Genomic DNA, 72089 nt, shown 5'->3' on the forward strand with positions numbered 1-72089 from the left:
GAGTTAATATAGTACAATAAATTTCTCTAAAACTTTGAAAGACAATGATGACAAACTTTGCAAATAGCTTCTATGGGATGATGTTTTTTTTTAAAAATACATTGCATTTCTTTATTTTGACTAAGCACAGTGGTTACAAACAATCATGCCTCTCTTTTGTTTGTGCAGCATATCTATAAGGCAGGATAGCTATGAAGAGGATGAAGAATGGAAAGGCTGTTGGTCCAGATGACACACCTGTGGAAGCATGGAGGTGTTTAGGTGAAATGGCAGTGGAGTTTTTAACCAGATTGTTTAATGAAAATTTGGAAAGTGAGAGGATGCCTGAGGAATGGAGAAAAAGTGTTTTGGTACCGATTTTTAAGAATAAGGGTGATGTGCAGAGCTGTAGTAACTACAGAGGGACTAAATTGATCAGTCACAGCATGAAGTTATGGGAAAGAGTAGTGGAAGCTAGGTTAAAAAGGGACGTGATGATTAGTGATCAGCAGTATGGCTTTAGACCAGGAAAGAGCACTACAGATGCAATGTTTGCTCTGAGAGTGTTGATGGAGAAGTACAGAGAAGGTCAGTAGGAGTTGCATTGTGTTTTTGTAGACTTAGAGAAAGCATATGACAGGAGTTGCGGTATTGTATGAGGAAGTCAGGAGTCTCAGAGAAGTATGTAAGAGTGGTACAGGATATGTATGAGGGTAGTGTGACAGCGATGAGGTCTGTGGTGGCAGTGACAGATGCGTTTAAGTTGGAGGTGGGATTACATCAAGGATTAGCTCTGAGCCCTTTCTTATTTGCAATGGTGATGGACAGGTTGACAGACGAGATCAGACAGGAGTCCCCATGGACTATGATGTTTGCAGATGACATTGTGATCTGTAGTGAAAGTAGGGAACAGGTGGAGGAGACCCTGGAGAGATGGAGATATGCTCTAGAGAGAAGAGGAATGAAGGTCAGCAGGACTAAGACAGAATATATGTGTGTGAATGAGAGGGAGGATAGAGGAATGATGAGGATGCAAGGAGTAGAGGTGGCGAAGGTGGATGAATTTAAATACTTGGGATCAATAGTTCAGAGTAATGGTGAGTGTGGAAGAGAGGTGAAGAAGAGAGTACAGGCAGGATGGAGTGGGTGGAGAAGAGTGTCAGGAGTGATTTGTGACAGACGAGTACCAGTAAGAGTGAAAGGGAAGGTCTACAAGAGGATAGTGAGACCAGCTATGTTATATGGGTTGGAGACAGTGACATTGACAAAAAGGCAGGAGTTAGAGCTGGATCTGGCAGAGTTAAAGATGTTAAGATTTGCATTGGGTGTGACAAGGGTGGACAGGATTAGGAATGAGTATATTAGAGGGTCAGCCCAGGTTGGAAGGTTTGGAGACAAAGCCAGAGAGGCAAGATTACGTTGGTTTGGACATGTGCTGAGGAGGGATGCAGAGTATATTGGGAAAAAGATGCTAAGGATGAAGCTACCAGGTAACAGGAAAAGAGGAAGGCCTAAGATAAGGTTTATGGATGTGGTGAGAGAGGGCATGCAGGTGGTTGGTGTGACAGAGCAAGATGCAGAGGACTGGAAGAAATGGAAACAGATGATGCGCTGTGGCGACCCCTAATGGGAACAGCCGGAAGATGATGATGATCTACAAGGTACCCAGGAAACACTCCATTAGAGCAAAAATAGTGTATTTCCCCAAAAGCATGAAAGTCAAACTCCAAGAAACATCCTTGAGTGATGTTTAACAAAAGACATTATATTCCTTAATTTCAGCTAAGTATACCTCCCATAAACAATTCTGTTGCATATGCAATATAGCTACAATACATCTGTGAAACATGCTTTAAGAGATCAATGAACTGCCTTTGAAAGGCAAGAATGGCAAACTTTACAGGAAGCTTTCTTGGATGATGCTTAATAAAAAGCAATATATTCCTAAATTTTGACTATCCACTACACTTAGAAAAACAGCTCTTTCTTTTGTATATGCTTACAAGGCATCTATAAATCAAGCTGTGGGTGCAAAGACAATAGATTGAATTTCTCCAGAGCTCTGAAAGGCAAGAATGGCAAATTTTGCAAGTGATTTCCTTCTTCCATGGAGATGCTTAGACATTCCTTACATTTGATGATGCACACCTTTTACAAGTATACAGAACTTTATTTTTTAAGTGCAGCATATCTACAAAGCATCAGAGAAATGTGATATGAGAGCTAAGATAGGAACATGCTATGACAGCTAAGATAATATACTGAATTTCTTCAAACCTCTGCAAGACATGAGAATCATCCTTTGAAAGAAACGTTCTTTAGTGATCTCTAGCAAAATATATTGTATTCCATTATTTTCACTAGACACACCAAACATGCCTTTTTTGTATATACAGCATCTACAAAGCATCCAAGACATGCAATGAGAGCAAATACAGTGCAATGAATTTCATAAAACCTGTGAAAGGAAATAATGTTGAATGTTTTAAGAAACATCTTTGGGCAGTGCTTTGTTAACAAAACAAAAACATTCCTTTCTTTTGAATAAACATATTTTGTAAACAATTAGTTTTTTTATGTAAAGCATATCTACATTGATCCAGGAAACATGCTATAAGACAAAGAGGTAATGCTAGCAGCCAGGAAAAGAAGATTTAGCACCTCAAATCTCTCATAAAATACTTTATTACATTCCAATTCATGTTTAAATATAGACTGAGTGCTTGCATCTTAAAAAACAGGACTTCATCAGAATACTGATTTACACAAATCCTTCCCCTTATATAGTCTAATGTTGCACCAAATTGATATTATTACCCAATTAAACTAGAAAGGATGTATTAAAGAAACAGTTCCAATACTACCTTATAAATATTCATTAAAAACACAATAAATATTTTAGTTAAAAATTACTGTATAAGGAGTGTGATTGTGTAAAACAGTATAATAATTAAAACTGAAATATAAATTATTCTTTTTTAAAAAATATTTACACCAAAAAGCGTAAAGAACAACTAATCTTAAATTTAACAAAGGTTGTAAAGAAATATATATTCATTTAGGCCAGGATCCTGTGAAGCATGCAACCTAAGTTGCCATTTAACTTCTTTGGTTTCAAGTAATAACTGTATGTGCCCCCACCACCACCACCACCACCACCACCACCACCACCACCACCAGGGTTAACTTTTACTCTTTTCAATATGCCAAATTGAAACATGTTAAACAATGATCAAACTTTTGAGTGCTTAAAAAGTGGATTATTTTCATTGTGTCACCCTATATCATAATTATGTTAATATATCATTTTTCAGAGACACCTCTCTATCTTACCCACATAAAAACAAATGCATCCCAAACACTTAGCAAGGTAAACCACAGCTTTTGTCTGACAATTTCCTTTTTCAAAGGTCACCAGGGAGCAAATTTAATTCTCTAACTTTAAACTTCTCACCTCTAAAATGTATGAACATTGAGCACATGTTCCATACTTTACCGCCTCCTCTCTCTGGGGACCATGGAGGTTGGAGTGTAATAAACCCACCTCAAAACATTCCTTTAAATTTTGTCCTGTTTATAGGTAAATAAAGGCTCAGGTCCTAGAAACTGATATATATCAGGGTTGGCTTTAAGAATATTCCAATTCCTTTTTAACTATACTCTTAATTTCACCCAGTTGGAGTCCATATTCAACCACCAGCACTCTATCAAAATTATTCTCTCCATCTGTTCTTTATGTGGTAGACCTACTCCTAAAAGTGGTTTATATTTGTTACCCAATTGAGATTGGACATACCCGTAGATGTCATTGACTAAATGGGGCAGGTATTCTTTAACTAAAAACATATTAGCAACAGTATCCAACTCTTTGGAACATCTTCATAACGAGATGTCATCTGGGCCACTCGTATGCACTGCCCCTTAACCAAATGAAGATAGTGGACTGTATTTTCCAAAACGGTGAAAGGCAAGAATATTACTCCTTGCAGGAAACTTTCTTGGGTGATGTTGAACTAAAGACAGTACCTTCCTCAAAGTTACTAAGCAGATGTCTTATAAAACTCAGGTCATCCTTTTGAAAGTGCAACATACCTATAAGGCATCTCAGAAGCATGGTATGAGAAACCAGATTGTAATGTGAATTTATCCGAGACTTTTAAAGTGAAGAATGTCAAACGTGGCAATAAACATCCTTGGGTGATGCTTAGCAAAACATATTCTATACTTTAAATATGACTAAGAACAAAACTTGTAAACAAGTAAGTCTTTCTTTTGTATGTGCAGCATATCAGCAAGAGATCTAAGAAACATGCTAAAACCAAAAAAAAATCCAAAACTCTATAAGGTAGCATGGCCAAACTTGCAAGAACATTTATTTGGTGTTGTTTAACAAAAGACATTGCTTTACTTATTTGAGTAAGCACACATCTTATAAACAATAAGATATTTCTTTTATACATGCAGCCTATCTACAAGGCATCTAATAATCATGGTATGAGATCTAAAAATAGTAGAGTGAATTTCACATAAACTGTGAAGGGCAAGAATGACCTGGGCAATGCATAACAAAAGACATTGCTTTCCTTAATTTTGACTTTGAATACCTTTTATTAGCAATTTATGTATTTTTGTTAAATGTGCACCACATGTATAAGGCATCTGAGAAATATGCTAGGAGATCTAAGATAATAAACTTTATTCTTCATAATTTGAAAGACAAAATGTCAGAGTTTGCAGGAACTTTCTTTGGGTGATGCTTAACAAAAAATACACATTTCCTTAATTTTTGTCTAAGCACACCACTTATAAGCAACAAGGTCTCTCTGTTGTATGTGCTGTATATCTACAATGCAGCTGAGAAACATGCTATGGCAATGACAATATTACACTGAATTTATCATTTAATGTGATAAACCAAAAGTCGTTTTTTTTTGCATATGTTGCATATCTACAAGACAACCAAGAACCATGATATGCGTGTTGAAATAGTTGACTGAGCTTATACAAAACTGTGAAAAGCAAGTATGTCAAACTTTGCTAAAAACTTTCTTAGGTGATGCTTAAAAGAAATTACTTTCTTAATATTAACTAAGCATAGTAAAGAATCAATACTTTCTTATCTACGTGCAGTATATCTACAAGGTACAAACATGATATGAAAGTTAAGCCTGCAGATTGGATATCTCCAAAACTGTGAAAGGCAAGAGGGGGAAACTTTGCAGGCAACTTCCCTGGAAGATGCTTAACAAAAGACATTGCATTATTTTAATTTTTGATGAAGCACACCTCTTATAATCACTTGGGTCATTCTTTTATTTTTGTAGCATGCTTGAAAAACATATTAGGAACATGCTAAGAGAGGTAAGGAAATACATCAAATTTCTCCATACCTCTGAATGGCAAGACTGACAAACATTACAATAAACTTTCTTTGTTGATTTTAAACTGAAGAAACTACAGTACATTCCATTATTTTGACTAAACACAACTGTTATAAGCAATCAAGTGTTTTTTTTTATATGTGCAGCATATCTATATGGTATCTAAATCATGTCCTGAGAGTTAATACAGTACATTCAGTTTTGTACAAACTGTAAAATGAATGAATGCCACACTCTGAAGAACATTCTTTGGGTGATACATAGAAAAAAAATCATATTCCTTTATTTTGACTAAGCATACCTCTTATAAACAATGACACATTTCTTTTGTATTGCAGCATATGTCCAAGGCATCAAGGAAACATATTATAATAGCTTAGAATAAATTTCTCCAAAACTGTGGAAGGCAAGAAAAGCAAAATTTGAAGGCATCTTCCTTGGGAAATGCTTAACAAATGGCATTGCATTCCTTAATTTTTACTAACCTCACCTCTTATATACAATCAGATCTTTATTTTGGAAGTGCACCATATCTACTGCATCTTAAAAATGTGCTATGAATGCTATGATGGTACATTACATTTCTGCAAAACTCAAAGTCAAGAAAGTCAGACTTGGTAAGAAACTTCCTTGCATGATGTTAGCAAAAAAAATTACATTTCTTAATCTTGACTTGCCATTTCTCTTATAAACAATCAGGTATTTATTTTTTATGTGCGGCATATCTACAAGTTACCTACATAAAATACTATGAGAGACATGATAGTGAACTGAATTTTTCAACAGTGTCAATTGCAAGAATATCAACATTTGCAGATAAGTTCCTTGAGTCTACTTGAAAACACAGGCACGCCAAAACACAGACGATGAGAACACAGAGACCGGAAGATCGACAACTGAGATGACCGACAGTTTAAAAGCCCGACACTGAGAACACAGACATGTTAAGGTAAGTGTGCGATAGTGACAGACTTTAGGGCCAGGGGCGGGTTAAATGAGTTAGGGTTAGGGTGAGGGTAAAGTAAGTGTGCGATAGTGACAGACTTTAGGGTTAGGGGCGGGTTAAGTGAGTTAGGGTTAGGGAGCGGGTTAGGTGAGTGTGCGATAGTGACGGACCTTAGGGTTAGGGTTTGGGTTAATGTTAGTACATAGATAGTTGTGTACGTAAGGTTTAGTGTAGGTTTGTAAGGTTTTTGGTGTGCTTGTGTTGTGTGTGTGTTTTTCGGAAAAGGTATTTGTTTTGTTAATTGTGGGGATTGTGGTTTGTCAGGCATGTGAAGTTTCATGCTTTTAAACTGTTGGTCATCTCAGTTGTCGATCTTCCGGTCCCGGTGTTCTCGTCATCGGTGTTTTGGCGGGTCAGTGTTTTCAAGTAGACCCAAGTTCCTTATATACTAACTATCAAAAGGTGTTATGTTCCTTTAATAAGACTAAGCACACCTTTTGTAAACAGTAAGGTCTTTCTCTAGTATGTGCAGCAAGTCTACAGGGTATCTGAGAATCATTGTATGATAAGTAAGATGGTACACTGACTTTCTGCAAAAGTGTGGAAGCAAGAAAGTCAAACTATACAGAAAACTTCATTGGATGAGGCTAACAAAACATATTCCTTACTTTTTACTATGCACACCTCTTTTAAACAATCAGTTTTTTTTGTATATGCAACTTATCTACAAGGCTTCTAACAGCATCCTTTTCAGACTTAAGACAATAGACTGTATTTCTCCAAAACTGCGATAGACAAGAGTGTCCAGTGTAAGAAATGGAATACTATGTTAGAAGAATTTTTTTCTTTTTTTTACAAATTTTTCAACTTGTCTTTGTAAGAATTTTTGTCTATTTTGTATGTGGAGCTTTTCTCCCCAAGGCCTCTGCTGAAAATGGGCTCACACCCAGTTGGACTTTCCCAGTAAACAAATGTAAAATAAAATAAATAAAAAAAAAAATAAATGTCTTTATTATTTAATTAGCCAGAGCTGTGCTGAACAAGTGCCAGATATCTCAGTTTTGTTCTTTAAGTGCCAAATCTTGTTCTTTTCAGAATAAAAGCCTGCAGACATTGTAAATCTCATAATGATGGTTTGTTATGTAGTAGCAGCATACACTGGAGGTAGAGTAATTCAACAATATCTGAGCAGGTGTTATACAGCTTATTTTCTTTTCTCTGTAACAGCAGAATTAAGACAAACTGTACTGTTTTGTGTAGTTTTGGGACTTTTACTGATTTCTGAATATCCGTACTCAGTCTTTTGTCTGGGTACCTCAAATGAACTTTTGTACTCAATCTTTTCCAAATTGAACTGAATTCTTGCTAGAAAGTATCTCTCATAATACTAAAACCCTGTAAATCCCTTATAAGGTTTGCAAGCTTCTTTATCCTTGGTTCCCAATTCTTACACCACCTAAATAAGATCTGTTTGTCACAAATGTTCTGCACATTCTGCTAGCACATTTCAATCTTATCAGTGGTTTGGCCTGAAGGTTAATTCACTGAACTCATTTGTATCTTTCACTGAAACATTCCTTTCTATTGAAACTGCATGTAAAATGTGAAATATAAAATGAAGACCTAGGCCTTCTTTAATACAGCTGCATTTCATGGCCTATGCAAACAGAATACTGTATTTATCCAAGATTTATGTCAAGCCTATTCTTAGAAATGCCCGTGAAATCTCTGAACTGGGATTCACTTCTCTAATTATCTTACAAATCTATTAATATAGTCTACAAAAGATACAATAAGGACCACTACAACTAATATAGCAACTATAAAACTATTTCGCTTTATCTGGTAAATAAAATTGCAATTTTAATTTAGACAATTAGGTGTCACTTAAGCATTCATGACCTGTTAATTATCTGAAAATCTTCTGGATTGAAATCTCTTAATTTTATGATTTCATTTACTGGGCAATTCTTTAACATGTCTTATACCATGTATTACACATTTTATGCAACAACATTCACAATAATTTGGTGATATACGTATAATATATGTATCTTGAAGCATAATTACCATATACTGTATTAACTTTTCTGTATAACTTTTAAAGTGTTAACTAATAATCATGTATGCATATCTTTCACATTTGTATGTGCTGTAACAGTAGAAGTCTGCATTTTTAAATCTGTGACTCAAACATTTTGTATAATTACCATTTAAATTTCTATGTGCTGTAATAGTAGAAGTACATTTACTAAAATATGTACCCTTGCATACCCTGTCAGTGTCTTTTTAACTTTCTGTCTAATGTACAATAATCATTACATAATGTGCACTGTATTCTGTAACAAATGTAGTCTGACCTATCATGCCTTGAGTATAATAAATAACTATTACTACTTATTTTTAGGTAATTATATAATGCATTTTTGATAAGCTTGTTGCAAATAATTATGTCACTACCCTTAAAACTAATGACTGAATAAAGTAGGCTGTGATGCAATCCTGCAAAGTCTGTTCTGACTGCATATTCATACTATTTATGCATGTAGTAGAAACTGTCTAGTAATGCTGTTAGAAATATATTATACTGAACACTTAAAATAATTGACAAATGAATGTTATACGCTGAAATCTGATTGAAACTGACCCTAAAGTAATACCCGTTTATACTGAACATCTGAAATAAGTATGTATAAATGTTATATTCTGGAAACTAACTAAACTAACATTAAAGGAATACCTTTTTTGCAGTAGCATCTGCACACAGATGAAAACATAAAATGAATTTTCTACTGTTATGGAACTGACTGAAAATATTTTATTTTATTTTATTTTATTTTACATTTGTTGACTGGGATAGTCCGACTGGATTCATGTCCATTTTCAGCGGAGGCCCGGGGAGAAAAGCTCCAAGGTAAACAGCCCACCTAGACCTCGCAAAGGCCTTCGACACCATTCCCCATTCTGGTATTGTAGACAAGCTCACCAGCCTGAACATAAACCCCTACATCACAAGATGGGTTGCCAACTGACTCACGGACAGAACCCACATGGTGAGAATTGCAGGAGCTAGGTTAGACTCTAAACCGGTTACAAGTGGCGTTCCCCAGGGCTCAGCCCTAGGACCCCTCCTGTTTGGCATATACTTCTCAGAGGTACAGGCAAGCACAGGAGGACTATGGCTGACCAAGTTCACAGACGACTGCAAACTAGGGGCTATAATTGACTCTCCAGCTGACACAGACATCCTCCAAAAGGGTCTCACTGAGACTGATACCTGATGTCAAAATCATGGCCTCAAGCTAAATTCCAAAAAGTGCATAGTCATCTCCTTTGGAAAAAACAAAGTACCCAAAAACTACCATATAGGTGGTAGTTCCCTAAATATGGATGAAGTAATAAGGGATCTGGGGATCCAAGTAGATAGAAATCTCTCCTTTGATAATCACAATGCCAAAGTGGTTAGAAAGTCTTTCTATGTGGCCCACCTAATCACAAAAGGTTTCGCATCCAGATCAAAAGAGGTCATTGTGCCCCTCTGCTCATCACTCATCAGACCCATCATAGATTACAATGCCCCATTTGGGATGTACCTTACAAGACACCTGCAACAGCTGGAAAAACCACAGAAGTACCTCACCAAGAGGATCACTGGCCTCATACAGATGCTCTATGTAGCTCGACTGAAGAAACTCTAGCTGTACTCGGTTGCATACTGCCTACTCAGAGGTGATCTCTGCCTGACATACAAGGCCATGTCCAACCCAGAATTGATGGACATGCTCCACCTAAAGAAAACCATATCCCCTCAAGCCACATGCTCTAGGGATCTAAACCTCACTACAATGATAAATAGGACCTGCTGGAGGGATAGATTCCTTTCCCAGAGACTTCCCATGCTTTGGAACAAGATTCCAATCTATATTAGGCAGAGCTCCTTGCTAACACTCTTCAAGAGAAACCTTGACGAGTGGATGGGAAACAGAAAGTTTACCCCGGGGATCACTTCAGTGGCTCTGCTGGACAGAGGCACAGGGAACTAATCTAAGGGAGCAGCGAAAGCCAACACATTCTGGCTAGGCTTATAAATGCCTTTGGGCAGATAGCCTAGTACCTATCTATGAACCTATAAAAACAATGAAGACATATAACATATATGGTATTTACAAAGAATGCATAAGCAAACATGAATAAACAAGTTTACAGGTTAGAGTTACCCCTGGTTACAGTCAGGGGAAAATTAAGCAGTAGTTTGATTAATAGATTATTCACATTCATGATGAGAGTTAGCCAGGCTTGTTGCAGTGGCAAAGCCAGTTTAGTGCCAGATGTTGTTTGAGTTTGGTTTTAAATTGGCCTAGGGAGGAGAGCAAAGTAATATCAGCTGGAAGTAAGTTCCAGGCTCTGCCTGCAGAGTTTGCAAAGAGGGAATCACTGGCTGCATTGTTAATTTTGATTGTCTGAATTAGTAGTTTGTTTGAGGATCAAAGCAGTCTCGGATTGTTATAGGGGGTGATAATATTTTTAAGAGCTGGTGTATTATCTGGATTATAGAGGATTTTATTAGCCATAATCAGAAGGTTATATTGGATTAGACTGGGAAGTTTTAGCCACCCAAGCTGTTTAAGGTTGATACAGTGGTGAGTTCTAAAAGGCAGGCCAGTGGCAAACCTGGCAATGTGATTCTAACAGGTTGACAGTCTATTAAGGACAGACTTGTTTAGATTAGAGAGAATGGGGGAAGCATATAGAAGTGTGGAAAGTAAGTGAGAGCGAGCTATGGCAATCTTAGCTGGAGGGGTTAGGAAGGCTTTAATTCTATACAGTGACCCAAGTTTTTTATTGATGGTCTTGATCGATTGGTTTACATGAAAGTCAAATTTTAGGTTATTATCAATAATGACACCTAGTAGTTTTGTAGAGGGGTCGGGGGAGATTATTGTGCCATCTTTTGCATTTATGGTGAAGGCAAAAGCAGCAGACATTTGTGATGGTGAGAATAAAAGCATTTTAGTTTTTTTTGGATTTAGTAACAATCGACATTTAGAGAGCCAGTTTTCTATAGTATGAAAGGTGGACTGGGTAGCAGACCTCAAGTCTGTAGGAGATGTAGCTGAGCAAATCAGGGTGGAGTCATCAGCATATTGGATACAGCTGACATTTGGGATGACGGTATATAAGTTGTTAATAAAGATGGAAAACAGTAGGGGCTCTAATATGGCTCTAATATGGAGCCTTGTGGTACTCCAAGGGTATTAGGTAATAGGTTAGAGAACTTGTTCTGCCAAAGAACAGCCTGCTGCCTCCCAATGAGGTAGGATTTAAACCACTGAAGGGCTTTAGAATCTAGACAGAATGTTTGCAGGGTGTGAATCAAAAGTTGGTGATCCACCATGTCAAATGCCTTGGAAAGATCCAAGAAGAGGGCTGAGGATATGTGATTATTGTTATGGTTATTGCTTATGGTATTGGTAAAAGCTAGTAGGGCTAAAATCATGCTGTGGTGTGGACGGAAGCCGCGTTGGGTATCGGCCATGAGGTGATTCTGGATTAGGTGGTGCATGAGTTGTTTGTGTACACATTTTTCCATAATCTTTGCAAGTGGAGAAAGTATAGCTATTGGTCTATAATTGGGGAATTCAGTGGAGGAACCTCCTTTATGTAGTGGGATTATGTAGGATGTTTTCCAAATGGTGGGAATTTTAGCCTCTGCTATGGTATGATTAATTAGCATTGATACCGGATAGGCAATGGCATCAGCTGATTTTTGAAGGTACTCAATAGGGAGTTGGTCAGCAGAGAGTGTGGTGTTTTTTAATTTTTTGATCAAGGTACGGATAAGTGATGTGGACTCTGGTTGGAAGCTGAACGAGAGTAGTTTTATAGGGGGGTACTATTAGGGCTAGGGGAGGTAGGAGGTAATTGGCTAGCTACGGCTTGAATTGTCTCAGTAAAGAAATGGTTAAAACTGTCTGAGACATCCTCAAGGGATTTATCAATGGTAGCAGCGGGGATAGAGGTAGACGTTTTTCCAGGATGAAGTAGATTATTCAGACCTGCCCAGAACTTCTGAGGATTGTTCTGGTTAGCTGTCTGTAAATTACAGTAGTATTGTTTTTTGTCTTGTAAAATGGATTTTTTAGTTTCATTCCTAGCTTGCCTATATTTAACATGATCATGGGGGTCTTTAATGGAGCGCCATAGAGCCCAGAATTTGTTTCTACTGGTAATGTTTAGTCTAGTCTCTTCAGAAAGCCATGGATCAGTGTTTGCTTTTGTTTGCTTTGAGCGAGCAGGCAATCAAGCATGCATGCAAATCAAGTATTTCAATAAGTTTGTTGTTAAAACATACAATTGCCTCCTCTAAGGGGAGGTGTTTTAGCATAGACCAGTTACAGGAGTTAAGTTCCTGTTGGAATTTGGCAGGGTCAAAGTCTTTTTTGGTTTCTGACTTTTCTCAGTAAGAGTTGTTGTGGATTAATGGCTTTTTGCTTAACTATGTAAGTGAGAAGGTAGTCACTTAGGTCATCGGGAAGGGTGCCAGCAGTGTACTGTTGGGGGTTGCTATTTATGAGTACCCAGTTGAGTATGCTTTCTTTTTGGTTGGGTTAACCTAGCCTGGTAGGGGTATGATTTGTGTGAATCCATGCAGGTTAATGTGGGTAGAATGGGATTCTGAGGAACAGATGCCCCAGTCTATGTTAAAGTCTCCAAGTAGTAACGTTTCTTGGGGGTAATGGCATGATAGCCAGTGTAGGATGTCTTCAAGTGTGGCTATATTATTACCTGGGGGAATATACATACAGATAATATTGATGCATTTACTTTTGTTAAGTTGCAATCTAGTGGCAAGAATTTCAGAGTTATTAATCTGAGGTGGTTGATTAACATCTATGGTCACATTCAACTCAGATTTGTAGAGTACAGCTACCCCACCCCTCTTCCTGGAAACACGATCCAGCCTGTGTATGTTATATCCAGGTGGTAACATTTCATTGTCAATAGTGTTAAGTTTTAACCAGGTCTCAGATAGACAGAGAATCTCAGGGGAGTGGACAGCCAGGACTGCATGCAGTTCATGTACCTTGTTATTAATGCTCCTAATGTTGAGATGACAGGCCAGGAGAGAGTCGGTTGGTCTACTGATTATAGTTTTATGGCTTAGGTTACAGGTAGAGGGGTGTATATATCAGAAGTGGATGGGCCTGGGTTGGGGTGAATGTCACCACCGAGTATAAGGCTAGGTCTATACTTGGTGATAAGCCTCAGGAGTTTGTTTAAAAGTTTGTAGTATTGTCTAGATCTAGAGCTAATGTGCCAGGGGTTGGTATGCTGAAAGAGTGAACAAGATGTTGAGCTGGACCCATTGTTATTAGCATGGCTGAAGGTGGGATGCTTTACAGCTGCGGTGATAGTATGGCCTTTTGGGTACTGATAACCAATAAGCAAATGGTTTTCATACAAGGTGAGTACATAAGTGGCTAGCAGAATGGGTAGTAAAGAGTAGTGTAACATTATGAAAGAAGGAGTATAGTAGTTAGGATCTGTTGTTTGTATGACACAACAGCAGAGGATCTGATGGCCAATTTAGATGTAATAGAGTGGGTGGAGAAAAATATGTTAAGTGAAAGCTGATAGGATGTTAAAACAGGGTGGAAAGAGTATGTAGGTGAAAGCTGATATAATGTTCTAACTGAGGTGTGGTTAAGTACCTATAAATTTAGAGTAGTGGGGGTGGGTGGGAATTGGGGGCAGGGGAGGCGAGCAGGGCTAACACTGACTCCAAGTGTTTTCTTAGGCTTTGGTATGTATTTAGTGTAAACTTAATTGTTATATTTTAAACTGAATTTTTAAGCTGTATTTTTAAACTGTATTTAATATAACTTGAAACTGAAATTCAGTTTTAAATACTTTATGTTGTGACATCATTAATGTGCATGAATACATACCTGCTTCTGTATTATATGGGTCTATATTAAAAGAACAAACGTTTACTACCCAAATACCCAAACACTGACACATATTCATCGAACCACAAAAACATAGCTCATCCTGAAGTGCAAAATCCGAAATGTCGAATCATCATGGTTGGCCCTTCTGCAGTATAGCTCCGTAAGGTAAGTGTGTGATAGTTATGGGCCTTAGGGTTAGGGTGTGGGTTAAGGTAAGTGCATAGATGTTAATGTACGTTAGATTTAGTGTAGGGTTAGAAGTAGGGTTTTATTAAGTGTATGTGTGTGGATTATTTAGTTTGTTTGGGTATAGCTTTTTAAGGTAAGTGTGCGATAGTTACGGACCTTAGGGTTAGGGTGCAGGTTAAGTTAAGTGCATACATGGTAGTATATGCAAGATTTAGTGTAGGGTTAGAAGTAGGGTTTAGTTTAGGGTTAGAAGTAAGGTTTTGGTTAGTGTATGTATGTGGTTTATTTAGTTTGTGTAGGTAGTATGTAGCGGGCGGTGGGATAGGACAACTATGACATTTCGAGTTTTTGAATTTCGCGGTTTAGAGCATTCAGTATATTTGCGGTTCACAGAATATGTGTCAGCGTTGAGGTATTCGGGTAAGTAAATGTTCGTGTTTTTAATATAGACCCGTATTATATACATATTTACATACGTCTTACATATGTCCTAACGCTAAAGAATTATTTTCTTTAGATAACTGAAACATATTTACATAAATTCAATTGGCATACTGTATATGTACTGAATAATCTATACAGTTAACTACATTGCATTTATTTTTAAAGAAACATTGAAAAAAACAGTAATCTTCATTTCTTATGATCTTCTGTCTTTTCTGTCAATAATCCAGTCTTTTTAAATCTTGACTTCTGCACCACAGCTCTTGTCAAGTTTTACCCTTACACTACATTGTCCCAATCAATGCTGAGGTACTGCAGAAGCCATCCCAATGTCCTTAAGTGTCCATATTCAACCTCTATTGCAAGCAATTTGGATTCCAGACCTCTCTTCATACCCCTATGACATGACTGTGGCCAAAATATTTTGAACCTTTAACAAACTTCTATATGAAGTTGCATCAAAAGCCAATTCTGTAGTAAATGTGTCCTTCTGGTACAATATCTGTAAAAATACAAAAAAGTAGTATCAGGTTCTTAAAATAGTGTTTGCAGCTTTAACAATTCTAAACTGATAGCATTGTTGGTTGCCCAGACTTTTTTCTTGCCTGAAATGAACTTATGTTACTATTAAATACATACATGTAGGTCTGTAACCAAACTGATAATGTACTGCAGTGAAGTAGAAAGGTGGTAACTTTACTACTGAATCAAATGGAAAACTCAGAAGAATTTTTCTCCCTATCATAAACCCAAATGAAACTAAAATCTGACACTGTACTAATTCTTCAGCATTTCTTGCATTTCTACACCCTTATAAAGTTAATGTTAATTCTTGACTTTTTTACTTTTACTCCATGACTCTCAGACTATAATTTATACAAATGAATTTATTCATGGTGCAGTTCTCCACCCACTGCCTTACAGGTATCTGTTTTGTTCAGTTGATTTTATTTAACTCTTTCAGTACTACTAAATGCTGCCTGGGTTTATCATCACTGTCTACAATTTTTTGTAGCCCAAATCTCCAAATAAATAAAGTAAGAACTGTAATTGCATAAAAACTGTTACTAATAATATTCAAATGATCTTTGCTATACTATTTTATAGCATGCAGTACTGTGTTTAATTCTGCTCACTGAACCAGCTAGTAATCTGATAAAGTGCAGTTGTGTAAGTTGAATTTACCATAACAATAGATGATTAAATGATCACTGCTGCAGAAGCCTTAGCTAAATGGGTTATATCTTGCCAAGGATATAATAGCTGGCCAAAGCCAAAGCTTCAGGGCACCTCCAATGCTGCCAAACAGTCAAGTAGCTCAAGATGACCTGACAAAAAGACAAGTTCAGGTGCAAAGCCGTTCAGAGCTTTCCTGCCAGCAGAGACAGGCAGGCTGAGCCCTGAAAAGAAAATGCTAGAAATAACAGCAAATAAATGTCCACACCCTGGCATAAAAAAATAACACACCAAAAAAAAAAGTGGGAGTGGCTACTCCAGTAGTTATCATTTTAATATTTGTAGTATGTTCTTCATATTGATCACTGCTGCAATAACATTGGCTATATAGGTAGATTACCATAACTAACTATATTTGGGAGGAAGAAGAGCAAGGGTCCAGGGGCCCCTGGAAAATAGTCCTAGCAAAACTTGAGCTACACCTAGAGAAGGAATCAAGCTTATAGCACTTTGTAAAAGTATGTTCAGAGGTCCAAGTAGCAGCTTCTAGAATACTTCTAGAATCACAACCCTTTCAAAAAAAAACATAGATGAAGCCAAGGCCCTGGTAGAGTGGGCCTTGATCCTGCCAGGAATAGATTTGCCATGGTGAGTATAACAAAAGGTGATAGCCTTAGACAACCATTTGGAAATAGTCTGTTTTGACACAGGTTGTCCCTTCTTCTTACCTTCACAAGAAAAATGATCCAAATATCTGAAAGATTTAGTTCTGTCAAAATGGTACCCGAGTTGTCTGCGGATATCCAAGATATGGAGTATCCTTTCTCCCTTATTTTCAGGTTCAGGAAAGAAAACAGGGTGATGGATAGTTTGGCTTAAGGTAAACTTGGATACCACTTTAGGCATAAAAAAAGGATTAGTTCTCAAAGGAACCCTGTCCTTATGAAAAATGAGATAAGACTGAATTACCATAAGAGCTCGAAACTCAGATTCACTTCTTTCAGAGGTCAGAGCAATCAGTAAAACTGTTTCTCATGTTAAGAACCTCAAGTCAACCAGATTAGCTGGATCAAATGGAGGAAGTATTAGCTTCTCTAACACAAAATTAAGATCGCAAAGAGGGGCCACCAGTTTACCCAGAGGCTTCCTATGCAAAACCCCTTTTAAGAACATTTTGACATGAGATTTACTTGAAAGAGAATCTGGAGATTTGGACTACAAAAAAAATTGTAGACAGTGATGATAAACCCTTGCAGCATTCAGTAGTACTGACACGTATGTTGAAATGGCTGATAAATAAACCTCGACAGAGGAATAAGAAATGCCATAGGATAGTAACTCTCATTAATATTGTAAAATCAGAGAAAACCTAGCATTGAGTGGGTGCTGGTTATGTTGTTGGCACCAACAATAAAACCTTTTCCATTTGCTAATATATGATTTTCTAATAGCAGGCTTTCTTGCCTCCATTAGGACCTCCTGCATGTCCTCAGAAAACGGGAATTAAAAGGAATTAAGACCCTATTATCCAGGTAGTCAAATGAAGATTACTGATGTTGTTGTGTATCAAACAACCCTGTTTTTATGTGAGTAGATCCATTCTCTGAGAAAGCTTGTGGTAATTGTTAATTGCTGCTGGCAATTTCCATAAGAAAGGAGAATTATGGTTGCCTGGGCCAAAAGGGTGTCACTAAAGTGATCTTGGAGGATTCCATCTTAATCTTCAGACGTATCCTGGATATTAGTGGAAAGGGTGAAAAGGCATACAGGAACCTTCTTGTTCAAAGAAAAGAAAATGCATCTTTCTTCCACGCCTTCTTGTGTGGAGTCCTAGAACAGACTTTTTTCAATTGACTGTTCAGACAGGAAGCAAAGAAAGAGGTCAACTTGTAGAACTCCCCACAGATGGACCAAATCTTGGAAGACTTCCTGGGATCTAATTTCCATTTCTGAGGGTTTGCCCTGGTTCTGTTCAATTTGTCTGACACACAGTTTTACTCTGATGGAATGTAGGATACCTGTAGAGTAAGAGTGTATTGTGAAGCTATATCCCAAGGTAACTCCGCTAGTCTGGAAAAGGGGCACGACCAGCTTCCCCATCTTTGTTGATGTATCACATCACTGTGGTATTTTTTTTTAAACAAGGAATATCGTTATTAAATTATCACTTATGACATAGGCAATCATGCATTTATATAAATGAAAACAAACCATATTGACATAATCTTAGTTGCAAGAGTTATTCATCACAAACCGTATTGACATACTTTTAGTTGCAAACATTGCACATCATTTATAATTTACTCAATCATCATCAGTCAAACATTACATTGCTCATTCACATCCTGCCTTCTTTTAAACCTAATTCATCCCCTGTATGTATTGTTCCCACAGTTCCTGTTTTTCCTATGTAATTTGCTCCTATCCTTTTCTAAAGATCACAATTCCAGTTGTTTTGTCTCTGTTACTGTATTCACTTCTTCTAGTACAGATGGTTTAGATTTTGATGTCCATTTTCTAGTAATTGTTTTTTGGCAGCCACCAAAATTAGACTCAGCAAGGCCTTACTATGTCTAGGCAATTCTGATTCTTTATTATAGCTCAAAAAAAACATTTATCTAGATACACCAATTTACTTTCCTGTGATATAGTAGTCTGCATGGAATGTTAAAGTCTGTCAACTCATTAAACTCTGAGAAATTATGTTCCCAATTATCTCTTTCTTGCCCATCACACCTCCAACATTTGCTGTCTATTGAAGAAAAAATTATCTGGAGTCTACTTGGGGTATAGAAATACCTATATAAATACTTCTAAGCAAAAAATCCTAAATATTCTAGATTTTGTTGCATATATGAGAGACATACATATATCCCCCATTGTTTCTTTGTGAATTGCTTATCCAACCCCTCTTTCCAATACTTTCTAACCTGCTCTGATTGATTCTTATAGCTATCATGCAATATTGTATATGCTCTACTAATTAGTCTTTTTTTAATAGCAGATTCTGTTCTAGATTCTACTAAAAACTCTACCAATGCTGGCCTTTCATTTAGGAACCCCCTATTTATTTCTCTTTGCCTATACTCTGATATCAATCCTTGACAAGAAAGGCAGTCTCTAACCTGCAGTCCAAATAAATTCTTGGCATCTTCCCATTCTATCATCTTTCCCTCTCTAGTTATTTGCTCCCAATACCTTGGATCCTTTGCCAGTTCTCTCCAATAAATTCCAGCCCCCTCTTGCCAGTTGTCTGCATCCCTAATTGTAGTCATCCCTATTGGCAGAATCTCCTTTCCCCATTTCTGTGTTGGGTTAGTTCTTAAAATACTTTCTGCTACTTTATGAATATAATATAATACACACATATATATATATATATATATATATATATATATATATATATATATATACATATTCAGCTGCTCTTACTGTAACTGTTTTAGTTGCTGTTCTGTGTGCTGTTACTTACTCTGCACTTATTACTGCTTGTTAGTAGCCTTCTAATTTAATGCCTTCTGCACTTGTTTTTTAGTAATTTGTTAATTTAATTGCATTTAATTAAACTGGATTTGCCATAATATTGATACGTGTGCTAGCCTGCACTGCATTTGAATAGTATTTACTGCTGTTTTAGCTGCTTTTCTGTAAAAAAAAAATTCCTAGCTTGTTTCCTGCCTTTCCTGTAACTTGTCTAGTCCAGATACAGACTTGCTGTATCCAGGACTGTTTGTATGCTCCTGAGCCCCTCAAGCCTTTCTATGTTGGAGGAAAGCCTTCTAGCTTATCAGTGGGAGTGGTAAGCACTAGGTAGCCTATCTACCACAGGAGGAGAGGTTTCTGGCCCAGAAATTATAGTTCATTGGCTGTTTGCAAAGCTCTTCCATCCTTCAACCTTCTGATTTAAAAGCCTGTGTTTGTGCTTGTTTCCTGCCTTTCCTGTTAATAGTCTAGTCCAGGTACAGATTTGCTGTATCCAGGACACTTTGTAAGCTTCTGAGCCCCCCCCCCCAAGCCTTTCTGTGTTGGATGGAAGCCTTCTAGCTTATCAGTGGGAATGGTAAGCATCAGGTAGCCTATCTATCATGGGAAGAGTGGGTTCTGGCCCATAAATTGTAGTTTATTGGCCGTTTAGGCATTTTTCCATCTCTTTCAACTTGCTGGCTTAAAAACCTGCATTTGCGCTTGTTCCCCACCTTTCCTGTTACTAGCCTAGTCCAGATACAGAGTTGCTGTATCCAGGACTGTTGGTAAGCTTCTGAGCCCCGCAAGCCTTTCTGTGTTGGAGGGAAGCAGTCTAGCTTATCAGTGGGAGTGGTAAGCACTAGGTAGCCTATCTACCACAAGAGGAGTGGTTCTGGCCCAGAAATTGTAGTTTATTAGCTGTTTGGGCAGTTTTTTCCATCTCTCTCAACTTTCTGGTTTTAAAGCCCGTGTTTGCGCTTGATCCCCACCTTTCCTGTAACTAGTCTAGTCCAGGTACAGATTTGCTGTATCCAGGACTGTTTGTAAGCTTCTGAGCCCCCCAAGCCTTTGTGTTGGAGTGCAGCCTTCTAGCATATCAGTGGGAGTGGTAAGTACTAGGTAGCCTGTCTACCACAAGAGGAGTGGTTCTTGGCCCAGGAATTGTAGTTTATTGATCATTCGGGAAGTTGTCCATCTCTTTCAACTTTCTGGTTTAAAAGACCACATCTGCCCTTGTTTCCCCATCTTTCCTGTAACTAACCTACTAGAAAGCACTAGAAAGCCTTAAACTGATACAAGCCTTCTAGCTTAAAAGAGAGACTTTGGAGTGATTGAGTATCAGTTTTCTGTATCTTCTTGCTGTACTTAACCGTTTTCTGCCTAAACACTGATTTTTCCAGCACTTATTGTGATTTAAAAGCTTGTTTTTTTCACATATTGTACTTATTTGATTGCCTGCACTTTTAAAAAGTTTTTTTTGTTTAAATAAATTGTTTAACTGTTGTAGGCTACACACTAAAGTGTGATACCCTTTTCTGATCGTTTGTAATCATTTAAAGCAGTTTTAAGTGTACTTTTTACTGTTTTTGCTTTATCTTTTCAAAAAAAAAATGTCTTGTTTCCAGCCTTTCTAAGCTAGTATAGTCCAGTTTTCAGGCTAGTGCTGAATTCAGGGCTGTGTTATAAGTTTCTGAGTTGCCCATACCTTACTTGGATATAGGGAAGTTTCTCTGTTCACCTGTGAGAGAGGGGAACTTTGAACAGCCATCTGTCCCTGGAGGAGTGGTTCCAGCCCAGAAGTTAGTAGTTTGAAAAACGAGTTTGCATGGTTTTGTGCGCCGGGCAGCACTGGTTAGCTAGGGTTAAATTATTCCCAGCTCCACTAAGTATTCTCTTCAGTTTTTCACTTGAAACTAGTCTAACTCTTAACCTAAGCACTCAAAAAGCATCCTACAGTCCAGCACTTGCTCAGACCTAATAGCAAGCACTAATATACCCCGACACTTGACTGCCCAGCAGGGCAAGGTTCTTTATCCACCCCTCACCAACCAAGCGACTAAGCAGCTCACCCTACTATTCACGCATGACCAAAGGGCAACTTCAGGTGTACTCTCCAGTCCAGCTGGTGAATCTGGGTATCCTGAGGCAATGTTACAACTGCCTCATGTACACAGAGAGCCCTCTCCTCCTACCACAAAACACTAACATATGCGAGAGATGCAATTATACAGCCAAACTGAAAGCTAAGATCTCTCCACCCAAGACTGGAAAAGACAGTCATGAGGAGAAGGTTAACACTTGCACCACACCTTCAGCCTCACATAGACCTACTAAACCAGCACTGGCAAAAAATACACATAAATACACAAAATCATACTCGGAGGCTCTGAATAAAAACCTGCAAAAGCATCAGAGTGTTCCAAAGCAGACACTCACAAAACCTGCACCTCCCATCACAAACCAGACAGCACATAAAACACAAAATCAATGTGCCACACAATCACAGCCCTTAAGTTGAAATAACATACCTAACACACTAGTAATAGGTGACTCAATAGTCAGGCACACTGATGCCCCACTCACTAGGCTGGACAAGGAGAAGGTTACTGTTAGCTGCCTATCGGGAGCCAGAATCCGCCACATAACAGAAGCACTCAGGTCACTCTAGAACAAGTACAAATATGACTCTGTCATTGTTCATGTTGCTGTGAATGACCTGAAATGTACCTCCCTGGACTACATGAAAAGAGACGTAGAAGAGCTCTCTGATCATGTAGCCCAGGCGGGTATGACCCTGACCCTGAGTAGCATCCTGCCCTCACCAAGAATGATACCTCACTATAAAGAAAAAATTATCACTTTCAACAATTGGCTAAGCTTCTGGTGTCATTCAAAGGGGCTCCAGTGTCTGTCAGCCTGGGATGACATGCTCGACAAGCCGCGTTGATTCGCAAGAGATGGCTTGCACCTGTCACCCTTTGGCTTTCAAATACTGGCCAAGGCTCTTGCTGCCCCCATAGTGCCTTTTTTAGGCAAGGCTCAAAATTCAAATCCACCACCGTAAACAGCACAAGTAAAAAATGAAGGTTATGCTACTCAACGCCAGGAGTTTAAATATCAAAATGCATGAGCTCGAAGCACTTCTAAGTATGGAGAACATTGACATCTGTGCAGTAACTGAAACCTGGTTCAAGGCTCCAGAGATCACTCCAGCACTACTGGGCTACGACTCATGCCACCTATTTCGGCCACAGAACACGGACCGAAACACAAAAAGAGGGGGTGTATCCATATTCATCAAGGATACTCACACCTCCAAGTTAGTGGCGCAGCATGATACCTCTGAGATCATCCATGTGCAACTAACACTGGGCAAATCTGCAATGCAAATTGTGGCCTGCTACAGATCACCCTCCATGACCCAGGACCACCACTCCGCCTTTCTGGAGACACTGGAAAACATGAAGGTCCTACCAAACACCCTGATATTGGGCGATTACAATTACCCTACCATTAACTGGGAAAACTACTTGAGTACAAACTCCCAGGCTCAGTGCTTCCTGGAATTTATCAACTCAAATGACTGGATCAGCTGGTAAACTGGTAAGCCACAACACATTGGACCTGGTCATCACCAACTTGGGCGACAGGTGTTCCATACCGGAGGTCAACCTGTCACTTGTTAGATCAGACCATAAACTAATCACCCTGGATGTCCACACCCCACCACCACCCCCAACCAAGGAAACCACAGTGAAAAACTTTTCTAAAGCAAACTTCATCTTACTTAAGGCAGAGGTGGTAAGTTTCACAGCCCCCATGCTAAAGGATAACACTGCCCAAGATGCAGAATCCTTTACAATTGCACTTAATGAGCACCTACAAGGATGCATGGATTGTGCCATCCCTAGCAAGACCATGACTCGCTCCCCTAAGAGAAGGAAACCAGTCTGGTGGACCCCTGCCATAAACAGGTTATACAACAGAAGGAGGAAACTAGTTCAGAAAAAAAGCAAATCCCAAGAAGGAAAGACATCCCTGATCAGTATCAGTAAGAAACTAAGGTCCCTCATAAAATCATCCAAGGCTAACTTCGAAATAAAAAATAGCAAAGGATTCGAAAGATAACCACAAAGCCTTCTTTAGCTATGTCAAGAATCTAAGTGGCAACTCGCAGATATGCTCTAAGCTAGTGCAAAATAGCACAAAATATACTGAACCTACTGATATTGCCAACATCCTGGCAGATAGATTCAGTGCAAACTTCACCTCCCTTTCACCTTCAAAATGGCCCACAACAATACCAGAAAAGTGTAGTGCCCCAGAAATCACAGAAGCACAGGTGAAAACAGCCCTTTCAAAAGCCAAAAACACAGCATCAATGGGACCAGATGGTGTCCCAGGCTGCATCTTGCATGAACTACAGAACGATCTAAACCCCCCACCTAAACACGCTGTTCAACCTCAGCCTCTCCCAGGCTATGTGCCCATAGAATGTCGCACAGCAATGGTTATTCTGCTCCACAAAGGAGGGGCCACAACTGACCCTGGTAACTATTGCCCCATAAGCCTGACTAGCCTGGTCTGCAAGGCTATGGAGCGCATCATCATGAAACTCATTAACAAAGACATTGGGAACCTCCAAACACTTGACCCAACCCAGTTTGGCTTTGTTAAGGGCAGATCATGCCTACTAAACCTGATTGACTTCTTTGAGACAGTCACCAAGGCCATAGACGAGGGAAAGGTGGTTCACACAGCCTACCTTGATCTCGCCTAGGTGTTCGACACCATTCCTCACTCGGGTATTATAGAAAAACTCACCAGCCTGAACATAAACCCCTACGTCACAAGATGGGTTGCTAACTGGCTTACAGACAGAACTCACACAGTAAGAATAGTGGGCTCCAGGTCCGACTCTAAACCACTCACAAGTGGTGTCCCGCAAGGCTCAGTTCTGGGACCCCTACTGTTCGGCATATATTTCTCAGAAGTACAGGCAAACACAGGAGGACTATGGCTAACCAGGTTCGCTGATGACTGCAAACTGGGAGCCATAATTGACTCTCCGGCTGACATGGACATTCTTCAAAAAGGCCTTACTGAGACAGACATCTGGTGTCAAAGTCATGGCCTCGAGCTAAATGCCAAAAAATGCATAGTCATCCCATTTGGGAAAAACAAAGCACCCACGAATTATCACATAGGCGGAAGCCCCCTTAATACAGAAGAGGTAATAAGAGATCTGGGGACCCAAGTAGATAGTAATCTCTCCTTTGACAATCATATTGCCAAAGTAGTTAGGAAATCCTTCTATGTGGCCCATCGAATTACTAAGGGATTCGCATCCAGAAATAAAAAGGTTATAGTGCCCCTCTACTCGTCACTCATCAGACCCATCATAGAGTACAATGTCCCACTTGGGATGTACCTCGCAAGACACTTCCAACAGCTGGAAAGACCACAAAAGTACCTCACCAAGAGGATTACTGGCCTCAAACATATGCCCTATGCAGCCCAACTGAAAAAACTCCAGCTGTACTCAGTGGCATATCGCTTACTCAGAGGTGATCTCTGCCTGACTTACAAAGCCATGTCCAACTCAGAATTGATGGACATGCTCCACCTAAAGAAATCCAAGTCACTGCGAGCCACACGCTCTAATGAGCTAAACCTTGCCACAACAATAAATAGAACATGCTGGAGGGATAGATTCCTGTCACAGAGACTCCCCATGCTTTGGAACAAAAGGCAGAGCCCCTCACTAACACTCTTCAAGAGAAGCCTTGACGAGTGAATGGGTAACAGAAAATACACCCCTGGGATCACTTTATTGGCTCTGCTTTACAGAGGCTCAGTTAATTAATCAATGGGGCGGCAAAAGCTGACATACTCTGGCTAGGCTTAAAAATGCCCTCGGGCAGATAGCCTAGTACCTACCTATGAACCTATGAACCTAAACCTTTGTGCCAAAAGAACTCATTAGCTCCTGAGAAAGGGCTTATGGAGGCAAAGAGGTCATTCTTTTTCTAACATCTGCACTCATCCCAAATGTATTAAATCATCTTTTTAAACCTTTTATTACTAAGATCAATATCCAAAATAACCAATTTAATTTATAATCAGCCCCTCATATAGTAAAAATGGTGATGATACAGAAAAGGACAGTGACAGTCTGCCATAAAAAAACAAGTATATCTACTTGTAAGAAGTAGAAATTCAGTATACAGTATGAACCAATAGTTTATCCATATTCCTTTCCTGTAAGCAATACAACCAGTGTAGAGCAGTACCTACATATCTACACATTCTTCCAGCTTCCATCCTCCAACGTGACAAACTCTGTCAAACAAATATGTCTGATCCACAAGTCTCAAAATATAGCCATAGTTCCTAACATTTACCATTTTGGGACTTAGACATGAGACTCCGTTATTTATTACCATACTTTAACTTAGCTGTAAGCCCACCAGACACTAGTACTAAAGAGGAAAAAAATCTAAATCTAAACACGAACACCTAAACAGAAAAAAATGTAATAACAGCAGACTGTACTCTACTCTCTCTCGGCAAACCTTAAACACTGAGTGTAAATGTCCAAATGATTTAAAAATGTACATCATGCTTACGTAGTGCAGTCTGACTATATTCATGGTCCAGAGTTTTTTTGTTTTCTAGTAATTGCCTCTGTGTGCATGTGTGTGTGTGTGTGTGTGTGTGTGTGTGTGTGTGTGTGTGTGTGTGTGTGTGTGTGTAATTCTGTCCCTCTATATATTACAGGTGCTGGTCTTTCTTCTGAGTTGACCTTAAATCACATGCTGGACTGAAACATCACCTCTGTTGAAAAATAGCCTGTTATTTGCAAATAAATGTAAATAATTTCAGAATACTTATTGTATGCTCTCCTTCCCCTCCAGAATGCAAGAAAATGAATGAGTGGATCAGGCCCACCTCAACAACTAATAGTGCAGCAGCTCTTCCTAATTTACTTTTGTAAGCATTTGTTTTATATATTATTCACAGTGCACCCTATTCTGTCATTACATGAGACAAAAGGCATCAAAACACAGCAGAACACAAAATATAAAATATACAAAGCTATAATTAAGAAAAAGTGCAAGCATTGTTCTTAAAGGACAGCCAGAACTGAAGGACACTCAGAACACAAGGGAGAAAATCGGTACTAATGTATGATTTCTGACCTTGCTCAAATTTGTGAACCAAAAAACAGACTGTCCGAAGTCTTACAGTGTGAAATCAATTACTTATGTAGGTTGTCCAGATTTTTATAGAATGCCCAGATTTTTGCCTCATAGGCTAGTTTCTCATAAAATGTGTGGTGGTCAATGAATAATGAGCTACATTTCAGTTTCAGACTTCATATCCTTCAGGGTATGCATGATGACACAAATCCAGCTATTGTAGCAACTTTCTAAGTTTGTAAGAGCAATATTTAAAATCTGTCCCTATTTTCTGGGTCTTTGTCCCTCCATTATTTTAGGCTTTGACCAAATTTCTTGCACTAAAGATTTTGCGAGGTATGTACTTCAGTAAGGGTGAGTGTCGCCCCCCTGCGCCAACTTACTTGCATTTGGCAAATACAACCCTAACCCTGCACATTATACTATTAGAAATGTTTCCCTAACACAACTACTACAGAAGACAAATGAACATAGATCACATTCACACACAATACCAAACATGCAATAGTCTAAATCTATTATTTATCCCCTTACCTAGCCCTTACTGTTTTCACAGACACTTGTGCATGCACACTGTATGCTGTAATGTAATCTTCCACAACCTTTTAGCTATCCCGTTACCTAGCCCTTACTGTTCTCACAGACACTTGTACATGCACACTGTATGCTATAATGTAATCTTCCACAACCATCTTTTCTGTCAAACTTTCATTTTCATGCTCACTCCTACTTACCTTACCTGCGCTCCTACTTACCTTACCTGCATTCACTGTATAAAATTTTTACTTCAACAATTTAGATTCACACATGTGCAGTCACTCTTTTTACACACACACACACACACACACACACACACACACACACACACACACACACACACACACACACACACACATTAATTAAATAAAAATAAATACAAATTAAAAAGCCTGCCTAACCTTAAACGAACAAACCCAGGTCATCGAACCTGCTACAGCATGAACTCACTTTAACCACATTGGAAAACTTCCAATCATAATTATTCATGCACACCTTACAAATCATAGTATAATTTCCCAATAAAAGTTTTTATGTTGGCCTACACAGTCCGTAAAAGGCACACCACACATGTATAAATAATAAATTACAAAAAAAAATGTTTTCTTTTCTGACCATTATGGCCCTTTTGCCAAATAATTTCCTTTCTATCATATAAATCTTCTACTTTATCTTACTTCTCTTAGAGGCATATAAAGAAGTCACCTGCTTCATCATATCATTGCAAAAAAAAAAAAAAAAAAAGGATGCTTATTACAAAAAAGACTACTAAGCTTCAGCAACGATATGCTGACTACAGATAAAATAAAAAATACAATTACTATTTTGTTTGACCATTTAGTTTCATGGACATAGCTTGCCATATAAGGACACCACACAAGGTGCCTACTTATAACATGCATTTACAAAAGCTGCCCATTACAAAATAAATTTGCAGAATGTGTATTCCTTGTTCTGGTCAATCCAATCCAAGTATTTTGTTCTTATCCCTACTGGGCAATGTTGATTTACACCAGAGAAAATCTCCCCACAGAAACTGCAATATACATTTCAAATGGAAAAAAAAAATCAGTTAAATTAACAAGTATAGCATAAATCAACTATGACAAGAAACAGATAAAGCATCATCGCTAAGTAAAACAGTATAATTCAAGGCACAATATATGAGTACAGCTATAAAAAACAATACTGTATATAAGAATAACTAAAGACAAAGTGTCCAGAAAGGAAGAAAAGGTTGACTTGAAGCTAAAATCAGTGTATTGAATATAGACATGAGGGTACAAAGAAGCCACCATGCAAAGTCTGACAAAAACTAAACTTTAGACAGTGACAGACTCCACTGGAAAAAAAATGACCTGGATGTTAAGAAGCCCATGTTGGTGGATTTCAAAGCAAGCTTAGCAACTGTCTGACTTCAACTTCAACTAAGAAAACCTTTAAATTAAACCACCACAAATACACACATACATAAACTAATACTGCTTAGTGCTTAGGCAAGCAAGTAGACTGACATACCACCAGATTTCATTTAGTGAATCAATAATACGCGCGACTGTACATTTTTTTTAAATTTTGTTTCCCTACCTCAAAGTTTAAATGAGCGACTGTCCGTCTCCTTCTAGCTGCAAATTCAGACTTTCCTTTGCGAAACTAAGCAACAGGGCAAGTCCATATAAAAACCTGTATAGTTGCACTTGTTGCATGTAGAAAGTGCACTGTGTCTGTAATCATCCAAAGCACTGTGCTAGCAGTACTCATTGTTTCTCATTCTCTTTTTTGGGAAGAGAGCGAGAACCAATCAGTAGCCAAACAGCTGTCCACGTCACGTACGTGACTGTAGACGTAGCAGTCCGACCACGTTCTATTTTACTGTGTGGTTACTGCATAGCTTTCTGGGCATTGCACTGATTGCTTCTTCTTTCCTTAATCTGGACTGTTTTCACAAAAGTCTAGATTTACATTTAAAGAGACGGAAAAAAAAAAACCTCGTAACTCTCCGAGCATGCGCAGTCTGAGTTCTGGGTCTGTGCAAGTCAGTAGGACTCGCTTGGAAACTCAGCTGCCAGCGCTAGTATTTAAATAAAATACTAGTAGTTTAATTTAAAAATATATTTTTAATTAAACTGTTTTCTTTTCAAATGGGTGGGCTGCAGTCCGATGGCATGAGCCACCACTGGTGACATCTCACCCACACTTTAGTTACAGCCAGACTCAACAGGCACTGAAACCACAGCAGCCACAGTTCCCTGATCAATGTCCTCGCTCTCCACCTGTCAATATTTGTGGCCTCAGTGGACTGGGTAGGTATAGGCATACTGGCTGTGTCTGATGGAAATGCAGGGGATGGCTGTATATCAACCTCTGTGTCAGATTCAACCTCTGCACCCCCCCCCCCGACTGTGCCTCAGTTTGGCCACCTCATCATCAGTGTCTACTGATACACTGAAATCAGGTGGCACAGGGCACACACTTCCACTGTCATGATCACCTCTGATTAAAAGCAAGAAAATCAGGAATACATTAATGCCTGCAGTACTATAGTACAATATATGCTAACAAACTAACACTGCTGCCACTATTTCAGACAGTACAGCAATACACACAACAGGCCTGAGATCAAAATCACATATTACAATATTTATTTAAATTGCTCAGCAGTACTGACATAATAATATTTGGTTTACCATCTGCAGAAGATATACTGTATTGTACTACAGATGGTCCTGAATGAAATTAAGCAAGAGGTAAGGACAACATCATCACAATTAACAGTAAAACAAGGGGTAATGCATTTACTCCTTTATATGTGCATTAATTCTAATTTCAACAATAACATGGCTGAGAACTTCAACCTAAGCTTATAACTGTAGCAATTTTCACCCCTCCCCCCAGAAAAAGACATATGACACAGAATTCACTTATTCATTTTAATTCTTTACTATACAACAGTATTCAACTCTTTAGATAACAAGCCTACCTGGAAGCTCCTTCTGGGACATGTTTGCTGTCTCAGAAGGTGTTGCACTCACATCCAGTATATGCTGTCCTGCACACTTTTTGGAGCTGTCTGGATTTCTGATATTGGACAGGAACTGTTCATTGGGGGTTAGTGAAGGTTCCCCAGCAGGCCCTCTACCTCTAGCCATTTGGTAACGGCCCACTGCAGCTGCTCATCTGCATGCAGTAGTGATCATGTCAGTGGCCCTGTGGCTCACCTGTTCATATGTTCTGCCAAGGCCACCCATGGCATTGAGGTATTCAACAATCTGTTGTCATAATCTTATCTTCTGTGCCATATCTCCCTGTACCCTTTCCAGAAGAAAAGCACCATGTTGCCAAAAGCCATCAATAATTACTTGGCATCAGTGAAGGGGGGGGGGGGGTCTCCGTGGATTGACACACCTGAGTGACATACTTGTAGGTGTCCTAAAAGGCAACACTAGTATAATACACATAAGTATTACATAACTACAAAATAACTGTTTCCAGATAAAACAGAAAAGGTAGCCAGTCAATATTACCCACTAGAGAAACATAAAACTGTCTGGAGATGTGAAATAATAACAACAGCAGGATGCAAACCAAGGACAGTAACAAGAGCAACATATCTTTGTTTGTGCCATAACAGTAACTCATCTTTGCAAGCCTCCACAAAAGAACAGGTAAATGACTCATTTTGCTAACAAAACATCTTTGAAATGCTAACAGTGCTGTCAAAGGACCTGTCTGTGAAACATTTGAACATATTTATCACACAGCCCCCATAAAAGAACAGGCAAATGACCCATTTTGCTAACAAAGTATATTTGAAATGCTAAAAGTGCTATCAAAGGACCTCTCCCTGAAACATTTGTACATATTTATCTTACAGCATTCCATTTTCATGTATTGACAATCATGTGTACCTCTGAAATGGCTTGACAAACATGCTCATGCCATCAGTATACTTCTAACTAATCCCTACAGATAAAAGTGTAAAAGCCTTTGCTTCACATTATTCTTAAATACATTACAGCATGTGCAGTATGTAGGTGATAAAATGGGAACATACCTACTGAAGTTCAGTACTCCTCTGTACAGAAATATCCTGAAGAAAAAGCATTTTTACAGTCTTCCAGACATTTACAACTCTCCTCACCATCAGTTTGACTAGCTACACATTTGTCTTTTTATAATGGTGTAGATTATTAATGGCTTGCATCTGTGTTTCATAGATGTTAATTACAACATAAGCAGCTGAATTACATACTAATCAACCAATCCAACATGGTGGAGCTATTCATGCTAGTTTTTCCTGCAGATCTCAAAATTTTTGGAGTACAAACATGGAAAGTCTATACAGACAGAATGTTAAGGGCTGCTGTTGCTTCAGTGCATCTGTATGTGCTAGAGGCTGAAGCCAATGTTGCTGCTGCTGCCAATAGGCCTAGGCCAAGAAGGAGATGAGTCTTCAAGCCACATTTAACTTATCGCAACTTATATGACATGGAAACTGTAGAGCATTACAGAGTGAACAGGGACACACTACAGGAACTCTGCGATCTCTGCCACTCTCAACTCAAAGCCAGGACCAACCGAGGGGGAACCCATCCCAGTTGAAACTAAGGTATGTGTAGCCCATAGAATCATAGCTACAGATACCTTTCAAAGACAAACAGGGGACATGTGTGAGGGGGGTCCCAGGCATTAGCATCGAAGATCCTCCACCAATTCATGTTTGCTATGCTCCGACATGCCAGTGAGAACATACATTTTCCCTATAGCTCTTAGGAGAGGGCCAGAAATATGCAACAGTTCTACCAGGTTGAAGTACTGGGTGCCATAGATTGCACTTAGGTAGAAATTAAGGCACCACCTGGAGAACAGGGTAGAGTATACAGTAACAGAAAGGGCTACCACTCTATCAACTGCCAAGTCATGTGTAATGCCAAGGGAATCATCTTGAACCTGTGTGCTGGCAACCCTGGCAGTTACCATAAATCACATATCTGGCACACCTACTGACTGTACCGGATGTTTGCTAGGGGGGATATTCCACAGAGTCATTTACTGGGGGATCAGGCTATGCTCTGGAGTTATTGCTGATGACAACCATCAGAAATGCACACCTACCCACAGAAGAGCACCATAATGAGGCACACTCTCAAACCAGAAATGCCATAGAGAGTGTGTTTGGGCTGCTGAAGTGATGGTTCCAGTGTCTAGATACATCTGGTGGAGCACTGCAGTACAATCCACAGACATGTGCAGAAATCTTCACAGTATGTGCCATGCTATACAACATAATCCTGAGGAAACAGCTGCAGCAGGATCAGCAAGTTGAAGGGGCACACATCTCACTACCAATGCCAAGGTGACCACAGTCACAGGCAGTTGAGGAGTCAGAGGGGGAACTACTAGCAGCTGTGGGTGTAGGTTGACATATGGGTTCTCAGTATGACCTTGCATTGGCTAAGAGACAATGCATAGCACACTCACTCACCAACTATTGGTCTAAAACCTTCCTCCTACACACATACATATATTAACATCAATGCTAGGCATATATACAACCTTTACCTCCCCATCTACTGGCTATGTACTGCATGCATCAGACAAAGTCAGCCCTGAAGTAACACTGTGGAAAATGCTGCATTTACAAGGTAATTCCTGAACCTGGAGTGTATTGTTTAATAATATTATGGCATATCATTGTATTTCATCACTTGGTACAGTAAGCAAGTAAAAGGTAGGAGATTTATACAGACATTACCCTAACATGTGACAACAGAGACTTACTTGACTTATATGTGTCCATTAGTAAGTAGTAGGCCTCGGGTGTCAAAGATTAACACAGTCATACCTCTCAAAAGTACTGATTATCACTGCATGCCCTCAGTTTAGCACCATATGTTTGTACTGGAAAATCATTAAAGATAGAAGTTAGAAAGTAATGATAGACATTGCAGTTTCTGACTTCACAATCCCACAAGATCAAACAACAGGCAGGATGCAAAACAAGGAGAGTAACAAGAGCCACATATCCTTGTTTGTACCATAGCAGTAACTTACCTTTGCTCCCCCCAAAAAGAACAGTCCATTCTTGTTTGTGCCATAACAGTAACTCAGCTTTCTTCCCCCTCAAAAGAACAGTGTACCCTTGTATGTGCCATAAGAGTAGATCACCTCCCCCTCCCCATAAAAGAGCACCCTATGCTTGTTTGTGCCATCCAACCTGCCCTTTGGTTGTTGGCAACTGCATATCATATTATTACCAGTTAACATCCTCACACATTTTAAGGCCAGTAATATAGAATGGTTTACACACTGCATGTGTCAGAGTACTGGTCATATAACTGACAAATGACCAAGAAACACAGAAAAGTAAGACAGAGCTGTATATTTGCAAGCAATAATCATAACAGGTTATGTGATCACTAAGTGCACTATGTTCAAATATAATAACTTTAATAAATGTACAAATAACAGTTTATGGTTTGATATCAATGTACATTCTGCTGCAGTTGGGTGTGTGAAGAATGACTTCAGTTATTTGCTGCAAAGCTGTTTGTATGACAAAGAAGGACAATGCGTCCACACTATTTTCTGGAGGTGCTTTGGAATGAGAGTTAAAATCCAGACCTATGTAGAAATATCTCATGTGTACTAACATTTTCTACTGTGATTGCTTTTCATCATTTTAAGTATTTCTCCCTTTTTTACTAGATAAGTAGACCACCCAGAAAGTAGACAGCCAAAAATGAAAGTGATGCATTCAATCAATGCTACTGCCTGTGGCAGCAGGTATAAGTGTAGGGCTTGAGTACAGGTGGTCCTGAGTTTTAGTACAGGATCTGCAAACTTTGTTTTACTGTTGTGACATTGCAGTTTATAGCAATGCACTGAAACATGAACAGCTGTTATTTCAACTCTCCTGTGGCAACAGGTGATAGTGTAGAACTGTCATGCACATGGTCCTGGGTTCAAATACAGCATATTCCATACACTTTTACTGTTGTTCCACATCCTGTTATAGTCACTCTTACTTAAAACACTTGACAAAGTATACATGATATGAGGGTTGAGACACTAATATCGTGTCATTTATTTATTTATTTATCTATGTATTATTACATTTATTATGAAATGTATGACTGTGCATATATTGTGTTCTATATTTCTGTAAGTATATTTCTGCTCTCTGGACTGCCATGACCTTCACAAATCTCATACCATCTTCACAAATGCCTGCCATATCTGTCATGAATCAAGAGCAATGAAGAATTATGGTTTCCCACCAATTCCAGTTGTCACATTTACTGGCAGTGTGCACACTGTTTCAAATTGTTGTGCACTGCTTACCATAGCACAAACATGGTGCATGATGGTAAGCAATGTGCAGCAATGGCAAGCCATGTAATTTCAAGGTTATTTGATGTACAGGCAGTTGTGTATGTGTGTTTGACAAATGTGAAGGTCATCCATGTGTACCACATCACGAAATGCTCCACAGTACAGTGGGGTAGGTCTACCCCACAAGATATGCTTGTCCAAACTCCTATGGCCCTGGCACCATTGCCCAGCACATCTGTGAGCCAACCTGGCAGCACCATCTCTGCTGCCCTTGCACTATCTGCCCTCTCAGGTAGTTCTGCCCAAGATGATAGTCCAGTGGTTCCCTCCAGGAGCAGTGGCAGTGGTGGTGAGTTTATCACCCATGCTAAACTGCGAGGGATAGTGCATAGGGTTTTGCACTGCATTGTTGGTGCACACCTACACCGGATGGAGGGGCTGTTCTCCCTTATTTTACATAGGACCAGGAGAGAAGGAGATGTTGAGTGTTCCAGCCAGTGGCAGAGTGAGGTGACAGTGTTGACAGTCCAGTGGGTGAGGACTTCATTCACACTGTCACCCAGTTTGATGACCATGAGTCCAAGATGACCCCACCCTCACCTCATTCATGGTGTCCACTGGCCTCTTGTGTCCATCACCGTCCCTGTGTCTAGTCTTGTTTGTCTTGCCTGTCTGCAATTGCTTCCTCACCTACCCAATTTACCAGACCTAGACATACCCACGTCTCTTTCCCAATATTCCTCTTTCCCTCAAAAAAAAAAAAAAAAAAAAAAAGCGGCTTACTTGTCCCACAAAAAAATGTCCCATACATAGCTCTCCATTTTAAACATGCATCTTCCTAACACACTTGATTCAGTCCAATTGGCTATACAACATGATTGTGTTGTGGTCAACCCTCTCTCTGAAGGTAACAGTCCAAATTCAGCTAATATTCTGCATATATTATCATTTTTTACTGTTGAAGAAATGGATAGCTATGGTTCTTTCCTACCTCCCTCATACACATTCCTGTATTGCTTTCCATCTGTTCTATTCCTGTAAGTATATTTCTGCTCTCTGGACTGCCATGACCTTCAAAAATCTCACACCATCTTCACAAACACCTGCCATATCTGTCATGAATCAAGAGCAATGAAGAATTATGGTTTCCCACCAATTCCAGTTGTCACATTTACTGGCAGTGTGCACAATGTTTGAAATTGTTGTGCACTGCTTACCATAGCACAAACATGGTTCATGGTGGTAAGCAATGAGCAGCAATGGCAAGCCATGTAATTTCAAGGTTATTTGATGTACAGACAGTTGTGTATGTGTGTTTGACAAATGTGAAGGTCATCCATGTGTACCACATCATGAAATGCTCCACAGTACAGTGGGGTAGGACTACCCCACAGGATATGCTTGCCCCAACTTTTATGGCCCTGGCACCATTGCCCAGCACATCTGTGAGCCAACCTGGCAGCACCACATCTGCTGCCCTTGCACTATCTGCCCCCTCAGGTAGTCCTGCCCAAGAAGATAGTCCAGTGGTTCCCTCCAGGAGCAGTGGCAGTGGTGGTGAGTTTATCACCCATGCTAAACTGCGAGGGATAGTGCATAGGGTTTTGCACTGCATTGTTGGTGCACACCTACACCAGATGGAGGGGCTGTTCTCCCTTATTTTACATAGGACCAGGAGAGGAGAAGGAGATGTCGAGTGTTCCAGCCAGTGGTGGAGGGAGGTGACAGTGTTGACAGTCCAGTGGGTGAGGACTTCATTCACACTGTCACCCAGTTTGTTGACCATGAGTCCTAGATGACCCCACCCTCACCTCATTCATGGTGTCCACTGGCCTCTTGTGTCCTTCACCGTCCCTGTGTCTAGTCTTGTTTGTCTTGTCTGTCTGCAATTGCTTCTTCACCTACCCAACTTACCAGACCCAGACATACCTACGTCTCTTCCCCAATATTCCTCTTTCCCTCAAAAAAAAAAAAAAGCGGCTCACTTGTCCCACAAAAAAATGTCCCATACATAGCTCTCCATTTCAAACATGTGTCTTCCTAACACACTTGATTCGGCCCAATTGGCTATACAACATGATTGTGTTGTGGTCACCCCTCTCTATCTGAAGGTGACAGTCCAAATTCAGCTAATATTCTGCATATATTATCAGTTTTTACTGTTGAAGAAATGGATAGCTATGGTTCTTTCCTACCTCCCTCATGCATATTCCTGTATTGCTTTCCATTTGTTCTTCCCCCTTCTTGCTCCCCATTTCACCACTGTTCTATCTTCCCCATTTCTTTTCTTTAATGCATTATTGTGCAATGGTGCACATCGTACACCAACATGCAGCAATGATAATATAAAATTACTTAAATGTGTTAGATTCAATTGTCTTTGAACCTAGTACCATCTCGCCCCAAAGTGGAATGCATCACTGCATTAACTGCATTAATACATGCTGCTACAGAATCAGTTAAGTAGTTAGGTGTATTCCAGAGACTCAGTACTAACTGTCAGACTTTAGCATCCTTATTTTACTACTGTCCTATCTTCCCCATTTCTTTTCTTTAATGCATTATTGTGAGATACTGCACATCGCACACTAACATGCACCAACAGTGAAGCAAAAGTAGTTAAAAGTATCAGATACAGCTGTATTCCAACCCAGTACCATCTGGCCCCCAAAAGGAATGTATCACTGGATTAACACTTGCTGCCACAAAGTCAGTTAAGTAGCAGATGTATTCCACAGACTCAGTATTAACTGTCATACTTTAACAATGCTGCCACTAGAATAGCTGCATGAAATTCCCTTACGTACTAGTCATGCTTAAGGTCTCACTTTTGCCCATTGCTAATGCCTTGCAAAGAAGATAAGGACAGCCAAATCTTCCATTCATTCCTCCATTGCCCATGATTGCTGCATCATGCAAACAATGGCCAATAATAATAAAATAATAATAAAAAATGACAGAGAAAACACAATTAGCACACAATGAAGAAGAGGTTGGATGTTAATGAAACAGAACCTGTGAATTGTGTGCTCCTTATTTGCATTTCCAACCCTGACAGACATACATATAACACTTTGTAAGTCTGACACTAATCATACACAGTTGCCATCCATACATTGAAGAAGTGCCTGTATGATGTTTACATCGGCAACATGGACCCAAGGATTTGAGATTCAGCAATTCTAATGAGTTCAGACCTCATTTGCATCTTCAGTGTGCTGACAGCCCTGAGTCCAAACCACAAGGCTAGGGGAAACTGAAGGGGAGCTAAATTGTTTATGTTTTGAACACAGAAGAGAGGATATTGCTTTGGGATATATCCACACAGAGGAGTATTGATTTCTAGATGATATGCCTGCATTTCGTCAACTACATATTGCATATGCTGACATATAACTATGAATAGTCTGTTTCATGTTTTTTATATTTAATTTGATTAGTGCACACTTTTACATTTTAATCTGTCTGCATTACTTACAAATGTACTGTTCATTTGGAGGTGGGGGAGCAAAGCTGCATTTGTGTTATTGCACAAAAAAGGATTATGTTTCTATTATTACTCTCCTTTTGTTGCATCCATGATACTGTCACATAAGAAAGAATCAAACCCAGATACCGAACACAAATCCACAATCCAAATAAACTCAGTACACAGCAAGTAGCTTCCACGTACACAAGTGCCTTTAATTCTTTTGAAAAACTTGGTAAAACACTTTAAAAATACCAGCAAATAAAAGATAAATGGTTGAGAGGTTTCATCTATTAATTCAACATCTTCAGAACTACTAGCTGTTAACACAGAAAGTTTAAAATAGGCTTATGACATAGGCAATCAAACATTTATATAAATGAAAAAAAACATATAATGACATAATCTTAGTTGCAAGCATTATACATCACAAACTATATTGACCTAATTTTACTTGCAAACATTATACATCGCTGATAATCTACACAATCATTATCAGTCAGACATTACATAACTCATTCAAATCCTGCCTTCTTTTAAACCTCATTCTTCCCCTGTATGTATTGTTCCCACAATGGCCATTTTTTTCGTACATAATTTGTTCCTACCCTTTTCTAAAGTTCCTAATTCCATTTGTTTTATCTCTGTTACTGTATTCACTACTTTTAGTACAGTTAGGTTAGACTTTGATTTCCATTTTCTAGTAATTGCTTTCTTTGGCAACCACCATAATTAGATTAAGCAAGGTATTACTATGTCTAGGCAATTCTGATTCTGTAGCATAGCTCAGAAAAAATAATTTCCCTAAATACACCAATTTGCTTGCCTAGTATCTCTGATAGGGTAGTCTGCAAGGAATCTTTAAAGTCTGCCAACTCATTACACTCCCAGAAAATATGTTCCCAGTTATCTCTTTCTTCTCCATCACACCTCCAACCTTTGTGTCTACCTGAGGAATAATAGGAAAAATTCTCTGGAGTCTACTTGGGGTATAAAAATACCTACATAAACATTTACAAGCAACATTTGTAAATCTTCTAGATTTTGTTGCATATTTGGGAGACATACATATATCCTCCCATTGCTTCTTTGTGAATTGCTTACCGATCTTTCTTCCCAGTCCTTTCTAACCTCCCATGATTGATACTTATGGTCATTATGCAATATTTTATATGCTGTACTGATTATTCCTTTTTTAACAACACCTTCTGTTCTAGATTCTACTACAAACTGTATGAGTGCTAGACTTTCATTTAGGACCGCTATATTTCTGTATCTCTGCCTATACTTTGATATCAATCCTTGATAGGGAAGGCAATCTCTAACCTGCAATCCAAATAAATTCTTGGCATCTTCCCATTCTATTACCCTTCTCTCTCTAGTTATTTGCTCCAAATACCTTGGTTCTTTTGCAGGTTTTCTCCAGTAAATTCCATCCCCCTCTTGCCTATTGTGTGTATTCTTAATTTCAGTCATCCCTATTGGCAGAATCTCCTTTTTCCATTCTTGTATTGGCTTGTTTCTTAGAATACTTTCTGCTACATTAAGAATATAATATTCAGTATAATTATTGTTACTCTGCATAAAGGTCTGCATCCAAAATCCCAGTCTCTCCTTGTTTCTTGAGCTTCTCCCCTGTTTCATCATCACCCCTTTCCACTTTGGATTACAGGTTTTTGCTTGTGCTATGTATAGGAGCCCTAACTGTGTAGCTCTGAAGTGCCCCTTCATATTGTGTAATCTCACTCTGCCTTGTTCTATTGGAAGAATCAGCTTATCCTACTTGACTCTTACCACCTTCCCCTCCCAGATAAAATCTTTCAATTCTTTATTAATTGCTATCCATAACTTCTCCTGTGGTCGATAAAAATATGCCTAACCTATTTATAGGACTAAACTGACTAAAACATTTTAGCTGCTTGTATCTTACTATCCATATCCATATCCATATAGCAGAGCTTCCAATTTCTCAGTTTTGTATTATATTTTGCTTAATCTCTTCCCACATATCCTTAACTGCCACACCAGAATCATTTTTAATCCACATTCCTAAGTACTTCATTTTATCATGTTCCCATAAATATGAATATTACTGAACCAATTTGTGTCTGTGTACATAATTAACCACTATTGCCTTTATTTTAGCTATATTAATTTTGTATCCCCAAAAGATATGAAACTGTCTCAAAAAGTTCCACAAGCACTGAAAAGTCCTTTTCTGGTTTTATCAGGTATAAAATAATATCATCTGCAAATAGAGCCACCTTTTCTTGACTACTATATCAATTATATCCTTGAATTCCTGAGTCCATTATTTTCTTTGCCAATGGTTCTAAATATGCAAATAACAAAGGGGAAAGACAACATCCCTGGATGGTTCCTCTGCTCAAGCAGAAATTATCAGAGAGGAACCAACCCACTTTACTTTTCGCCTCCATTCCTCATATATCCTCTTAATCAACCTTATAATTTTATCAGGGAATGCAAATACTTCCATTGCCCTGCTCATAAATTCCCAGCTTACTCTGTCAAATGCCTTTGCTGCATCAAGACCCAACAACATTTGTATTTTCTTACATTCTGCTTTCCTCTGGATCATCAATGTTCTGTTAATGTTGTCAAATGTTTGCCTCCCCTCCACAAAAGCACACTGATCCATATCTATCAATTTTGGCATCACTTTTGATATTCTTTTAGCCATTATAGACATAAACACTTTATAATCATGGTTTAGTATTGAAATGAGCCTGTATGAAGCTGGATATAATGGATCTTTACACTCTATATGTATTACAGGTACCTCCACTTTCTTCCAGGATGTTGGTACTTCTCCCGCTCTTAAAATACTGCTAAACAAAATTTTCCAGATCTTCATCAGTTTTTCCTCCTAGCTTCCAAACTTCCACAGGAATACCATCTATTCTTAGGGAATTTCCTGTGGATTCGTTATACGTCATCATTTTTATATCATCTCCTCCTATCCTAACTGTTAGTAATTAAGCCTCATCTACCTCTAATCTTGGCATATTTAATTATTCCATAACATTTCTATTTGTAATTTTTCTTGATTTCCATATTTCCCTGCTTTATACAGACTTTCATAGAATTTCCAAAATATTTCTAATACCTCTACAGGATCTCTTGTTATCTTCCTTGTTATAGGCTCCCTAAGCTTGGCAACAGCCCTTTATACTTTCTGTTGCACAAGTAATTTTGCTAAATAATTCTTGTTACTTCTTAACCATATTTCCCTTTTTTTATTTCCACCCTATTTTAAACTCCACTTTAATTCTATCTCACTCCTTAGCTATATTTTCAAAAGCAATTTCTATCTTCTCTAATTGCTCCTGAGTAATTTCCACTACCCATTCCTTAAATTCCTGTCTTTTCAACAGATAGGTGAGAAAGTGCCAGTGTCTCATTTTTATTTCAGTACTCTGTGTTTTTATTTTTAGTTAACATTGGTGTATGATCTGAAATAGTTATTGGGTATGTATAAAAACTTTCAATTAAATGCACATGTTCCGGGAAAATGTAAATTATGTCTAACCTAGCCCAGTTTTTGTATCTTGGGGAATAATATGTAAATTCACTCGAACTACTGGTACTGAATTCACATCTTCCATGGAATAATATGTAAATTCACTCAAACACCAAATGCTGAATCCACATGTTCAATGCCAAATATTTTCATAAATTTCTTCAAAAATCTACCCTCCTTTGATTTATTTTCCCTTCTAGGCCATCCAGACACATCTTCACTGCTGCAAATCAAATTCCAGTCCCCACCTAGAAGTGTTATTCTTTGCTGAAAGCTGATTATTTCTCCCAGAATTTTTTTAAGCTCCATTATAGCAGTTTTAGGTGGAATATAAATACATGCCAGTATAATCCTCCTCCCTTGCCAGTAGCCCCTTAGTACTACAAATTTACCACTATTATATTTTTATTTTCTTCTATCATTGTTGGGGCACCTCTTGCAATTAATATAAGTACTCGTCTTTTCCTTTGTTCCAGGTATTCCACTGAATAACCATCCTGAAAGCCTTTCTTTCTCAAATTCACATGTCCAGTTCTTTCCAACTGTGTCTCCTGTAGCATAGCTACTTGCACTCTACTTTTTTAATATGGCACTCTTTCTTTTTTGTATTTATCTCTGAGACCATTGACATTTAAAGACATTACAGAAAGCATCCTTTTGTTAAAAAGTTATTATTCCCACCTTTTATGTATAACAGCTTTTTTGTTAAATGTCTAGTTCCAACTTTTGTGTTACATGCATACACTGTCTAGCAGGTTGATCATTTATGCAGTTGTTTCCTATCATATCCATTTGAGCCTATGTCACATCTTACAAAACTTTTTGTTTTATTGAACGCTCCCCCCCAAAAAAACAATGCCCCCTAAAACCCATTAACTTAATACTAACACACAAAACTATGTACATCTTCAAATATTGTTGTTTTACCCTCCTAAATGGAACATATGTTCCAAAATGACAGTCATACTCACCATCTTGAGTTAACCTAAAATAAAGGTTACCCATGCTAAGATGCATGATAAGAACTGTGCTTCTACTAAGTGCTGTTTGGGTTTGTTTTATCTTTATTGCCCCCCCAGCTGAGAAAACACCTGAAGGCTTTCAGAAAACATTATCTCTTGGCCATTTCTCTTTATCAGACTGTCTGCATGGAGACATGAGGACGAGATATAGAGTTGCTATAAAGCATACATTTATTTGCTAGAAAAAAAGCTTTGTAATATTCAATGCTCTTTTTCATCTATTTGCTTTTTCTTAAAACGTGTTACTAGCTCAAGCTAAGGGCCTTAATCCGGTCATTCCCCCATGCAAGAATGAGAAAAAGTACATCATTTTTTTCTTTTGTCATGCTATTTTGACCAGGCGTTTCTTCTTTTTTACATTGCAGTGCCTACATTTCTTAAAAATGAACAAGGAGAAAAACAGAAGAAGGGAGAAAAAAACAGGAACACCTGTTTAAATTAGTATCCCAACTGTACTCAGAAATAACTGAGAAAAATTTTAATTTACAGCATGCAAAGAAAATTATGCACTATAAAAATATTACTATTAAGAAAAAAATGTTTTATTTACAGTTAACTCTTCTCCTAAGTATTTTCCAAACATTAATAACATGAAGTGGGACATATACTTTAGAGTCCCCTACAGGGTTTAACAAAGTCTAATATTTCCAGAATTTCTTGTTCTGTCATATTTCACAGATATAATTATTGCTTTATAATCCTACATTTGTCAGTTTCCAAGGCACTGGTTTTATTCCTGTTCATCTCCATCTCCCAAATCCCATCTCTACTTCATTTCCAATGTAGAGCCACAGTGGTGCTGTGGTAACATTGTTGCCTCACAGCAAGAGGTTCTCCCGTTCAATTCTCGGCTGGAGCGCCTTCTGTGTGGAGTCTGCATGTCCTCCACATGGTCGAGTGGCATTCAAAAGATATGCGTGAAATGGGCATGCCTTCATTGAAGCTTGGGTGTCGAGCTGGCACCTCGGCACCATAAAACTCTACTGCCAATCATTAGTGGACCGTAGTTCTGCTGTGGCGACCCCTAACTGGGAAAAGCCAAAAGAAGAACAACAACTTCATTTCCAATGTACTCTTGATTCTTCCATTCAACTCTTGTGATCTTTTTTCCCTTTCTCAAGTATTTGCAGTTGAAACATTGGAAAAGTTTGCACTGGCACAGTCTGTCTATGGTCATTATTATCAGAAGAACAAGAAGCAGAATATTCTTCTGTTTCACAGCTCGCATTTTGTTGGACAAACTTCTGTATTTCCTCTTTAGGATGTACTTCATCAAAAAATGATTTTGTCCCTCCAGGAAAAATATTTTGAAGATTGCTGGGTACAGCAGATTGAATCTCACACCTGTTTCTCAACATTCCCTGAATAGTGAATTAAAATTACACCTCTTCTGTCTGGTGTACAATGTGTATTCATTCTCCACAAATACTCTGCTGTCTCCCACTTTTAGTACTATGTCCCTTTGTCACAGTTTTGTCACAATCAACTCCTTCTGCTGGTAGGGTTGCATCATTACTATTAAAGGTCTAGGTTACTTTCTCATAGCCAGGTTTGGAGCATACACATGATGTGCCCTTTCAATCAACAACTCCTGCTGTGGAATAAAAGTCCAGTTGCTTATTTCTGCTTTCATAAAATTAATAGTCTGTTCCTTCCAGCTTCTCTGGTACAGTAGAAAATATGAGGTTTCCCTACATTCTCTGTTCTCTAATTCTATTATTTTTTTAAACATCTCTGAAACATCTTTGGGAGAGCTAGTATTAAGCTGTTACTCAATGTGCAGCCATCTTGGAAAGTCAGTGGTTATTCTGCGACTGATATAAAAATGTTGCTTTTAATTATAAAAGAATGTATGGTTCTGCTGTTTGAGGAGACAGAACCTTGATTCACTAGTCTCTCATGGATGTGCCTTTCTTTGCAATAAAGGAGATTGTTATTTTCTGATTAACTGTGCCACGTGAGAGTTATTTGGTACTTTAACACCTTCTAATAATTAATAATGATAAAACTGCCATGATAACACTTGCATCAAAAACTGAACTCACATATTCAAACCCTCTAAAAATGATTTTCCCCAGCAAAAAATCCCCCTTAATAACTACAAAAATAAATACCTTGAGCTTACACTAAATCTAAGACTCTGTTTCAAAACTCGTGCAGAGAACATTGTTAAGAAAATAGTTACAGAACTTGGTTGCCATCTCTATCTCTAATCCTCTCACTAGATGTTAGGAAAGGAATAGCAAAGAATGTAAACATTACAAGACTGGAATATGGCCTTTTCATAGTTACACTGCATTCTGCACAGAAGACCTATTTCATTCAAATCACTACCAGTGTCATCTACAGACTTTTTAATCTAGTTCCTTGTAATGAGCATCACTATGTCTCACTGTAGAAAGCTAATATCTCCCCCACACCCACTAGATCAGTATTCTTCCTGTCATGTCTGACCTTTAAAATCCAACATAAACACTAATGCCCTTCCCTGAGAGCTAACCTACAAGCGAAGCACTCTTAATATTTCCTAAAAACTAACAGTACTATAACTCTAGTTAGGCAACCATTTAATCATGCAATGGTTGAAGGGACCATTAGCAAAATGGTTCCCAACACTTGGAACAAGCTCCCTCGGGAAATTAGACAACTTGCAGATTATAAATCATTTTGAGCAAAACTTTATGAACACTTAAAGGAGTCCTACAAGTATTCCTTTCTTAGACGGAGACTAAGTCTTCTTCCACAAACTTCCAACTAGCAACATGTCTAATTGGTCTGAATTCTTAATATGAGAATCAAACTATGTAAATATGTACATACAAAACCACTACAATTGAATGCTTTTCTACTCCTCCTTTTTTCCTGCACTCCCTTCTGTACCTTTTCTTTCTACTCACCAACTACAACTCACATTCTACCGCTACCATTTCTCCTTTAATGCTTTAATCTTAGCTTACTGTTCTTAGAATGGCATTGTACTGATATGTACGACAAAGCATTGTGCCACTTCTCTAAGCTGAACATTGTATTCCAACATAAATGTACCGTAAACTGCAACTAGTCAAATAAATACTGTACCTTGTGATGCAAATCATACTCACTTTGTAAAAAATTAGTACATGAAGTAAAGGCAAAGAAGCCAAGTAAACAGATGGATTTATTAAACCCAATCCCTCATGTTTTTCATCATTAAAAGTTAGTCCTTCTTTTGATCAGGTTTAAACATGACCTGCAAATAAAATCAAAAAGCATCTGAACAACAGCTTTTCTGAACATCCAGGTAAACTAAAAGGCCTAAAAATACTTGAATCCTAATTTATCTTTGCTCTTCAAATAAACTTTCTTCCTTAAGGAAACACTATTTTTCAGATATTTATAACACTTTTATTATTCATAAATGTATATTGCCTTCCTTTTTTCACTTTCATTGCTGCTCAAAGACTATTCGTAACATCTGAGTTTCTTTCTTCATAAAATACATATAATTTACTCAAACTGTGACAACATATGTTTTTAGTTTTATCTTTTATAAATATATATTTAATTAAAGCAAATCATTTTGTAATTGAAGCATGGATTTTTTAAAACATATTGAGATTTTAGTAATCAGTATCACATTATTTGTATATGCATAACTAGGTGACATTAAAAAAAAAATCCTGGACCTAACACCCATTTTCCTGCATTCTTTCTTTAACTGATAATACAGCAAACATTAATCAGTAAGGAGAATACATTCAAACTTAACAAGCTTCCTTGTTTGATTCCCTGATGCACAGAATCTGCTATACTGCCTCATGATCAATTGAAAGAAAAGTCACAAGAGAATACAATTCCTTCTTATTCTTATATATTGAATCTGTTATCTCTCTCTCTCTCTCTTCAAAATAATGAATTGTTCTTTTCTTTCTCTTCTAGGTATTCCATATATTTCTCTGTGAGTAATTAATCTTCATGCAGGATTCAACATTATTTATGTGATCTTTGCTAATAATTTGTAGTCTGCATTATAAAGTAATACTGGTCTTTAGATTGTAAATATTTCCTCTATCATTCTTTTTCCATAAAAAAACTTAATCCACCCATGCAAGTCCCCTCCATTTCTTATTCCTTTAAGTACCATTCATTTAGCACTTTAATAACTAATTCATTCTGTTGTTTTATTATTTGATTATAAAAACAGTAACTAAATCCATTCACCCTGGTGGAGTACATTCATGTACATTATTAACACCAACTCAACTTTTGCTCAAGTTATCTTCATTTCTAACATTTTTTTCTTTAGTTATCTTCTCAATGTACCCATATTTTCACATTTACATTCTTTGTTCTTGTAGAGTTCATCTATATATTATTATGTTACACTCATAATCTTATTTGTTCAGTAGCACGTCCTTCCTAATTCATAATATTTTCCTTACCAATAAAAGATTTATTTCCTTCTTTTTCAACCATTAAACAATAGCTTTTGTCTCCAAAGAAAATTGTTCATCTTTAATTAATTGCTCTCACAGCTCTCACGCTCTGATAAAGCAACTTTCATCCACTATTTCAAAATTGCTTATAAAACAAATAAAGAAGTTCCTTATATTTCTTAAAACACCATCTATGTATATGCCTTCCACTGGTTGAATATTTTAATTTATATTTATTTTTATGTGTTAATAACTGTGTTGTAAAATCTATATAACAAAACCTAAGCAAAATTGTCCCACAATTACTACATTCTTATTTTAAAGCCGTCCTTGGCTATTTTATAACCATTAAACCTTTTTTTATATCTTGCCCTTGCTTTTTCGCTGTCTTATTTCAATCCAAGCTCTTCCCAAATACTGACATGGTCTGAAAAATACTATGTATTTCTCATACCTTTCTTCTACTAAAGACTCTGCATTGGAAACATATTAAATTTCACTTTTAGGTTTCGTAGGATCAAAGCTGTTTACTAGGCTAATGACCACAAGGGCCTTTTTAAGCCTAGCCATTTACCCCATGTGAAAATCAAACCCTACAGTCTGTGTTTGTAAGGTAAACACATTAATCATTATGACTTATGACAACTTCCAAACCCAATGTTTCCTTTCTGATATGCAAATGTGCTTTGATTCCCTGATTTTAAGCTGTTGCTCTTGCATATATATCCAGTACACTACTTACATATAGTCCTACTTTCCCTTTACTTTGGATTAATTGGCAATAAATCTGTTACCTGTATTAAATCCCTGAAGCCACGGTGGTACAGCAGTAGCATTGTTGCCTCACAGCAAGAAGTTCTTCTGTTCGATTCTCGGCTGGAGTGCCTTCCCTGTGGAGTCTGCATGTCCTCCCCATGGTCGAGTGGCCTCCGAAAGACATGAGTGAATGGGCGTGCCTTCGTTGAAGGTTGGGCGTCGGGCTGGCAACTCGGCACCATAAAAAAAAATTCTACTGCCAATCATTAGCAGACCGGAGTTCTGCTGTGGCAACCCCTAACCGGGAAAAGCCAAAAAGACAAACAAACAAGTAGTTTTGAATTTCACCAAATGTTTATTTCTCTCATAGGGCATAGCTTGAGCCTACATAAAAAAATAACCTGTAGACTGCAACATTTTGTTAATATCCATAACCAAAACTCAACCTGTCTTATACAGTCATAGCCATGATTTTTAAATCATGGTTAGAGAATAATACTGTAATGTCTGTGTATTTCTCTGTTTCAAAAGATTACAATTTCCCTGTCCCACACTGATTCATGTATACTTCATTTTGCTGTGAAATAAATCTTAGATTAAGTAAAAACAAATACTGTCACATAAAATTGTTAGTTGCCATTTCATCACCACCATCCTCCTTATTGGAGTTTAATACTGTTCATATTTAGTGGAATGAGTTTAATTTTATCCATCCTATATAGTCCCCTTTTAACAAGTCTTTTGCCTAGTAAACCTTTTCTTAGTTTATACATTTTTATAAAATGAGCTTGCACTCTTTCCCATTACTGTTTATTATTTAGCACTGTCATCTTCTGTTTCATGTTCTAAAACCTGATACCTGTTAAAGCAATGTAATTTGTTTTATTCTCCTGTATATCCTGTTGCATAGTGACAAGATATGCTGCTTTATCACTGTCTTGGTTCTTTCTTCTTGTATCATTATATTACCTTCACTTTTATTATTCTCTCTTACTTCACTTTGACTAATTTTGTCATCATGTGGACTGCCACTGTTAAACCAAAAGTGTTGGCTACTTTCACATTTAATAAAGCTGATTTTACAATTTTTGATTGAATGACTTATTCCCAACAATGTTAGCACCTTCATTTTTTGCATTCTCTTATCAAGTGTTGAATGTTACTAAACTCCGGCCTCCATAACTTATCATCTCATTGAAATCCTGTAACAAAAAAACATTGTTTAAAAGATACATTTTGACATTTTTAACCTGTAAATCCACTGAAGCTAAGTTCTATGTTCAAGTTCAACACGGATCAATAATTTTGCTGATCTCACATATTTTATCACACTGCTCTTAAATAAAATCCCTAATGCCTGTCATATAAAAATGCCAGTCTAAAAATGAATAAACATTTTCTTAATTTGTACAATCAAATCATGGATTACATTGTCTTTCATGGACTTTCCTGCCTTTTCTGTTCAAATACAGCAACAACATGAGCTACTAAATTAAATGTCTCAAAAGTTATGTCTGAGAAAGTTTCTTTTACTAGAAGTATAATAAATCTGACCTGTTGAGCAGAAAAAAATACATTAATTAACCTATCTAAAAATTATCAATGTTCTAGTAAATTTAAACAAAAGTCTACTAACACACACATGTAATAGAACCCATGTTTTCTTTTTTTTTTTTTTTTCAGATTACTGCAGCAGTGTAGTGTAGGAACTCCCCAGCACGTGTCTCTTCTAACTTCCTGCAATACCAGCATCCTATGACCGTTCTGCAATATTGCAATATAGATTGGCTCTTTTACAGCAGTCTATGACAAAAAAGAAACTGTTTTCAGCCAGTTACTCTCACTCATTGTTAACATGTATATTAATTTTAATTTGCTAAATAAAATCAAAAGCATTAGCTGAATCTGTAGTGTTCTCATTAAGCATTTTCACTAAAACAGCATCATCTAACCATCAATGCACCAAAACAATTACCATTACACAACTTTTAGCAGTTGTATTACTTGAAACATCTTCAAAAACAACCAGCAATGAAACCATCATTTCTTCTCCCTCCATAGTTCCAGTTTCAAAGCAAACAAAAACAGTGGCAGACCACTTTGCAATTAAGCCATGATAAAGAACAAATTATTATCCCAGGGATAAAAATTCAAAGGGGGATTTTCCAGGGTGACTTTCTGTCACCGCTGCTATTTTGCCTTGCCCTTAACCCATTAAGCTGTCTGCTTAACAGCTTAGGCCATGGCTATAATTTGGCTCTGAGAAAACAACAAAGTGTAAAGACTTCTCATCTTCTCTTTGCCGATGATTTAAAAACTGTATAGCTCATCAGATGAGGAGCTAAAAGCACAACTGCAAGTTGTCAAAACTTTTTCAGATGATATAAGCATGTCATTTGGTCTTGATAAATGTGCAAAAGCAACCTTTAAAGCAGAAAAACTGCAACATCAGGAAAACATCAGTTTGGGACAAGAATGTGATATAGAAGGACTTGAGCAAGAGGGAGTGTATAAATACTTCAGAAATGATGAAGGATCAACAGTAAAACATGAACAAATGCAAATAAAACTTTGTAAGGAATATTTCAGAAGACTTAAATTAATCCTGAAAACAGCACTGACATCTAGGAACAAAATTCAAGCTATAAACCAATTTGCTCTTCCTGTCCTAACTTACAGTTTTGGAGTGACTGACTGGCCCCAAAATGTGTTGGATAGATTAGATAGGAAAACAAGAAGGATGCTTCATGCTCACCGAATGATTTATAAAAATCAGTGCGTACCAAGATTATATATTCCTCATTCTGAAGGAGGAATGGGCCTTCTTGAAATTGATTAAATGTATAGATCTGCAGTCGTGGGACTCCATACATATCTGCTGACCTCAAAAGACCCATACATAGTGAAAGTTTTGAAACAAGAGGAGAATAAATCTAAGATAACTTCTCTGCTTAATTTAGCAGAAGCATATCAACATCAAGCAGGAATGGAAATCAAACCAGAAGTGGATAAAAATCAGGCAGCAACTCAATGTGCCAAAAAACAAAAGAAAGAATATAAGGTGAAGGACCAGATGAGAGGGCAAGAAATGTGGAAAAAGCATAACTATAGTTGCAAGTATAAAAAACTTCTGGAAGAACCTCATGTTGATCTGGAATGAATGCAGGAATGATTAAGGAGAGGCAAATTCGAACCAATAGATGAAAGGTTAATATTGGCAGCCCAAGATAGTGGGTTACGTACACGTTGGTTTACAAAGTCCATTGAACATGTGGGAGAAACAGACAAATGTAGGTTTTATAAAACCGAATTGGAAACAGTTGCACACCTTATTGCAGGTTGCGACATAGTAATGGCAGGACTGTATACTGAAAGGCATAATAATGTGGCAAGAAAGATTGTTGCACTGGGGATTGTGCAAACATTATGGTATTGAAGTGGCTGAAAAACACTGGAAACATGAGCCACAAAGCATCATAGAAAATGATGAAGTTTATATCACATGGGACCACCCATTACCAACGGTTCAAAAGATAGATGCTAGAAAACTGGTTATAGTGGTTCAAGAAAAGAAGACAAGAGTAGCATTGATCATTGAAATCACCACACTCAGTGACTACAGTGTCTTGCGTACAGACACAAAGTCATAAAATATCAGGATCTGGAGGCAGAAACAAGAGCAATGTGGAAGAAAGATACCCAGACAGTTTCAACAGAAGTAGAAGCAACGGGTCTTATAAAAAAAAATCTACAATCGTATTTAGATATGTTACTAATCCATGTAACTCTGTACGAATTGCAGAAGAGCACTTTTGGCTGACATCAAAGATTGAAACAATACTAATTTCATGAACTTTAATTGTACTTTGACTTAGGAATGGGGTCCATTCCCATCATGGTATTAGAAACCCAAAAGACTTGGAGAAATTAAAAAGACAGGCACCAAAACAATTACCATTACACAATTTTAGCAGTTGTTTTACTTGAAACATCTTCAAAAACAACCAGCAATGAAACCATCATTTCTTCTCCCTCCATGGTTCCAATTTCCATTCCCTTATTGAGAATGCAAAAAATAAGAGGATTTCCTTGGTGTCATGGCCCAGCTTCTCCTATTCAGACTGAATATCTCCTCAGGTTCCCATGAAAATAAGCCACAAGCTTAGAAGGATTAACAAAGTCAACAAAGCATGCATAAATGAATAAACACATATATAAATTTCCTCCTTGATTAGCAATCAGTGATGGAACAACCTCCAAAAAAGTCTTCTTGCTTCAAAACTGAGGCAAATAGATATGGCCTCCTCTAAGTCCATTTTGAAGAGTAAACAAATGTAATGATCAAAAATAAAATCCAAAAATATAGAACAAATCTGACCATATAGCTTTGCCACTAGCAGAAGCCTAATATTGAGACAGTGTACCATAACAGTGATTTTCCAAAATTAGCCAAAACATAGTCACTCTTGTTCACTTAATGAAGTCAAATTTCCAAACTCTAAATATGATATGAATAACTAAACACATAATGAAATATTTCACTGTAGCCCAGCAGTATTAGCCCAAAACAGGTGTAGACCCAGACAAAGCAAAATGAAGCCTAACTCTACTACATTGTGAGGATACATTGCTTCCCATTTACACTGAGTTAAAATTTCTATTCCAAATTCTGAGGTAAAAATTATATATTTACACTGAACAAAATATCTGCACCAATTCCTGTTTCACATGACAAGGCAAAAGTGGTTTCATCCTAAAAGACAAAGAAAACTTTTTCCCCAAGAACTCAGCTGAGACTTTTCCTTCTATAACACCTAATTCCAGTATCTCAATGAGGCCACCTAAAGAACAAACCCTTGAGGTTTGGATCATTACATTTACAATCCTACAAAGAGTACAATCCCAATGAAACCCAAGCCAGCTTTGATAATTCAATGATTGTCCAACATCAAGAAAAGATTATTTTGAAAAAAAAAAAAAACAAGGAAAGCAAACAAGGAAAAATAACAGCTGTACTGAAATGAGTACTATAAATCTGTGTGCCAGCCACTTTCAGTATGCTTGATTTATACACTGCCTAGACTAGAGGTTCCCAACTTTATTTTAACAAGACATCCTTAACATAATTAGTGCTTGGCTACAGTACCATCACAGCACCCACATATCACTGCAGCATATTAAATGTTCTGATGATGTAAAGGGCAATAGAAAAATAATGTCTAGTCATGTGACAGTGTCACTGCAAGCCAATGTGTCTGACAAAAGGTATGAGCATTTTAATAAATTTTCATCTGATTTAGCTATTTGTATAAAATCAACATATTTCTTATTCCCTTCCTTATGCCCTCCAAGACAGGCTAGATTTTTCTGTAGAAACCTAATGATTTTACTAGAGATTTGAGGGCATTGCTGTAGGAAGAAACAGAATTAGGCAGGAAGGCTTGCACAGTGGTGCACAGATATGAATCCTTGACTGAGGGAGAGGTAACTAAGGTTTGATAAGTGTCCCCAACACTGAAAGGGGATTGAAGGGGCATGTTCTGCTCACCTCTATGCAGGAAGGTTGCTGTGCCCAGTCCAGCAGTCCACGGATGTGTTATAATTTATCCAGTGGAAGCCAGGGAAACTGTTGTGCTGCATGATAAGTTTTCCTACAAGATGTGTATAGGGACATAGAGCTACAAAAGAAAACATGAAACACTTCAATGGATGCCTAAATGATATTTCCTTTTAGCTGACTTCCACAATTGGTGATGGTGCATCAAGTGGCTGATGATCAGCTGGCAGTAGGGACAAAATCTGTTAAAAAAATAATAATAATAATTATGCTGGGGAATTGAGGGCAATATGCATCCAGAAGCCATAAGGCTCAATGAAGCATTTTAGAACTTTTTCCAACCTTTTGACACACGTATCTCATGTACCCCTTATCATGGAGTTCTGCTGCATGTTTCATATATTGTGGCATATTCATGCCCCAGTTCTCAGGGTGTTCAATGCAAGCATTCAGCTAACTAGAGAAAACTTTTAAGGATAAATTTGGGAAAATAGTGATTTTTTTGTAGTTTTTGTCCCCACTGCTTACTGATCATTAGTCATTTCTAAGCCAGTTGACCCATATATATATATAGCAGTACAAGAAGATGGAAAACAATGAATCTCAAGCCCTTCCTTCTGTCACCTCATTTAATGTCCTAAGGCTGTTCTCCATACTCTTTCAACTATTCACCACTTTCATTTTTTCTCCTGCGCCATTGTACAGATGTTAAGTCTTGAATCAATTGATCATCTTGCTATGATATGTAAAGGCTCTCTACTTGCCTTGTTCTTGTTAAATGTGGGCATTATTTAACATATGAACACTGGTAGAATATTAAACATTAAATAGTCTTTTCTCAACCCTTCTATGTGTGTTGAGTAACTTCTCTTCTTGACCTTGCTGCTTGTATCATTCTTGTCTTCGCCCTTAAGGCTTGCTACCATCTGATCAGTGGTTACAGCCCTTTGCCCCCACTTAATGGCTGCTTTGCCTGGAGATCAGTTTCTCCCTGTTGCTCATCTTGTCAGTCTTCCTGCACCACTCTGTGATTTGATTGTTTTTTGTAGAATAGTTAAAGCCTCCTGTGAGTCTCTGAAAGAACTAGTTACATCCTGGAAAAAGATCCTAAGCACAGACAGGTAGACCATCTGCTACCTGTATCCTATCTGCTTACAAATTTGCATCGCTGGAACTAACAGCCCTCTCTTCCTCGGTGTTTCAAATGAGTTACCCTGATCTACATACATGTTACATGTTTGCTCTCTACAAAGAGCTTTTTCTCCTGGTTGTCACAGATGTTCCAAAATTCTCTCCTTGAACTCATACTTTTACAGCTGCACTATTTCTGGCTTTAAGTTCTTTCTTCTTGAGTTGTCTTTCAGATCGGTAAATGTTCCCTCAAGACAATCCAGGCCGGGCTTCTGCTGCTTCAACTCTCGCATTCAACTCCACATTATTGTTGATCAACATTTAAACAATGGTGGACTGTTTGTTTAAGGCTTCTTTGCCTTCATCTAGTCTCCATTCCTCACTCAGGAAATTATCTTGTAATGTTTTTTTCATTTCTTTTACTTCAAGCCAAATTACTTTTAAAGTAACTGCTTTCTCTTCCATTTCTTCTGGTCCCACCATCTCATCTTTTTTTCTCATTTCTTTCTTTCTCAACTCCTTGCTTTTTCTTACTTTTCTTGAATATACAGATTTCCAGTATTGTGATGATGTTACTGTTAATTGTCCACTCTGCTAGCCTTAGGAATTCAGTCTTACTAATTTACACTGGGGATGCTCATAATATTTCTGCTTTTCAGACAGCCACCATACCAAAGTCCCCAAGCATCTATGCAAACTATAAAGATGGAGAGCTCTCACAGGGCTTTCCCCTTCCAAGTGCATGTCCCTTCAAATAACCTAGATGTGTCACTAATTCCAAGCTGCAAACATCACAAGTCTATTCCAACTGTGCTTTACAGTTAGCTCATGAGCCTAGTTCAGTCATAGTGTGTTCAGCTACTAAAGACTACATGGTTTGTTTTAAGCGGATGCACTATAAATATTTATAAAAGAAGTAGCTGAACAAGGAAAGCAACATCATGACAGCTGCTTACCTCATGCAAGTAAAACGTTCCACTCAGCCTTGCAGCTTTCACTATGGTGTGTACCTCTATTACCACTGTCTAACTTTTGAAGTGCTGCTTCTCACAAGGTGGCATGATAAATGAAATGATAAGCAGATTCTACTTAGCAGTCAGACTTACTCACCGAAAAAATACTTCAAATGATGACTCAAGCTGCATAGCTAGATGATGGTAATATAGGTATTTGGAGGCTACATGGAAAAAGAGACTTTTATTTTTAGGTACACTTCATGTGGCACACTTCAGAGACCATTGAGGGACCCAGGTTCTGAACTGCTGAGCTAAACAGTTCTTTTTCAAACAATACACTCTGTCTGTACTCCTCTTCATAGCTCCAGTTAGTCATTTTCTTCTAAGAGATGCACAAAGCTAGTTCTGCACCTTATATGGTGTTGCTGAATTACACTGAACAGTTTGAGGAGGTTATAGACCTGGGTAAAAGAACAAGCAAGAAAAAAATGTGACTTTTAAGAGCCGGCACCCTACCTTGCTTCCCTCTGTACTTAGTTCATAGGTTCATAGGTTCATACTAGGCAATCTGCCCAAGGGCATTTATAAGCCTAGCCCATAGTTATTTGGCTTTCGCCACCCCTTTAGTTTGAATAAAACTATGCCTATTATTTTGCTGTGCCTCTGTCAAGCAGTGACACTGAAGTAATCCCTGGGGTATATCTGCGATCTCCCATCCATTGCTCAAGATTCCTCTTGAACAAGGCCAGCAAGGTGCTCTGCCTCACATGTACCGGGATTTTGTTCCACAGCATAGGGAGTCTCTGGGTGATGAATCTGTCCCTCCAGCACGTTCTATTAATAACCGTGTCAGGGTTTAAGTCTCCCGCCCTTGTGGTTCTGAGGGATCTAGATTTTTTGAGGTGAAGCATATTCATCAAATCAGGGTTTGACATGGCCTTATATGTCAGGCACAGGTCACCTCTGAGCAAGCGGTATGAGACTGAATAGAGCTGGAGTTCTTTCAGTCGGGCAGCATAAGACATATTTTTGAGACCCTTTATCCTTTTGGTGAGGAACTTATGGGGCCTTTCCAGCTGCTGCAGGTGTTGGGTCAGATACATTCCGAATGGGGCATTGTACTCAATCATAGGTCTAATGAGTGATGAGTACAGGGGACGATGACCTCCCTTGATCTAGATGTGAATCCCTTCATGATCAGGTGGGCAATGTAGAAGGTTTTCCTAACTACTTTAGCAACATGAGTGTCAAACGAAGGCTACTGTCAACCTGGGTCCCCAGATCCCTAATGACTTCTTCTGTGCTCAGTGGATTGCCACCTATATGGTAGCTAGGGGTAACCTTGTTTTTCCCGAAGGGTATGACTATGCATTTCTTGGCATTTAACTTTAGGCCATGGCTCTGGCACCAGTTATCCATTTCTGTGAGGCCCTTCTGAAGGATATCTGTGTTAGATGTGTTTTCGACTATGGCCCAGTTTGCAGTCATCTGCAAACTTTGTCAGCCATAACCCTCCTGCGTTTGCTTGTACTTCAGAAAAGTAGATGCCGAACAAGAGTGGACCCAGGACTGAGCCCTGTGGGACACCACTTGTGACAGGCTTTGAGTCTGACATGGCTCCAGCAACTCTGACCCTGTGGGTTCTGTCACTTAGCCAGTTTGCAACCCATCTTGTGATGTATGGGTTTACATTCAAGCTGATGAGTTTTTCGATGATACCTGAGTGGGGTATTGTGTCAAGGCCTTTGCCAGGTCAAGGTAGGCTGTATGGACTGCCTTTCCCTCATCAATGGCCTTGGTGACTGTCTCGAAAAGTCAACCAAGTTTAAAAGGCATGATCTGCCTTTGACAAAGCCAAACTGGGTTGGATCCAAAGTCTGCAAGTTCCCTATGTCTTTATTTATGAGTTCCATTATGATCCTCTCCATGGCTTTGCAGATAAGGCTTGTCAAGCTAATGGGACGGTAATTTCCAGGGTCGGTGGAGGCACCGCCCTTGTGAAGTGGGACCACAGTCGCCGTGCGCCACTCCTTGGGTACGTATCCTGAGGTGAGGCTAAGATTAAACAGCTGTCCTAACTGCGGGTTTAATTCCTCATTGAGTTCGTGGAGCACACAGCCAGGGACACCATCCAGTCCCATGGATGCTGTGTTTTTTGCTTTGGAGAGAGCAGTTCTCACCTGGGCGTTGGAGATGTTTGGGGGGCTACAATCCTCTGGTATAGATATCTCTCCTTTTGGGGGGGGGGTAGAAGTTTGCACTGAACCTGTCAGCCAGTATGTTGGCAATGTGTGTAGGTTCAGTAATCTTCACATCATTTTGAACTAATTCTGAGCATATCTGGGAGTTTCCTCCTAGGTTTCTAACATAGCTAAAGAAGGCCTTATGATTGTCTTTTGAGTCCTTGGCGATTTTTCTCTCAAAATTTGCCTTGGATGATTTTATGAGAGCTCTTAGTTTTTTACTTATAATGATCAAAGGTGTCTTACCTTTCCAGGATTTTGCTCTATCGTAGTAGCTTCCTCCTTTTGTTGTAGAGCTTGTTTATGGCTGGGGTCCACCAGACTGGACGCTTGCCTTTGGTGCAAAGAGTCTTAGTTTTGTTTGGGATTGCCTGATCCATGCAGTCCTGTAGGTGCTGGTAGAAGGCATTTGTAAGTGATTCAGCGGTTTGAGTAATGTTTACCACTGGCTCAGGGGCCTTAAAGGAGACCACACTAGTTTTAGAAGTGTGAAGTCGGCTTTTGAGAAGTTTTTCACTGTGGTCTTTTTTATTTCAGGTGGGGCGGATGAGGACCTCCAGCGAGATTAGTTTATGATCTGATCTCACCAGTGAGGGGTATACTTCCGGTGTTGAACATTGTGATCCCATGTTCGTGATGATGAGATCAAGTATGTTTTCTCCTCTTGTGGGGATGGTGACTAGTTGTTCCATGGCATTTGAGTTTATGAACTCCAGGAACCTTTGGGCTAGAGTGTTTGGGCTTGAGTAGTGTTCCCAGTCTATATTAGGGTAGTTGAAGTCACCTAGTATGATGGTGTTTGGAGATACATTTATCCCCTCCAATGTTTTCAGGAAGGCCATGTGAGGTTCCTGAGTTTGAGAGGGTGGCTTGTAACATGCTACAAATTGCAGAGCAGTCTTGCCTATGGTTAATTGCACCTGGATGGTCTCCGATGCATCGTGCATTGCCACCAACCTTGAGGTGTGGGTGTCCTTTATGAATATGGACACCCCCCCTCCTTTCTTGGTGTTGTCCGGATTTTGGGGCCGCATGATATGAGGTGAAACCTGATAGTGCTGGGGTGCTCTCAGGAGCCTTGAACCAGGTTTCTGTCACAGCACAGACATCGATGTTCTCCATACTGAGGAGGGCCTCGAGTGCGTGCATCTTGAGATTGAGACTTCTGGCATTGAGCAGCATTACCCTTAGTTTTTTACTTTTTTGTGTTCTAGGGTGGTAGGTTTAGAATTTGAGCCTTGCCTAAAAAAGGCACTATGGGGGTGGCAAGAGCCTTTGCCAATATCCGGAAGCCTAGGGGTGACAGGTGCAAGCCGTCCCTTGCAAAGCAGCGTGGCTTGTCCAGCATGTCATCCCAGGCAGACAGACATTGGATCCCCTTTGAATGACACCAGAATTTAAGCCAATTATTAAAGCTGATCATCTTATCACAGTATTGTGGCATCATTCTAGGTGAAGGCAGGATACTGCTCAAGGTCAGGGTCATACCTGCCTGGGCTACATAATCAGAGAGCTCCTCAATGTCTCTTTTCATGTAGTCCAAGGAGGTACATCTCAGGTCGTTGACACCAGCGTGGACAATGACTGAGTCGTACTTGTACCTGCTGTTGAGAGACCTGAGTGCTTGCGTTATGTGGCGGATTCTAGCGCCCGACAGGCAGCTTACTGTGACTTTCTCCTTACTCAGTCTGGTGAGCGGGACGTCAGTGTGTCTGACTATGGAGTCACCTATGACAAGTATGTTTGGTGTTGTATTTGGCCTTAAGGGCAGTGACTGCTTTGCACACTGATTTTGTTGTTTATGTGTTGTTTGTGTGGTGTATTGAGTTTGCAGTTGCTTGGGTGTCTGCTTTGGAGGCATCTGCTGTTTAGGTAAATTTTTACTCAGAGCCTCCGAGTATGTCTTAGTGTGTTTATGTGTTTGATTCAGTGGTGTGGTTGAGTTATGTGAGACTGGTATTGTGGTGTGTGTAGTTGCCTTCTCCTCCTGCCTGGTCTTGCCAGTCCTGAGTTGAGAGAGCACAGCCTCCAGTCTGGCTAAATAGCTGCATCTCTCACAAGTGTTAGTGTTATGTGGGAGGAGGAGAGGGTTGTCCGTGTACATGAGGCAATTGTAACATTGTCTCAGAATTCCCAGATTCACCAACTGGGCAGGAGAGGACGCCAGCATCTGACCCTTCGACATGCTAGAAAGAATTATGAGTTGGTATGAGACAGAAAAGTAGTGGGCTTAGCAGGAAGTGGGCACTCCTGGGGGTTTTGCTAGTGAGAGATTTGTATAATATAGGAGTGCTTGACCTGCAAAGAGAATGCTTATAAGACAAGGGATATGCTTATAAGACAAGTGCTGAGCTTTTTGAGAAGAAAAAGCTATTTGGAACAAGTGCTGCACTTTTTAGTGTAGGTGTAAACTGTTTAGGTTCCTAACAGAGCAGTTCTAAGGGAAAAATTGAAGAACAGACTTTCTGGAGCCAGAAAGAGTTTAACCTTGTTTAACCGGCGCTGCCCGATGCTGCTCTAGTGGTAACTCCGCGCTAAATTGCGCTAAAGCACGTTAAAGCGTGCTTGATAGCAGGGGCTGGAAAGAAGCAGGAATAGACCCAAAATGGACAATAAAACTACAGTTTCAAGTCAGTAACCACCTCTACGGGGGGCAGGGAAGCTGCTTAATGTTAATCACTGCCACTGATCAACAGAGAGACCCTCCTTCAGCCCAAGCAAAAATGGCCTCACAGAAACTTTCAAACAGTTCAGGAACAGCATGCCTGTAACTGAACTTTTTTAACTCTCAGAAAAGTGGGAAAAAAGCAGGATTTTTTTATGTTTTTGTTTTCTACAGAGATAGCAGAGGTTCACAAGTAATATCAAGTTATAACAGTGCAGTAAATGACCCCACACAAGAGTGCTAGGTCAAGGACAGAAAATATGCAAGTTTTAAGAAAAAAACGATTTAAAATTAAGTGCAAACAGGAAATTCAGCAAACAGCTTTTGGTTGTGCTCTAAATACAGCTACTAATACAGAAATCAAGTTTAACAAGCCAGAAAATGCTCAAGCTAGACAGCTGTGCAGAAAAACTTAGCAAATAAACAGAGAAAAAATACTTAAAATCTCAAAAGTGGCTCCCTTCTTCTCTCAGCGTTCTTTCCTCTTGGAGGGTGCTTCACCAACAGCCAACAAGCCTGAAAAGACACCCAAACCATGAGGCAACTAGGTTTTAAGAGAGGAAGATGAAGGAGTTATGGAAATGACCCCTAGTGGCCAATAAAACTACAGTTTCAAGTCAGTAACCACCTCTACGGGGGGCAGGGAAGCTGCTCAATGTTAGTCACTGCCACTGATCAACAGAGAGACCCTCCCTCAGCCCAAGCAAAAATGGCCTCACAGAAACTTTCAAACAGTTCAGGAACAGCAAGCCTGTAACTGAACTTTTTTAACTCTCAGAAAAGTGGGAAAAAAGCAAGATTTTTTTTTTTTTGTTTTCTACAGAGATAGCAGAGGTTCACAAGTAATATCAAGTTATAACAGTGCAGTAAATGACCCCACACAAGAGTGCTAGGTCAAGGACAGAAAATATGCAAGTTTTAAGAAAAAACGATTTAAAATTAAGTGCAAACAGGAAATTCAGCAAACAGCTTTTGGTTGTGCTCTAAATACAGCTACTAATACAGAAATCAAGTTTAACAAGCCAGAAAATGCTCAAGCTAGGCAGCTATGCAGAAAAACTTAGCAAATAAACAGAGAAAAATACTTAAAATCTCAAAAGTGGCTCCCTTCTTCTCTCAGCGTTTTTCCTCTTGGAGGGTGCTTCACCAACAGCCAACAAGCCTGAAAAGATGCCCAAACCATGAGGCAACTAGGTTTTAAGAGAGGAAGATGAAGGAGTTATGGAAATGACCCCTAGTGGCCAATAAAACTACAGTTTCAAGTCAGTAACCACCTCTACGGGGGCAGGGAAGCTGCTCAATGTTAGTCACTGCCACTGATCAACAGAGAGACCCTCCTTCAGCCCAAGCAAAATGGCCTCACAGAAACTTTCAAACAGTTCAGGAACAGCAAGCCTGTAACTGAACTTTTTTAACTCTCAGAAAAGTGGGAAAAAAGCAAGATTTTTTTTGTTTTGTTTTGTTTTTTACAGAGATAGCAGAGGTTCACAAGTAATATCAAGTTATAACAGTGCAGTAAATGACCCCACACAAGAGTGCTAGGTCAAGGACAGAAAATATGCAAGTTTTAAGAAAAACGATTTAAAATTAAGTGCAAACAGGAAATTCAGCAAACAGCTTTTGGTTGTGCTCTAAATACAGCTACTAATACAGAAATCAATTTTAACAAGCCAGAAAATGCTCAAGCTAGGCAGCTATGCAGAAAAACTTAGCAAATAAACAGAGAAAAATACTTAAAATCTCAAAAGTGGCTCCTTCTTCTCTCACCATTTTTGCTCTTGGAGGTTGCTTCACCAACAGCCAACAAGCCTGAAAAGACGCCCAAACCACGAGGCAACTAGGTTTTAAGAGAGGAAGATGAAGGAGTTATGGAAATGACCCCTAGTGGCCAATAAAACTACAGTTTCAAGTCAGTAACCACCTCTACGGGGGCAGGGAAGCTGCTCAATGTTAGTCACTGCCACTGATCAACAGAGAGACCCTCCTTCAGCCCAAGCAAAAATGGCCTCACAGAAACTTTCAAACAGTTCAGGAACAGCAAGCCTGTAACTGAACTTTTAACTCTCAGAAAAGTGGGAAAAAGCAAGAGTTTTTTTGTTTTGTTTTTACAGAGATAGCAGAGGTTCACAAGTAATATCAAGTTATAACAGTGCAGTAAATGACCCCACACAAGAGTGCTAGGTCAAGGACAGAAAATATGCAAGTTTTAAGAAAAAACGATTTAAAATTAAGTGCAAACAGGAAATTCAGCAAACAGCTTTTGGTTGTGCTCTAAATACAGCTACTAATACAGAAATCAAGTTTAACAAGCCAGAAAATGCTCAAGCTAGGCAGCTATGCAGAAAAACTTAGCAAATAAACAGAGAAAAAAATACTTAAAATCTCAAAAGTGGCTCCCTTCTTCTCTCAGCATTTTTTCCTCTTGGAGGGTGCTTCACCAACAGCCAACAAGCATGAAAAGACACCCAAACCATGAGGCAACTAGGTTTTAAGAGAGGAAGATGAAGGAGTTATGGAAATGACCCCTAGTGGCCAATAAAACTACAGTTTCAAGTCAGTAACCACCTCTACAGGGGGCAGGGAAGCTGCTCAATGTTAGTCACTGCCACTGATCAACAGAGAGACCCTCCCTCAGCCCAAGCAAAAATGGCCTCACAGAAACTTTCAAACAGTTCAGGAACAGCAAGCCTGTAACTGAACTTTTTTAACTCTCAGAAAAGTTTGAAAAAAGCAAGATTTTTTTTTTTGTTTTTGTTTTTTACAGAGATAGCAGAGGTTCACAAGTAATATCAAGTTATAACAGTGCAGTAAATGACCCCACACAAGAGTGCTAGGTCAAGGACAGAAAATATGCAAGTTTTAAGAAAAAAACGATTTAAAATTAAGTGCAAACAGGAAATTCAGCAAACAGCTCATCTTTGAGGCTCCAGTAATGTTGCCAGGGAAAGCTAAGTATTCTGGTGCCCATCTCTAGTTGTTAACTAGTAGTAGGCATTCAATGAGCATGGTAAATGGTCTACATACGTTACAGATAATGACAGGGTAATACTGTGAGCTGATCACAGGACAAGGTTAAACTCCCTGAAGTGATATGAAAAGCCATGTCCAAGATTTTCCAGTGCCCATGTTTATTAGTGGGAATACCAGAAAACTCATGTGGAAGTATTTTGCAAAAATGTTGGAAAACGTTGAAGACTTCAGTATCTGTCCCTAATACCCCCTAATATTTCTTTCTATTGTATGTTGCAGCTTGCATGAATCACAAATGCAAGTGGTTAACTATATTGCCACTTGTAGATGCATTCAGGGGGTCTACTTCATAGGATCGACATTTAGGAACATTGAATCTATGACCATAGAAGACCAGAGGATCGAAGTTCCAAAATATCGAACCAACTAAAAAAATGTAAAACTTGAAAATTTCTGATTTCACATTTTTGGAGGGGGGCAAATCCATCCTGCACCCACCACACCCCTGCTACTTAAATATACCAACTCCAAGATTGCACTACAGTGAAGAGAACAGTAAAGTTCCCATTCCACACTGTACAGCGATCTCCATTCACAAAGTTCGATGTTTCAGAACTCAGATCCTCTGGTCTGTGATGATGATCAGAGGTTTGATGTTCCGGACTTTCAATCAAATGAAGTGGATCCATTAGGGACTTGTATAGATACAACATCTTGAAAAAATTGTTGCAAAAAATAATAATTCCCTGCAATTGTTTTACTAAAAAATGAATTTATAAATTAAATAATGCATTCTTGTTTCTTCCCAGACAATATATTTAGCAATAGCATTTCATTCCAGAATGATTTAAATGCAAAAGCAATAATGCATAGTGATTGTGCTATACTCAGCTGGAACTTTACCATAGTGTCTTTAGTCTTGTGCATTGGATTGTGATTATTTAAATGGCCTGTCTTGATTTCTCAAGATCTGTCATGGAGTTGGGACACTTAAACATGGACAAAATCACTGACTCCATCTCCCTAACTCATTTAATATTTTAAACAGCTAAGATATCTAAAAAATACTTTCATATTTAAATTAAAGTATTTTTAGTTTGAAACATTTACCATAGGGAAAGGCCTGTCAGTCGTACACAATAAAACAATGTGGTCGCTACCACATCAAGGTGCATGCTGCTGATCTAATCTCTTCTCATATCCATTGCTTAATTATCTACATTAATGAACCATTTGTGTGTGTGCGCGTGTGCGTGTGTGTGTGTGTGTATGCTTGTGTGCCTGTGTGTGTATGCGTGTGTGTGCGCGTGTGTGCGCGTGTGTGTGTGTGTGTGTGTGTGTGTGTGTGTGTGTGTGTGTATGTGTGTGTGTGTGTGTGTGTGTGTGTGTGTGTGTGTGTGTGTGTGTGTGTGTGTGTGTGTGTGTGTGTGTGTGTGTGTGTGTGTGTGTGTGTGTGTGTGTGTGTGAAAGCTTTTTACTCCCTTGCTCAACTATCCAACTATCATAAAGTCTCTCACAATCAGACTAGAGCCCATTTGTTCTATAGTGGTAAAGATCTTCCCAGATCCACTAAGGTGAGAGTCACCAGTGGGCATCATTTAGGCAACCTTGAGGGTTGCTTTGTTCATGTTGGTATCCCAGCAGTAAGGCTTATTTAGTTTATTAATCTAACTCCTCCACTGGGTGGAGGGAATTGTGATCCACTTCACCACAGAGACCACACCACCTTCTCCTATGCATGAGAATGCTCCAGTGCACTTGGTCAAAGAAGGTTGCTTGCCATCAGCAGCTTGGTTGACTACAGGCATGCCCCATAGATTGCAGGCACATCCATTCCTCTGAAAGGCTTCTAGAATCCACAACAAACTCCTCACCTCCCCCTAGAATGAGCACACTAATCCTCCCTGACAGTTTCATCAAACAGATAGAAACAAACTTCTATTGCCTGGGATATAGTCAGAGCTTTATAACTCTATACCACTATGACTATCTGTTATATGAAACATCCTCTGGCTATTTTAACTCAGAATTCCTTTAATCAATTACTCTTAAAGCATAGCTAAAAATGAAGAATCCAAGCTTAGAATAAACTACTTATTAAGACTGGCTTTGCTGTAAACCATAAAATTGTGTTAAAATGCAGACTTTCTGTAGTTGGTTTACTTTAATATATACGTAGTGCTTTAAATTTAGTCAGACACTTAATGTGATAAACTAACCTACATAAATTTTGTGTTGAGACATTGAAGACTGGAAATTTCAGAAAAAAATATTTGATTCATTTTTTTCAGCAGGTATATTTGTAAGACATCCTTATTTCATTATACTTAATACAAGTACAGCTTGGCCTAAATATATATATATATATATATATATATATATATATATATATATATATATATATATATATATATATATATATATATATATTGTATAATGCCACCAGTAGAAAAAGAACAAATTCATTGCACCATTTTCTTCTCAAAATCAGCAAATCAACAAAATACGCAAAATCAAATGTTGATTTCCAGATCATATACTTTGCATAAATCCTCTACAGCCAGCTATCCCGGTGGCTAGGAAAGAAAGACAGCTGCAGTAGAGACAGCTGGCAAGAGATTTGGAGGGGCACTCTATGGGGTTATAAAATGCAGATGTCTTTATTTATGTTGCATAGAGAGAGCAATAACAACTGCTTATCAATTGTTACACCATAAGAAGGACATTGAATTGATATTGCAAACATGGCCACATGTCAAACTAATTTGGTCTGACATTATTCAGAGGTAGAATTGTCAGGAAGCTAGAGATGCAGAAGTGCTAGAGAAGGTTAGGGCCTTTATCAATAGGTTTGTGAGAAAATTAGTGAGATCGTTTTGAGGAATTATAGCACAACATCCAGACACTAGTGAAAAGACACTTACATTACACAGTTATTTCAAAACATCAAGAAACTTGTGAAAAGACACCCATGTTTTACAGTTATATCATAACATCCAGATGCTAGTGTAAAAATGGCTCCCTATTGAAGTGTTGGCACTCAAAATGCCAAGTACCAAAAAGGCAAAAAAAGACCGCAAACAATGAGAAGAATGAATCTCAAAAATCATTCTTCTCTTTCAAACTTATTTGCAGGGGGGGGGGTGAGCCCCATGCATGCCCCTCAACTGGGGGGAAATCCCCCACACTTTCCAAACTTACCAAGATCGCCATACCTCGGAGAAAAGGGAATGTTCTAAGAAATATATGTAGGTTTTATCTTTTGGCTATTCACTTTCAGTATTTCAGGACTTGGTCTAGTGGGTCCCAACATTTCAAATGGTTACCACACATCCAGATACTAAAATGTAAAGACACCTACATTATACAGTTATAGCACAATAACCAGAAACTAGTGTAAAGTCACCCACATCATACAGATATATCTCAATATCCAGACACTAGTGAAAACACACCCATGGTACACAGATATAGTACAACACCCAGATACTAGTGTAAAGGCACCCACATTATCCAGACAAGATAGAGCTCACTTGTCGAAACTTTTGAGGGAAGCAGCTTATTAGAATAGCAGCCCAGCACCCTTCAGTCAAGCAAGCTTTGACCATCACTGGTGGCATGGAACTCTGGCAGAGGAATGGACAATTGTATGCTTTACTGGGTAAGTGGGCAGGCTGAGAACAAGGCCTGGGAACCACAAGCAGGCTTCTCAGATCCCTTCAGTCCCTGCTGTTGGCTGACTAGTTTTCAAGTGACTACATATTTTCATGTGATGATTGTGGGTTTATTAGCCTAATTGTTATTCCTTTCTACTTTTTACACAGACATGGTTATCTACTGATTTGACTGGCCTACTGATTTGCATTTGATTGCCATTCATATTAATCAACTAATCGGCATATGGAAGTTAATTTAATTGGCAGAAATGCATGGCTGTGGCAATTTTCTTATAATACGTGTGTGTTCTGTGGTTAGTGGGTAAGTATGAGCATTCATGTTTTCATCCTAAGACAATAAAGTCTTTACAAATGCACTCTTTGCCACAAAGCATAACATTTTGTAAAAATTTCAGCTTCCTTCAGTAGGTTTATTTGAATCTATAAGTAGTTGAATGCATTTAGTCAAAAATGTAAAGTGATGACTGCAATGAAAACATTGATTTTGTACTGAGACTGATTAAAATGTATAAATTACAATATATATATATATATATATATATATATATATATATATATATATATATATATGCAGATACAGTTTTTAGATTCATAGATTAGGTTCATAGATTAATACTAGGCTAAATGCCCTTTTGGCCCATTTTAAGACTAGCCAATTAAACCACGTGAGACTCAAATTCTGCACCTTGTGGCAAAAATATCTTAACCATTATGACATCCTCCGTCTAATATAAAATTACACATGTGTCCTATTTCGAACCCAGGACCATTGCACCTAAAGAACAGTGCATCAACCCATCAAGCCACACAGCCATCTAAAGATGTGTATACCTCCAGATTAGAATCATCAACGCCATCACCCATACTAACTTCCCTAGTCCACTGAGCCACACAAGCTGCCAGAATAAATACTAGACTATCAGTCTACAGGTATACAGGCATTTACAAACATAGCCAATAATCAGAAGTCAAAATCAAACTCTGCACCTTGTGTCTGCAAGGTAAACACCTTATCCATTATGCCAACTCCACCTTTGAAAGCTCCTTTTCATAGAACATCCCTACTTGATCCCTTAGATGCATCGACAGTACAGATCAAAATACATTAAGTAAAGGTATAATAGCTGAACTAAAAAGAAAACAGATTCAGTGCATCATCTCTTCTGGAAATTCACAAATCAACAAAATACTCCTTACCAGCTGGCAACTTACTAAGTCGTACATTTTGGCTAAGTCATCCACCCATTAAATGCCCTTTCCAATACTTCAAATGTTTAACTAGAAACAAATTCATCCATAAATTCCTACCCTTGACACTGGGTATCTAATCCGTGGATTAAAGTAGCCAAATAAGGATTAAACTCCTTATCAGTCATTTACTCACAACTCAAACATCAGTCAGTGTTCAATAAAGCAATTGGATGGCAGCATTCTTATACCAAACAATTCACCGCTCCCTCAAAATATTTGCAAAAACACCTTGGAAATATCAGAATTAATTACATGTAAAAGCAGCCACTGTAACTCAGACACTGTAGAATTAAAAACAAAATACAAAGTAGCCTGTCTTTACCAACAGAAAAATTCTTAGGCAAGGCACACAGCACCAGCTTCAATAAATTCAATGTAGAAGGAGACAACAACAGAGACACAGTACTTTGTGACAAAGCATCATGGGCTATATATCACTCCCGAATCTTAGATACTCACAACTTGCTTCCTACAGTAACCTGAGAGGTTAGTACGGATTCGTTGTTTATAATTTCTGCACTAAAAAACAATGTCTTGCTTTCACTGTCAGTAAATGAATCCATAAAATAATCAAGCATACATATACTGTGATCTAAATATGGAAAATAATACTAGTCTTACCAGCCACTAGATTAGCAGGAGAAAATGCAGTCTATGAACATGTTCACATTCAGGTTGCACTAGTTCATTGTTCAAAGCACAACTTCATCAGTCTCCCATCTCAATCTATTAATATGCTAAAAACAAAAATTATATAAAAATTAGTATAATGATAGCCCTGTATCAATGGATCCATCTTTTGTGATCATCATCATCATGATCATCTTCAACCCCGTTTTTTCCATTTTCCATATGACGTCTGGGTGTTGTGTCGACTGTCACCATTTCTTGCAATTCAGTGACACTCTCCTACCTTCTTTGACAGTCATGCCTGACTGTTGCAGGTTTTCTCTCACACAATCCATCCATCTCTTTACTGGATGCCCTTGTTTCCTCTTGTCTTCTTCTTGTTTGTCCCAAATCTTCTTTACTAGACTGTCTTCTGCTTTCCTGAACATGTGCCCAAACCACCACAGTCTGTTCTATTTTACCTTCTCTGCAACTGGAGCTACTTGTGCTTCCTCTCTGATGTCCTCATTTCTTCACCTGTCTCACAGTGTACCACCCATCTCAGGCACTTCATAACCATCACCTCTAGCTTCCTCAACTACTTTGCTTTCACTGCCCAGACTTTTTGTAAAGTACAGTAGTACTGGTTGCACCACTGTTTTATACACTTTATTTTTCAGCTTATTTGGCATTCTTCTAACATACTCAATCCCTACCACTCTGTTTCAGTTAGTTTTTGCCCCTCTGATTCTAGCTTTAACCTCGTCATTCAGAACTCCCTTCTCCTCAGCTACCCCTTCCAGATACTTGAAGCTGTTAATCTGTTCCACTATTTTCCCTTGTATCTCACTTCTCAGCTTCTTCTGATTTCCCCCATTTGCTGCCATTATAATTGTCTTATCTGTATGCTCTTTTAACCCATGCCCTTCAGTTTTGCATTCCATTTCCTTATCCTTTGCTTCAGCAGTTCTTGCTCAGAGTCTGCCTATAATGCCACATCATCTGCATACAGCAACTTTGTTAATCTGCCTCCTCTGACCTGTCTGCTAATGTAGCCCATCACCAGAATGAACAGCAGTGGGCTCAGAGCTGAGCCGTGATGCACACACACTCCCACTGGGAGCCCCTCTGTGAATCCAAACACTGTTCATACTTGTATCACTGTTCATCTGCACTAATACTATAAATGCTACTGGGACTTCAGACCATAGCATGACTGGGACCATGTTATATGCTTGCTTCAAGTCTAGGAATGCCCAGTTGGACTCTTTCCTCATCTCTAGCTTCTTGTCAACTATCTGTCTCACTGCAAACATCAGGTCAGTTGTGCTGTATCTTGATCTGAATTCGAACTACTCATCTCCCATCCTTCTTTCTATTACTCTGCATATTAGTTTATCAATCACCCTATGCAGCACTTTCATGCAGTGTGACAGGAGTTTGATACCTCTGTACTGCCCACAGTTATGAATGTCCCCTTTGTTCTTGTACACTGGCACTAGTATGCTTACTCTCCTGTCACCTGGTATATGCCCATCTCTCCATACTGCTATAAGTAGCCTCAGGAGCCATTTCTCCCCTATGTCACCCAACATCTTGCTCATGCCTGCAATGACCTCATATGAGTCTGCTGCTGTCAATGCTTTCATTTTCCTTAATGCTGTTCTTACTTTTTTTAGGGTGGGCTCCTCTTCTTCCTTTATTGTAGGTGGTGTTTGGAGCAGTACAGCTACTGAGGGATTATCTTGATTCAGAAATTGATGGTACTCCTTACATCTGCCTTTGATGCCCTGTGGACTCTTGAGCAGGTTGTTGCTAGTATCCCTTATGATGGGTGTCTGATACCTATCTTCTTTGTCTTTGCATCTTTGGCATGCAATCTGATAGAGTTTCTTTGTACCATCTGCTGTGTCACTTTTCAGAATCTGGTAGAGTGCCGCTGATGCCTTATTTTTCATTACTGCAACTGCTCTCTAAGCCTCTTTGTAAGCCAGCCAGTATCTCTTATTAGCTTGGTGCATTTTTTCTATTTCCCACATTTTCCTGCACTCCTTCTTTCTTTTGCTGACTTCCTGGACATCAGCATTCCACAACCAGCTTTATGTACCTTACTTCCATACTTGTTTTAGCCTCATTCTTCCTCTGCTCCACCTATTTCCTCTTCTTCCTGAGGGGCTAGGGCCACAGCTAGTTTCTTGAACTCTTGTGCCTTCCCTTTGGCCAACTTTCAACCTAGTCTCTACTACTTGAAATAAACCTTGTCTGACCACTGCTTGCAGCAACCAGGTGTTTATACTGTGGGCCAACTGTTTCACTAGGGATGACTTTGAAATCATTGATTCTACCCTTATGCTTTTTCCTTGTTAGGAGAAAATCTATCTGAGTTTCATACTGGCTACTGGTGTATGTCATCTTGTTACTGTCTGTCTTGCTGAACCATATGTTGGCTACCATCAAGTCATTTTCCAGACAGAAGTTTAGAAAACCTTCTTCTTCTTTATTCCGTTTGCTCCACTCAGGTGGACCTAGGTAGTCCTCATATCCTATTCTGTCTGTCCTGATCCTTCTTCTATAAGCCATAGGACTAAAGCCTCAAACCAAAACACTGTTAGGCTATCCAAACTTTCCCTGACTGCCTAGAACCACCCCATCCCATAATGGACCACATTGTCCTCTTTCTCCAGATCTGAGGTTAGCTGCAGTAAAGTAAAAGTTTATAAACATATATACATATAAGACAGATGAGACCATCTCAGCCAAAGTGAGGGAAGGTGTACAGGGTCATAACATAAGATGGACCTACTCCAAAGGACCTATCATTATGATAAATGCATAACTGTTGCACATAATAGGAGTGGGCCATGCTCTGTACCTAATGCACTGGTCTAAGTGTCAAGTTCTTCCAAATGAGTAGACCCCTAGGGGAACATACCTTTGATAATAGCTGCCCCCAAAGCAGACCTTGATCTAGATATCAGATCTAATTTATAATGCTTTGCATTTCCCCTTAGCAAAGGTGATGCAACTTCTGCATAGATATCCTCAAGGGCTTTACTCTTGAAGGTTACCAAGGTGGCTATATCTCTTGTAGGTGAGGGTTACAAACATAAGTAGTAGCTTATTATAAAGTTCAAAAAGTATTAGGAACCTACTTTCAAAATAGGTGTAGAACAACCAAAGAAAATAAAATAAAAAAGTACACTGATAGACTGATAAACTTC

Source organism: Protopterus annectens, chromosome 6.part0 (genome assembly GCF_019279795.1).
Source record: "Protopterus annectens isolate FY-2018-M chromosome 6.part0, PAN1.0, whole genome shotgun sequence".
Lineage (NCBI taxonomy): Eukaryota > Metazoa > Chordata > Ceratodontiformes > Protopteridae > Protopterus > Protopterus annectens.